This window comes from Nannobrachium achirus (genome assembly GCF_963921795.1).
Source record: "Nannobrachium achirus genome assembly, chromosome: 17".
Lineage (NCBI taxonomy): Eukaryota > Metazoa > Chordata > Actinopteri > Myctophiformes > Myctophidae > Nannobrachium > Nannobrachium achirus.
This window is the reverse complement of record NC_137824.1, coordinates 52,607,329-52,679,417: the sequence shown is the minus strand read 5'-3', so window position 1 is coordinate 52,679,417 and position 72,089 is coordinate 52,607,329. Positions and strand designations below refer to the sequence as shown.

At 41.1% G+C, this 72,089-nt stretch overlaps 3 protein-coding genes across 4 annotated transcripts; 1 reads left to right on the top strand and 2 right to left on the bottom strand.

Annotated features, from left to right (window-relative positions):
• Positions 1–19,792: 19,792 nt before the first annotated feature.
• On the bottom strand, positions 19,793–25,459 carry LOC308302547 (snRNA-activating protein complex subunit 1-like; the record flags this gene model as incomplete). Its single annotated transcript, XM_080746803.1, has 2 exons — positions 19,793–20,774; positions 25,359–25,459. 2 exons carry the CDS (start codon positions 25,457–25,459, stop codon positions 19,793–19,795), a joined length of 1,083 nt encoding a protein of 360 aa, XP_080602929.1.
• A 1,655-nt stretch (positions 25,460–27,114) lies between these two features.
• On the bottom strand, positions 27,115–40,536 carry srp72 (signal recognition particle 72). Its single transcript, XM_080745572.1, has 19 exons — positions 40,414–40,536; positions 38,494–38,614; positions 38,141–38,264; positions 37,325–37,468; positions 35,428–35,539; positions 35,293–35,324; positions 34,400–34,524; positions 34,237–34,294; positions 33,756–33,887; positions 33,490–33,618; positions 32,954–33,026; positions 32,512–32,576; positions 31,765–31,860; positions 31,350–31,453; positions 30,189–30,266; positions 29,726–29,863; positions 29,276–29,313; positions 28,473–28,632; positions 27,115–27,956 (listed from the first exon to the last, which is right to left on the bottom strand). Exons 1-19 carry the CDS (start codon positions 40,511–40,513, stop codon positions 27,776–27,778), a joined length of 2,010 nt encoding a protein of 669 aa, XP_080601698.1. The 5' UTR covers positions 40,514–40,536; the 3' UTR covers positions 27,115–27,775.
• A 1,478-nt stretch (positions 40,537–42,014) lies between these two features.
• On the top strand, positions 42,015–48,225 carry LOC308301638 (leptin receptor overlapping transcript-like 1). 2 transcript variants are annotated; one of them, XM_080745698.1, is made up of 5 exons: positions 42,015–42,102; positions 43,218–43,293; positions 43,730–43,916; positions 44,342–44,454; positions 47,187–48,225. In XM_080745698.1, coding segments are annotated over exons 1-5 (393 nt in total). In that variant the 5' UTR covers positions 42,015–42,086; the 3' UTR covers positions 47,188–48,225. The 2 variants fall into 2 exon arrangements, with proteins under 2 accessions (XP_080601824.1, XP_080601823.1); XM_080745697.1 differs by having other exon boundaries at positions 44,342–48,225.
• The last annotated feature ends 23,864 nt before the right edge of the window (positions 48,226–72,089 follow it).

Below are 72,089 nucleotides of genomic sequence, written 5' to 3'. Positions count from 1 at the left end.
TGCACTTCCACTGCAAGGTGGAACCAGAGCTTTGAGGAACCTGAACCTATTTTTTTGGTTCTGGTTTTGTTTCCATTGCGCACGGCCTGTTTCCAGACAAGGTTCTTGGAACATTTTTTAGGTCCTGCTCCTGAGGTAGAACTAAACTAGAGTTCTGGGAACCTATGGGTGGGGCCAGCAGCGCTGCTGCTCTTTTATGGGACCATCCCGGTTAGTTCTGGCTGTATGGAAACCTAAGCAGAACTTGGTACCGGAACTTCACAGGTTCTTGAAAGTTCTTGGTTCTGGAAAGTTCTGTTTCTAGTTCTGGGTCGGCCCTACAGTGGAAATGGGGCTCTTAAGGAAATCTGACAATGAATGAATGTGAAAATAATCAAGCAAATGGTTCAAGGTTGCTTTATTGTTACTTATTGATTCTTCGTAAACCTATTTCCTCAGACATTGTAGCAGCAAAAATAACAAAAAAATAGAAGGTTGCAGTGACTTCCTCACCACTTGGGTCAGTGGCTCTATCTCAGCCAGGTGGGTTTCTCAGTGTCTCCACTCCACCTCACCTCACCTAGCACTCAGTTATTAACACATCTGGTGCCAACCCCGAGTTTCCCGAGTTTGTATTGATACCAACGCTGTGCCAACCCCGAGTTTCCCGAGTTTGGGCCGTTTTTGAAAAAAAAAAAAAAAAAAAAATTAAAACATTTTTTTTGGACCTCCAGAAATGTATTAGGCATGATCGCGATCGCGAAATTGCATGTTTAACCCCCATACCAACCCATTCTTTCAAACATGGCAGCCATGTTTGTTTACATCTGAAGAAAACATAATGGCCCATAAATCATGAATGCCTGAACGGATTTCCAAGCGGATTTTTTTGTTTGAAAGCTGTGAACAGCATCTACACACGTGGTGCATCATCTAGGCATGGGCGTGCACTTTTTACACAATTGCACAATTACATGGAAGGCTATGGTAACCATGGCAACGCGAGACATTGAAGAGAAAAAATCATTGCAACATAAGTGATAGATGCTGGTATAGTTTTGTTATTTAGTTGAAGGGATGTTTATTTGTTTATAGATGCTGTGTAGCCTACTTTATTTTAAACATATGCTGATTGCTTGTTCGAAGATGCTAAATATTATAGCCATCCGAGCCTAATGGTTGGCTTTAAGAGGGACTTTCCAGCATGCCTCTGTTATACATTATAATGTTATTGTGATATTTGGAATTTTTGGGGGGATTGATGTGTAATGCCGATGACATGTCTTTTATTTTTTCATAATTTATGTAACATGGCTAAACTACGGTCGAAACCATGGGTGAATGCATGGGCTAGGGGCTTTGAGCAACCTCTGTATGTTTCTGGCCTGGAGGCAGTTGGTTTGACATGTTTGTGTGCTGAGAGCCACAAATAAAATGTTCCTATACAGAAAAGTGACTTCACTGAACCTACAGTTTGTTGCAATACTGTACATTAGTTTGATACCGTTTTTAAAAACAGATGCATAGCGAATTCTAATATACAGTGATTTATATACACATACATAACAGCTTTTCTAATTATTTGGTCCACATTGAGCAGCCAATCACCGAAGGTCAGAGCCAGTGTCCTGAATATGCAACATAACATCTGTTTTGTACGACATACGTAAGAAGTATCAGACAGACAAAACCCTATCCTCCCTGACTATGTTACTCCCCGTCTCCTCTTCACTCCAACAATGAAAGGCTACTTGGAGTGCTTGATGGTGCACCATCAGAGACTAGGGGAGTGTGTATAGAATTTGAATGGGTGCTGGTATTGTCTGTTGCTAAGAGTATTTGCTGTAGCTGGCAGGAATCTGTCATTCTGGGCAAGTTAGATTCAGAAGGAGGCAAGCCGATTTCACATCCCCAACGCAAATCTAAATATCATGGATACTGTATTCTGTATTCAAGTAACTGTATCATACACTGGGGAAATCAATATGATCTGCAATAACCACACACACACGCACACACACACACAGATGAGTGGCTACATTAACTAGGGAGGGCATGTGATATCTTGCTTGTGGTTGGCACAAATCACATGAACAAGTATGACCTGAAACCAACTAGCAATGAGACTTTTGGTAGCTTGAAGGGTCGACCTAAAACAAAGTCGACCCAAACTCATTTTCCCAACGGTTCTGTGGCCTTAAGCTAGAAGCAGAATAGACCAAAATCAAATCTTTGCTACTGGGGGTCCCTGGAACAAAATATTTTGCGATGGGGGTCAGGGGTCAAATACATATCATTCTGGCAAGTTTTTTTGCACACTTGAATGTAAGGTGGTTGACAGGTATCCGACTTCACATATAAAGCTTTTGTGCATGATAGATTTTAAGCCCGCTTTCTAAAGTAGCAATAGGCCTATAGCTAATCTATAAACTCACAACGCGTTGTGATGTAAAGTGGTAAATATAGACGATCTACAAGCTCACAATGGGCTATGTTTTACTATTTTGTCGGGCCGAAAACTCCAAAATGTTAATTTTCTGGAAAAGGAGCTCAAGTGGAGTTGACCACAGAAAGTGTGGAGTTAGGAGGTTTTGTCCCAAGCACTTTTTACTACTTTCCATTGGTTCAATATTATTTTAACCAAAACTCAGATATGTTCAATAGCCCTGATTTATGCCAAAAAATTAAAACACTCAAAATGGAGTTAAGAGGTTTTGGCCAGACAGTGATGATATATAATTTATAATTTTAATTTATTTCAAATTGATGTTTTTAGAAAATGTTCGCCCATGACATGGCCAAAATAAAGACACCAGGTTGTGGTTTCTAAATGGCAAAACAAAAATAGACTGTCTAGGAGCTTTTTGCATTTAGTGGGCAAATCATTTGGAAAAGTTTAGATAGTTACCCACAAAATGACCAACCTTTCTTTGGCCACTTTGAACATTAAAATCTACTACCATAGTCCCCATCCATACACATGGAAAAATGTAGCCGAGAAACCTGGAAACTGGAGTTGACTGGACTGAAGTCGTGCCCTACAAAAAAAGAACTGAAACATATAAAAGCTGTATGCCAAAAAACAGTAATTTAATGTAGCGTTGCCTATAATAAATGAGACAATACAGCATTTGTACTCAATATTTAAAGACCAAATAGACTAGAGCAGTGGTTCTCAAAGTGGATTCCAGGGACTCTGTGGGTTCCTTTAGGAGGGTCTAAATTGACCCATACAAGTCTGTAACTCTGACAGTATACAAATGAACCCTAAAGGCTCATTTGGTTCCATTTGTACACTGTCAGAGTTAAGGGGAGACCTTGAAATTTGAACGTTTCAGAAACACTGGTCTAGAGCAAAGCAGTGGGTAGCAGCCAAAAATTATTAGTCACACTACATCACAGCCAACACACGGTGGACTACACTTCCTGTGGCATCAGTGTCCGCTGCCAGAAGACTGAATGACTGCTGAGAGGGGAAAGAAGGATACAGAACAGATATTGGGAGTATGTCTGTGCTGTGCTAAATCCGGTTGATTCCTTCGTATCAATGTTATTTACCTTAAAGTGGACGGAATAAAATGCCATATAGCAGGGGTTTTCAAAGTGGGTGATGATGGGGCACCCTGGGGTGCTGTGATGCCAGTCCAGGGGTGCCGCGAGATAATTTGATAATATTTGGAATTCATCAATATCACTACAGCAATATCACTTCACTCTGCTTTACTAAAACAGACCTGATTTGCACTGTACTTGAGTTATTTTTCTATCTACGACAACTCTCTTCACCAAAAAATAGCAGATCTACAAGCTCACAACGCGTCACGTTGTGACGTGTTGTGAGCTTGTAGATCTGCTATTTTTGGCGAACCTTCTCCCCAGAATAGGCAAGCTGGGGTTCAAGTGGTTAAACGTCAAGTATAACGTTATTTTCAGTCAGTTCTGATGGAAACGGATATTTCTCCAATATGATGTAAGATTGTAAAAATGAACAGTGTAACACAGGGGTGCCCTGGATGAAAAAGTTATTTACAGGGCTGCCCCGAGTCAAAAAGTTTGAAAACCCCTCCCATATAGGAATAGGAAGCACTTATTCCTCTACCCCAAGATGAGGCTGGAGGGGGCTTCATCAGTCCTGTGCCTTTTGCCATGAGAATGTAGAACGACTAACGAGGCACATCAAGGCCAATGATAGCCTACTCTCTGTGACTTAGCAGTGTTGATTTTGACAGCAAATTTTGATTTAGTTTTAGTCATATTCCTGTTGAATACATTTTTATTTAGTTTTAGTCATAATTAAGTCATCTGAAAAGTTTTAGTTTAGTTTTTTTTAGTCGACAAAATATACTATATATAAAATCAACTGTAGATTTTGTCGGCAATAGCCGATCTACAAGCTCACAACGCGTCGCAGGTTGTACTTCTATTTTCAGAGCAATAACCGAGCGCAACCAAACATAAAATCATTTGTCTTTAAGTTCTACTGGATCTCTTCTCCACTAGTCCCTCCCTAACATTTTAGTTTAGTTTTTATTTGTTGACGAAATTGTCAATATTTAGTCTTAGTTTTAGTCATCATAGCTTAGTTTATTTATTTTGTTTTCGCCAGTGAAAAAGAGTAGTCGAATAACATTTTTTGCCAGTTTTCGTCAACGAAATCAACACTGCTTAGTAGCATTAGACGCCTGTTTGTGACTGTTCAATCTGTTGTCACCTGTAACATTACCTGTGGTCTGTGATGATGTCATAGCTATAGTATAGGCTTACCTTAGTTGCTACTATTTGTTTTTCTCATGTTCTACAACAGGCAGGAGGATTGTACAGAGCACTGGTTCCCAAACACTGGGTCGGGCCTACTTGCAGGTCGCAGACACACAAAAAAAAAGAAAAAAAAGAATTGAATTGAATTTAAGAACAAATCCAATGATTTGTTTTCCTTCTAAATAATGTAATACATACATTTCTAAGATATTCTAAGAAATTCCATTAATTGGAAAACAAATGTTTAAGTTGTAGTAGTAGTAGTTTGAATAGTAATGAAGTCATCAGGGTTTCGGGTCTCGCAACACCATACCCCTTGATCAGGTGACCCAACCGGGGATGATCAAGTCCTGACTTACGTCCCAGTAGCTAACCACGATCAGTCCTTTTAGGGAAAGGTCAACCCACAGCCGGGGTTGATCAAGTCCCGACTTGCGTCCTAGTAGCTACCCACAATCAGTCCTATTAGGGAAAGACAGGGCCAATCTAACAGGAGCACTCATCGATCCCCTCTTTGACTATGGAGTCCACATATGGTTCCGCGACGCCTCAAAGGCCCTAAAAACAAGGCTCCAAACAGCCCAAAACAAACTAATTAGGCTTCTGCTTAACCTTCCATCTCGGGCTCACCTCACCGCTAATCACTTTCTAAGCGTCGGGGTGACTCACGGTACTGTATCATGGGAACTTAGGCTTGTTATATTGCATTATTTTACCTTTTTGTATTACACCAGATTAAAAGGCCCAATCAGGATTTTTTTTAAGGATATAAATTAGACTTCTATTCGTGTACATTCTTTTTACCTTAGACCAGATTAAAAGGTCAACATCTGCATTTTCTTTTTTTCAACATATAAATCAGACTTCTGCTCATGGACATTCTAAAAGCGTTTGATTGGTAGCTGGAAAATATGCTGTTTGGAACTTTACTTCCTCAGCTATAAATCAAAATACAGGTCTGTTTTACTTCAGTGTTCATAGACATTACCAATGTAAGTGAAGCCCCAGAATACATCAAGAATAGCCTGACACTTAGCCTGAATTGACATTTCGTTTCACTCCATTATTCAGTCTGAAACTGCTTTCAGCCAAGGCAGTTTCTGGGATGGGCGTTGCCAAAGAGGCAGTCTTCTGTGATCGGTTCACCGTCTGACCAACACAACAGTAGCAAAGCAGATGAAGTAGTGTTGTTATGTGGCTGGCTGACAGCCTGTTGCTTGCTACTTGCTAACCAAAGAAACAGATCGATACGATCGCATATTACCGCGACGGGAGATGCGATGTTTGTTTGGGAATGTGCTGTACAGTCCGGCGGCGGCGCAAGGTTACTTGGAATCGCACTGAGTTCTTGGAAAACCCCACCCACGCTGATCACAAGCCCTGAGAAGCAACGCTGATTCGCCGGACCGATTTCCAAACAGTGAGAGCAACACCAGAGTCCCTGAATCACCAAAACAAAAATGTAAAGGGGTGTGGCTGGCTATTCACATCAAGAACAGTTTAAAACTAATGCATCTGTTGTCAAGCCCTTCTATGAAAAACTAAATGAACTATTATGAATATTTTTATGTAATTATTTTGGTGGTGGGGGTACTGTTAGGTTTGTTTTTGTCAGCGCCGCCGCTACTATGACGCGCATGACGCGCTGTGAGTCAGGCATCACGTTGCCAAAAGGCACCAAAAAATGAGAGAGAAAAGAAAAAAGAAGAGCCAAGCCGATCCATTTGATCTGGATGGCACCCAACAGCCAGTCGCGAGTCAGGCCCCAAAAGGTCTTGTGGCGGCCCTGGTTTTTGTCACTGATTGGGTCTTTAAGAATCATCCGAATTCCGCAGGGGTTCTCAGACATGAAATATTACTAAAGCTCAGATCACATGACTGACACAAGCCTTATCTATTTTCAGCCATACTTCTTTATTTCCCTCTCTTCTTTGTTCCCACTCCCCTCCCACGTCTTCATTTTTAACTCCCTGTAGTCCCAGGTGACGATCACAGCAGGCTAATCCCAGATCAGAGATCTTGACATGAGTTCAAACCCCCTTTGATGTGTGGTCCGACTCCTGTGCGGAGTGTCAAAATACTCGACAATCAGCCATATAGCTCTGAATGTATTCTCTATGACCAATTTATATCGCTGTCAGTCTGGAACCTTGCATCTCCACATTTGATCATTAAAGCAGGGGTCTTCAATGTTTTCAGTCCAAGGACCCCTTAGTTGAGAGAGAGATGAAGCAGGGTTTCATGGTTTGACAGCACAATCATCAGTGTATTTTGGATTCATGTCAATTTGTGTTTTCAGATATTTAACCACTTGAGCAGTCATTACCTAATAAATTTGACCTTTGACTCTGTACTTAGTCTGCTTTCCCCCCCCCCCCTCTACACCAAATCTCTTTGCCGAAAATAGCCGATCTACAAGCTCACTTGTAGATCTGCTATTTTTGGCAACAGTTCTCAGAATATGGACACTAGGGTTCAAGTTGTTAAAATAAAAAGGATAGGAAGATTTGGAGGACCCCCTGTAGTAACTCTGAGGACCCCCTAGGGGTCCCGGACCCTCTGTTGAAGACCCCTGCAGTAGTAGCGAAAGCTATGAGCTCACAATGTGTCAAATCACAACGCAGCCATTTTCACTATTTTGTGGTATGCGTCTGTAGGATTTATAAATATTTAATCAATGTAATGTATTAACAAGAACGTGTGACTAAATAGCGACACTGGATCCATTGGGACATACGTAGGTTCTTTTTCTATTTCCTGAAAAAGTAATAGTGTTGGACATCCAAAGTTTCCACTGACCGCGTCGATATGTACCACACAGTCACAAGCATACAAGCGTTTGAGAGGGATTACAGTGGACTGTGCTCACGGCGGCCCCTTTGTAAATTACACTGCGGCCGGATTGTGGGTTGCCAAACAAACCGTGACCCTTGCAAGGCCAGTGAGAAGCTGTCTTTTTTTTGTCTTTTTCTTCGGTCTTGGCTTTTCTCACACTCACTCACACACATGCACTAAATTAAAGTCTGAGTTTTTGTTTTTGAATAAATCAATACAGTATCTATCTCAGATGATAAATGGTGGAATTCGCATGCACATGGTTACAATATCAACAGAAAAGCACAAAGAACTGAGATGGAGAAAAAAACACATGTGGAATTCTTTTACCACACCACAAGATATGTTAACATCCTTAATAGATGGGCCGACTCTGGATATTCGAGGTAGTAGCGGACAGACAAAACAATCCAAATGTCTAAAAAGGATGCAGTTTGGTTTGGCAATCTGCTAAAGTCAATGCACTTTAAATACATTCTTGTCGAGAGGGAACTCAGGCAAAAGCTTTCCCAAACCTTTCTCTAACATGAAATAGAAATACGGTTCACCCAAGAAATACTTTGACACCATTCTGTCAATAATCGATTACTTTGTCAGTAGTCGTTTTCGAGCATTGCTCCTTGGGCCTGAATCCGGTGCTGAGAAACAGTATCGTCTGTTCCATTCTGGGTCTTGTGGATATATATAGTCCTTGGAAAGCTCCTTTGGTGTGGCCAGCCTTTCAATGCGAGGAGATGCTGTGGCTCTCTTTGCGGCCTTTGAAACCTGTTTTGATTACATGGAATGTTTTCGTAGCTTTAGAAATGTGATGCCTTTACAGTTGCAGTAATTGTATTTTTGCCAAATTTGAGTCCTAAAAGGCGTAGCCTTTTACCTCAGCTGTATTGTAAATCTTGCTTGGAAATAAAATAGGTCTTATAATACTGTCACAGGATGTTTGGATAATGGTTATGAGGTACATGCCACCATGCTGGAGTGATAACATTGTATAGAAGGGGTGATAATATCATTATCATAAAAATATTATTATAAAATAATACTGAAAATGTCTAACGTCTACTATATACAGCAGGGGTTTTCAAAGTGGGTGACGGGGCACCCTGGGGTGACGGCAGTCCAGGGGTGCCGCGAGATAATTTGATAATATTTGGAATTTATTTGGACACTTGAAAGAATATTTAGTATCATTTTAAACTTGAAGTACAAAGTTATTTTCAGTCAGTTCTAACCAAAATGGCTATTATCTCAACATTTTCCTCGCAACATAATCACTAAAATATCATAACTGTCGGGCAGAAACCTTGTATCTCCAAGTTTCAAATGTGTATGTCTTTTGGTAAAGCAAAGCCCTGCTTCATCAAGGCTGTCGCACAAAACTAGTGAAAACAGCCGATCTACAAGCAAACAAGGCTCGCGATGCGAGGCGTTGTGTGCTTGTAGATCTGCTGTTTCCACCCGACAACGACGATATGCTATAAATATAAGGTGCTGGGAGTGAAAATTATAATGTAGGGGTGCCTCGGATTAAAAAAATATTCATGGGGTGCCCTGAGACAAAAAAGTTTGGGAACCCTTGATATACAGTACAGTGCAAAGCGTTATTGAGGCGGTATCAACTAGAAGTCCGACTACACTACACGCTCATGAGGTGTCACAACATGACATGCTGTGAGCTTGGATATCGTCTATTAGAGACACTAGCTAGGGTTCATGTTAAATCCACAATCTAGAAATCGAATTATCCTCAGCATTGAGCAATGGCAGAAGAAAGATTGTCTTTAGTGAAAAATAAACCATCCCATTATATTCTGTGTTCTTACAGTTAATATGGATTCCTCGGGGCGTCCCAGCTTGTAGCAGACGTTGCTGTCCTTCAGTTTGGGCAGAGATAGTTGCTTCAGTCTAGGAGAGGCACGGACCTCTCTGGAAGCACTGTCAACAAACATCTCCACATTCTGTGAGACACAAAGAACATGAAGGTATTTATAGGTTAGCTTTCACGTGACCTTTGGATAAGGTTTAATAGTCCCAAATGTGGGTCAGTCCCCTAAACCCCACGGTCCCTCAACACCTATGAATGTTCTATCTATCCAAATTAGGCCTCAGCCCTATTCCCTCATTATTTTTCCACGTTCCATATTAGGCCTCAATTTTAAAGCACACGTCTTAGTGGTCTTATTGGTGACACAATGCTAACTTTATTACCAGTTTTCAGTTTGTTTCTTAATTTTTCAAAACAGCCAGATAGCGAGTGAACAAGAGACAAAATAACATGCGAAACTGCCCAGACAGAGTATTGCCTGAGAGTAGCCTGAACCAATCAAATTAACAGCCAGGGTTTTCAAAGTCCAAAACAGTGGGCCTCCCTTGAGCCAAGGGTCTCATCCACTTTCTATGACATTAAGATGAGCTGTTTGTGTATTTAAATCAATGGCACATGAAAATAGTGCTCCTTGTTTCGCTGTTTGCATGCTGGATTTAGGCAAACAAATATAGAAACCAAAAGTAATAAGTGCACTAAATTTAGGCAAATTAATATAGATACCAAACCTTACAACCTTTGATGTCAGTCAGTCTGTGGGCATCAGTGTTGCCAGATGTACGATAATTATCGTATTTGTACGATAATTTGAACCTCTGTACGATCAATTATTCCAAAAATGCCCAAATGTACAATAATTTCGGCATATCGACAAAAAGAGCGTGAATTCAATAGATTCTCTGGCTGCTGATCCGGGATCCGTTTTGGCTTCTCAAAAGGAGTCTGGAAATCAGTCAATTTCCAGACTCCTAGATCTGTACTACGGTCACATCTTTCCAATCCAGTTTCAGGCTTTTATTTGTGTAACGTCCAGGACATTTCCTGCTTCCACACGCAGAATATGTGAAGCGTTTTTGTCACGTAGGAGTCTCAAACAAGGTTGTTTCTTACACTAAATACACATTTGTTGTTACTTCTTTACATGGGTGATTTCTCTTTTTTTGGCTGTATATGATAGTTTTCAGTCAAATACGATAATTTCAAGCCTCCGGTATGATAATTCAACATTTCCCATCTGGCAACACTGGTGGGCATAACAAACCACAGTGGGGTTAGCTTAGGCCCCCATGGTCCCTCAGCATAGCCAGACCTTTGATGTCATGATTGTGGACCATGACCATTCACTACCTTTTGATGCCTATTTTCAGTATTGCAGATTCTTTGGCGGAAATAAGTTCAAATGTGTGTGTCCCAAAAATAGATAATTTTACTTTTGAGCATTTTCTTTTTGCACCATGTGTTTTTCCAGGGGTTTTTGGATGACGTAAGTTTGATGTAAGCCTTCCAAGGGTTTTCCCATGGGGAAATAACTAGCTACACATGACATGACGTCACAGGATATCAATATATAGTGTGCAGTCTATGCACAGGTGTGATCTCTCATAATAATTGATTAAATTAATTAGTTATTTTAACTGTCACACATCCTAAACTGAAATGTTACCCAGGCGTCGTGCCAGTCACTAACCTCCCTGCCGCTGCTCCAGTCTGGGTGGTTGGATTTGGGGTTGGAGAGCTGGATGAGACGTTTTGTGATGATGACCTTTGCACTCTTTACCCCGGGGTCAACGTGCCAGATAGGACAGTTATACTCACACTCAGGGGTATGAGGGGGCCTGTGGGAACATCACCACACACACTGGACCAATGCAGACACTGAATAAACACATGAAACGCATTAAATCAAAAACATTTTCTTTTTTAAACCAGTATTTGACCATAGCGCAGTCTTTGGCTTAGTAACATGGACAGTTTCTTAGTGATTATTCTATCGATTACTTTTTCAATTAACCCTTTTTTATTTATTTATATATTTTTTAAATATATCGTTGTCGGTGAAAACCTTGTATGTCCAAAACTGTTCGTTTTGCATTATCATTTTAAAAATGACTTAAACTAGTGAAAACAGCCGATCTACAAGCACACAACGCCTCGCACCGCGAGGCGTTGTGTGCTTGTAGATCTGCTGTTTTCACTACTTTTGTGCGACGGCCTTGTATGATGAAGCAGGGCTTTACTTTGGGGAAGAACGTAAAAATTTGAAACTTGGAGATACGAGGTTTCTGCCCAACAGTGACGATATATCAACCAATCAATGTGAATCAACGTGTCACCCAAAAATAGATGTTTTCAGGTGCATCATCATGACACATTGTGATCTTGTAAATCTACTATTTAAAAAACCAAAACAAATTGGTGTTTGCTGTTCACTGAATTACAAAAAAACATATCTATTCTTTGGTATTCAACATGCAGCTCTGAATGCTTCTGTGAGGCTAAAAACATGTGCTGTTTTGTCGATTTATAAAAAGACTTCCGTGGCTGTCTGCGTTGGGACAATAAGCTCTATTGTCTCCAGTCCTCTCTCCCCCACAGAGCTCTACTGAAATAACAGATGTCAAAATCTCGGATCCCTGCTGCTAGTGATGCTAATTTTAGCCCATAGTCTCCAGTGAGCTTGTTGCTTTCTCATCATTTTTTAAAGTAGATTTTTCTTTGAAAGGATAGGGTAGAGAGAAGAGAACACAGGACATACTATAGGTCCAAAGTCTAAACATGATGTATGTAGTAGATCTCCATTCTGACACGCAGCATTTTCAAGTTTGGTTTCATTTTTGATCAAAAGAAACAACTACAACAAAACAAAATCACGATTGTCTTGTGATATCGACACTGAGATGAATCTGCCTCCTTGGTTGGAGCCGTTTTCATTCATGAAATGTCTCCTCAAGGATCTTTAACGTTTGATCTCATCTTGCTGAGGTCTAATTCTTCCAGGGACATGCTGGGCCCCTGATTCAGCCCGGGAAAAAGAGTTGGAGAGGCCTTCATTGCGCGCTATAGAGAGAGATCTCTCTATAGTACTGCTGCTGCTACTCAAAGATTTGCCATTTCAGATCATGATAAGTGACAAGCCAGTGGGCCAATTACATGAGTTATATTTCGTTGTTGTCGGGTGGAAACCTTGTAAGTCCAAAACCGTTTGTTTTGTATTTATCATTTTAAAAATGATTTAAACTAGTGAAAACAGCCGATCTACAAGCACAAAACGCCTCGCGGTGCGAGGCGTTGTGTGCTTGTAGATCTTCTGTTTTCACTACTTTTGTGCGACGGCCTTGTATGATGAAGCAGGGCTTTGCTTTGCGATGACATTTGGAGATACGAGGTTTCTTCCCGACAGTGACGATTTACTTTGTTGGCTGCCCAGCCCCCAAAATGGAACGAAGGCCGACATTTTATTTTTAATTTTTTCCAAATTTTTTTCCTGGACCGGCCGGGAATGAACCGGCCGTTCGGGAGTTGTCCCGCTTTTCCCAATGGCCAGCAAGTCCCTGAATTCTTCTCAACTTCTGTTTACTGGGTCATTTGAGTTAGGCTCTTACGTTGTGTCCTGGGAGCCAGGAGGTCCTCTCCTCTGTCGTCCTCTGGGTGTTGACAGGCGGACAATGTGCTCAGAGCAGGACGAATTAGAGGAAGGACGCAGCGCCTTCCTGGAGAAGCTGATCAACTCCTTCCTATAGGAAAACAGGAACCATTACCAAATCCATTATGTATGCAAGCATGCATCTGCAAGGATGTGAGTGCATGCAAGAGTTTGTGTGCGAGTTCGAGAAAATTAGGGTGAGTGAGTGAGTGAGTGAGTGAGTGCTTGCTTTGGGACAAAAGGATATCTCTTGCCTAAACCCTGAACAATGGTTACATTTTAGTTGACGGCTTGGTGACGGAGTTAGACTGGTAAACATCTGGACCCACAATTTCATTGAACAGTCAGATAATGAACTTATTGGATGATACAGTTTCTAGGTTTCTAATAAGTGTACCTTCAGTTTATTTGCCCGCAGGGCCCAGTAGTCTGAGGCCTTAGGGTTTTTTTCCTTGGGCTAGAAATGGCCCCAGAAAACACCCACAAATCACTAAACCATCGTTTTCTGGGGCCCCTCACATTATGTCACATCCTACTTAAATACACAAGGAAAAAATGTTTTTCTGGGTATTTTCGTTCTGTATAGAAAGTCGATGGGAGCCCAACTTGATTTGGCCGCTGTGGCGACCCCGAAGGTCGCAAACTCGGGCGCCCTAGCTAAATCATTAGATCATGCCCTGGGCTACATCTGTGTAAAATTTGGTGTTTTTAGACTGATTAGCACGAAATTACAATTCCAGGGTTTCCTGCAGCACTTTACAGGCGCCCCGCCCGGCCAGAAAACCCCTCCGCCCCCCCAAGGGTATTAAAAAAAAAAAAAAACTTTTTTTTTTTTTTTTTTTAATTTTTTTTAAAAAAAAAACTTTTTGGACCTCCAACAATGTACTAGGCATGATCGCGATCGCGAAATTGCATGTTTAACCCCCATACCAACCCTATCTTTCAAACATGGCAGCCATGTGAAGTTACTTGTGCCTCACTGGCAGGAGAGCAGAGCAGCGCATGCAGCTGCTTAATTGACGGTCGTTAACTTCTTTTGAAGTTCTCTGAGAGGCGAGCCTAGCCTAGGTCAACTTGACAGTGACACAGCTGCACAGCGAGTCGTAGATTGCGTCTCGAGAGAGAGAGAGAGAGAGAGAGAGAGAGAGAGAGAGAGAGAGAGAGAGAGAGAGAGAGAGAGAGAGAGAGAGCTCTTCTCATTTACTCACAACGACACAAGTAAAGTACAAATACCTGAAAATCTCCTTTGTACAGTATAAGTACAGTAGGCTACTTAAGTAAATCTACTTAGTTACTTTACACCAATGTTGTTGTTTTTTTACTGTGCTGTAGACTTCTATTTATATGGCACAAGTGCTGGTTGATTAACCTGGGGGAAAAAAACAAGTTACACTGTCCTGTGAAAAACGTAGTTATTCAATGTTGAATAAATGTGGATGATAGCATGTAGTTGTGTTTTCCGTCATCATGGGCACATTCATGTGTTTTTTATAGGGCAAAAATAAGAATTAATATTAAAAATTAAATGAATTAATTACTCGAATTCATTAATTAATTATCAAAAAATTTCGGCGCACGCGCTTCACGCGTGCGCCATGATATCCCCCCCTGGTCAAGACTTTTTCCTGCAGGAAACCCTGAATTCTATCTCCCTAAGGCCCCCGACTACAGGTGGATAGAATGAATTTCCTTCCTTGTTCATTGTGAGCTTTTTTGCTTGACTTGTGATGAACTCGAGACTCTGACAATGTGCTTCAGGGCACTGAATGAGGCAGGCAGCTTGTGCATGCTGACAGGTGACCACTGTCATTTGCAATTGAATCCAAGTATCATTCCATCAGCACCATGCTTCCTGTGAGGGTCTGAGATTGAATTACGCTGTGTGTTACTGTGCATCCGTTGAGCTTTCAACATGATAGCTGAAGAAAAACAAGGCCGCGGGTCTAATAACGACATGGCTCCCGCGTGGATCTCGAACTTTATGTGTACAGTCTATGACATCAGTCATATGGCAGTGGTTCTCAACCTTTTCAGGCCGTCTTTTCAGGCTGTGACCCCCCCAGAATAATCATATTTGAGCTGGGGACCCCCCCACCCACCCTGACAAACACTTGAACTTGTAGGAGTTGAGGCATTCAATTTAGTTCGACTCGGTACCACAGATAAATATTGTGAAAATAGTAGATCTACAAGCTCACAAAGCCTCGCAAAGCAAGGCTTTTTGTTAACCTTTGCGCTAGCGCAAAACAAAGTTTTGCCAAAATGGCTTGTAATACTGTTCTGCTGGCATTTACTCTTGTTTTGGGCTTCCTGACACTGAGCTTAAAATTAACAAAGTGTAAAAATGGCCAATATGTGTTGTTTTTTCTTTTCCTTATTATTGTGGCAGAGTGCAATCATTCAATGCTCCAAGCAACAAAGGTGAACACCAAAAGAACAGTATTGCAGGCCTTCCAGGCCATTTTGACCATTTTTGGAGAGGCTTTGGCTGTGTTGCTCATTCCATGAATGTCAGATCCTTACAAGCTGTACCTCGTAAAGGTGACAAATCAACAATAAAAATGATATGAAACACAATGCAAATTGGTATTATTAAAGGGGAAATACATCCTTTCTTCTTTTTTTTTTGCTTAGTTTATAATATAAATGGTAAGACCTAATTCAGTTTCCAGTGGATTTCTCGCAACTCGTGTCACTGCAACCACACTTTCAATTTCCCAGAATTGCACCTTTCTAGTTTGTTAATTACCCAACCCACATGTTGAGAACCAATGAATGATCTATTGTGTTTCTATGATGTCCATATTTGGGCAAGAATATTTCCTTGGTGTACTGGCTCCCTGCACAAAAAATATGCCGGTCTTTCGAGATCAGAGCCATTGGACACACACACAGACCCATTTCTAGACGGCTCGCCTCCTACAGAGCCACATCATAAAAAAGATCCAAAACCAAAATAAGTGTCAGGAACTGTAAACACCATCACAACATGTTGAAGTTACACAGACAACTCTAATGGGGCATTCACCTCCGATTATAGGAACATCCATTGGCAGCTGGCCTGAACATCACTCCCCAGTTCTTATTTCCTGTGCTAAGCGGCTCTCATGTCGGCTCAGTGCCAAAATGCAATCAAAAGGGGCGAGGCTTCAAAAGCTCAGAATTTGCAAACATTTCCACTAATGTCGATATGGTGGAGCACACAAACAGAACACACACACAACCTGCTGTAAGGCATTAACACCGATATACAGTAGCACTCTACTCCAAAGAGCCAGCTCATGGTTTTTTGAAAGTCATAAATAATGGCTGCAGTTAGTGAGGTTTGGGGTACAATTACCTCAAGTGGTCGTCCCATGCTGAGAAGTCTCTTTTGGGCCTGGCCAGGTATTGGATTCTGCTGGTTGGAACAGTTCCCAGCGCCGAGGCAGAGAGAGGCCATATTGGCTCCTGGTTGCCCCAGTTTATCTTCTCACTATAACAATGAGAAAGATATCAGGAGAATTAAACTAGAAAGTGCAGGTTGGGCTGCCTACCCAGGGCTGTGTCAGTTGCCAGGTGCAGCCATCAGGACACAGGGAAGCTACAGGGAGAAGAGTTATATTGGAGGTCCGCTGTATAGAAGCCCCTCAACATGCAAAGCAAATTAGTGCAAGCCAAAGGCAGTGAACTTTACTAGACATTAATACTGTACTTCCAGCTGTTCTCTAAACAAAATCAACATTCTAGCTTCTTTCGCAGTTGTTAATTGTGGCAACAGTCTATTTGGACGGAGATGAAATACAATATAAGACTTCTCCAGCAGTTAAAATACTCACCAGGGTGTTGTAGCCCATACTGTTTTTGAGATTTTGTGTTGAGCGAGCTCCAGGATTCTACAAAATGCATAAAACGAGGGGGGAAAAGTATTAAATACATACATGTTTACATTTTTAGTCCAGCACTGAGTGATGAGCAGCCTCTTGACAATAAACCCCTTCACTGCTGGTGGTTGTACAACCAACCGACCTGTTCTAATATCCATTTATATTATTAGCTGGTGGTCACAGTGTATCAATAGACTGTTCTACTGCAGCTTGGGTATTTCATACTATAGTGAAGCAGAGAAAACAAGGAATTCATAAAGAAAGTGTGTAGCTACCTTTTGGATGGGGAAAATCTGGACGGACATCCTACAAGAAAAATAAAAATCACACTCAGTGTGAAGTGAGCGGTGCTTTTATGAGTTAATTTCATTAAGCATGCGCAACGCTTGACCAATGAGCCAAGTGTGAGACATACATACATACTGTAAATACTGTACATACGTACAGACAAAGCCAGATGTAGGAGCGGTTAGCACTGCTGAAAAATAAACATACACAAACATGTTTAAAGCTTTATCAGACAGAACTCTGACATATTAATTTATTTTAAGAGAGGGTCTATTAACGCTGCATTTTCCATGTGGATCGCGGACGTCATCCGACCAGTCTATGACGTCAGTCAATACTATGATGTCAGTCATCTCCATAATTGGACAAGGTTTCAGCCGTATCAGACAGACACACAGATCCTCTTCTAGACAAAAAGCCAAAAAAGAAAACCCATACAAAATAAACAAAAAACGTACCTGTGTTTCCAGAGTCCATCTTTCCACCAATTTTAGAGCTTAGCTTGGAGGCGTCTGCTAGTCAACTGGTGCGTGTTGCAGTGTTGCTATAGTGCCAGGAGGAGTCCCTAGCAACCAGTCCACTTCCCAAAGGGACTTGAGAGTGGCAGTAAGTGGGCTGAAACTGGAGTCTGTCCATTACATGTCTTGAGACTTTCGATACAGGATGTTGGATGCAAGGTGATATCTTGAGGTCAATGCGCGGACAGGCAAAACTGTTGCCTGTGTATTAAATAAACTGCTGTATTTGGCGAAGGATTCCAAAAATAAAATGTTCTTTGATGTTAGGGATTGTTAAGATACATGTTTGGAAAGGAAATAAAGAATTACATTTGACAAATATTTTAAAGTTAGTCTGGCAGTCCTAGGATGGGTAAATTCATGGTTAAAATAAGGCGACAAAACGGTCAAGAGTAAAATTTGTAGAATTGTAAATCATCAAAAGTCAACAACAGAAATAATGACACTATGTTGCAAAAGAAGTGTCATTATACCATTTCATAAAAAATAACTGCCAACAATGGCAAAAGCTTTAAGTGAAATCCTACTATAAAATACAATTAATACAATGAGGAAACCTGTCTGTCTCTCCTCACATGGGCATTATATGCAGGGAGTGAGGAAGTCTATTCTTAATTTTTCCCAAATTTAGCTCTTTATTAGCATTTCTGTGAACTGCTAGCTGTGCCATGGGGAGTGAATCAGAGGAGCAGTGCTGTACACGCATCACCAACCATCACCAGAGTTAACCAACGGTTATGAAGGAAAGGACTTTTATTTAAGATCATAGCAAGAAGTATAAGCAGCAAGGCTGGGCAACACAAACTATTAGAAAACGGTCTTTGGCCACAAGTTCCACAACCCACAGCAGCACTCAAAACAACGTGGCCTGAGGGTGGCACTAGAGAAAAGGCCACGGAGCCGTCAGCAATAAACCTATTGGATTATGAGATCTCTTGTTTACACAGTTGACATTTTGGCCTGAAGGTGTCACTTTCAGGACCTCTCACCTTGACTTTGTAATTCAATTCTCATACTCTTCTTCATACCGAAGAGGCTGTGTCTGCACAATACTAATGCTTGATTTAAGTGCAAACATACAGTACAGTAGCCTACAGTACATCCACCTCCATGTGATGTCCTACTGGCCCAGGCCTCCGTTCCAGTGCTCCAGGGGCACCTCAGCCAGGATCTGCTGTAGCAGTATTAGGGGAGCGTGTCGCTGTTACTACATGTCATCTTTTCGACACCCGACTGCAACCCTCACCCTAACCTCCGTGGAGTGAGTCGCTAAACCTCCGGTCGAAATGATGGTGATTTTCCCAGTATTAGGCCCCATTGACACTGGCAGCCAAATCCAGCCTGAATCAGATCTGAGCCAAATCCAGATTGGAATCTGATTCGTTAAAATGAGCCCAACAGGTCAAATGACTCATTTAAACAAATCAGATTCCAATCTGGATGTGGCACAGATCTGATTCAGACTGACAGTGTAAATGGGGCCTTAAGAGTCCTTAATTTTATTGTTCAATGATGAAGCAGGGATGGGAAACATGGATGGAGAGCGGATTGGGTTGTAAGGCAGGGGGTGGGTCGGTTTCAACATAGCTGATTGCAAAGTTCTGACATCGCCAAGCATGCAAGACAGAATCATTTAATAATGTTTATTAACAAATAAGGTACTTTTCAGAGGTGCTAATTGGACACTTGATATGAATGAAAGAGTCTGGTCCGCAAAAAAAAAATATTTTGAAAAACAGCAAAACAAATTTAACACAATTGTACAAATTACTTGTCTCTTCAACTTGCGGATCATAGCTGGGCCCTTCATCTTTCTGTTATGAGGAACATTTTGCTATCAAGGGTTGGCAAAACAAACAAAACTAAAAAAAGAATAAAGCATATTTAAACATAGTTTACGGAAATTAACATAGTTGGAACATAAATGGCCAATAGAATTAGGCCTACTTGTTTGAAACAACACTTTATGGAGGCTAGTCAGGCTACAACGACATAGGGACTAACAAAACAAGATTTGGGGCCAAAACAGACACTTTGATTTCTACAAATGGTCAGTTATTTCTTTCCCCCAATCGTCCCCACGTCAGTGGTAGCCCTGATGCATGCGGGTCTGCTTTAAATCAGCCTTGGCCATCTCCGGGGCACTCAGCGCCCAGTAATACAGGTCACGGTCCTTCTCTTGCGTGCCCAGTTTCTCAAAGGTTCGTGCTCTGAGTGAAGGGGGACGGACCCTCTTTGGCTTCCTCGGCTCAGCCGGTGTGGTGTTGTTCACTGGATCAGCACCACGATCCTCCTCCGCAGCCTTTCTCTGGTAATATAGCCTGTGAACGTCACGGGAGGTGGTTACATCTTTGTAGGTCTGGTAGCCATTCCTCTTGATGCGGGCCACGAGCTGGGCCCTCTCGCTACACTCGTCCGCCTCAGTCTTGTCACGAGTGTCGGGCGACTCCTTAGTGGCGAACGTCTGCGTTTGCCAGGTGCTGAACTCCTCCAAGCAGCCGTGTAGTCGAGAGTGCAGGTCGCGGTGGGCCATGGCCATGTGGCCGTTCTCCTTCACCAGGCCTTCCTTCAACTTCTCATACATGCCCTGGACGTTGGTGACCTCCTCGAGCAGCTCTTTGGACACGAGCTCCTGGACCCTTGTGGTCCTGCACATGAACTCTGCACACACCGGTTCCTTTTTCTCGAACAGAAACCTTCGGAAGGTGAGAAAGTGCGGCATGGCCGTGTAGTGGATGGCGTTCATGGCATGCAGCTTCTTCAGGATGTAAACGACGTCGTGGTGCCCGGCGTCGACGGAGTCCTGGAGAAACTTCTGGACCTCGGGCCAGTCTTTCAGCGCGAGCCGGATCTTCACGGGCGGCGCGGCCAATTGCGTGTGGTAAAACGCATACATCAGATACAGGCCGCCCACTCGGATCTGGTAACTGTACGGAGGCAGGAAGTACCTGACGGCGGTGGCCAGCGCCACGCGGCAGAAGCGCTTGAGTTCGTTGAGGGCGGGAATCCCGACAAACACTTCAGAAAAGCCCATGTCCCTCCAAATGGCCGAGAACAACTCATACCTTCAGGGGCGTCACAAGGGGGGGAAAAGTGGGACTGAGTTACTAGGGCCCAAGGTGGAGGGGCTTTTTTTTTTTTATACTTTGCAGCGCTGTGAGCTTGTATATCTGCTATTTGTTTAAAGTCGTGAAAATGTGTGCACAGTGTGCAAATCTTTGAATATATGTATTTTTTAAACGAACATTTGTAACTCAAATTCTGCTTCTGGGAGGAGGGGGGGGGGGGGGGGGGGGGGGTCCCTGGAACTAAATATTTTGAGATGGGGGTCCGTGGCCAAATACATATCATTTTGGGGGTCCTACACATGAAAAGGTTTGAGCACCAGACCAACAGTGCACCACTGACATAGAAACATAGTTTCTAGAAGGATTTGAAATATTCAAAGATCTACAAGCTCGCAGCGTGACGCGCTGTGAGCTTGTATATCTGGGTGGGTGACGTGACGTAGCGTTTTCGCTGTCCTCGGTGTCAAACATGTATAAATAAAAAATATATTTGTCAAAAACCTTCTGAATATTGTGCAGGACATTAAGCTTTATGTGAACTTACTCAAGATTAAAACATTTCATTCCTCATTTCTTCAGAATCTTCAACCAAACATGGTAAATGTCATCTGGTGTGACTGTCCCGACCTTGTTTCTCAAAGTGGGAACTTGAATAAAACTAAGAAAAAGAATTGCTAAAATTCATTTAAAAATGAATTTAGGCAAAAAAAATGTCTATTTGTGAACCTATATCTTTTCAAAGTCCAAGCATAATGTTTTCAGTCATTTCTGATCAAAAAGATTTTGTCCCCCAAACCGAAATCATCTGGTGTGACACTAGTTTGGAAAAATTAAACAGGCAATAATTTGGACACCTACTGGGCTAGAGAGGTCCTTCTTCTGTAAGGCTATTCAGCACTCCCAGCACAACTGCAAGACAGGTGTCTGAGGTGAGTTATGATTTTAACATTTTCATGAAATGCCATCTTGTTGAAACTTTGACAAGTGTGGCACTTCTGGATGTCATCTGGTGTGACACCTTTTTCATTAATAAAGCAAAAGTTATTTGAAACTTTGGTCATAATTACATGTAAATCTAGGTTGTTTTGTTATAGCTAGCATGTTGTTAGCATGCTAATGTGTACCTGGTAGCCTCAAGGTAGTCCTAAATGCAGAAAACGTCATCTGGTGTGACACTTCGTCATCTGGTGTGACATATCTGCTTGTCACGCCAGATGACTTGATTGTCACACCAGATGATATATACTGTATTTTCCTACAGACATAACAATAAATAACAAGTCCCATGTTTCTTTTGTCCATTTAAAACATTTTAACATGTTTAAAACAACGTTTTAAACATTTTTACATAATTTAATTTAGCTTCATTCGGTGATACAGCAAATTCATCAGACAGAGCAGAAACCCCTTCACAGAAACCTAAACCTTATATTGTGGTAACACTTTATAATAACTATCCGTTATAAGCAGTTAATATAAGACACTTGACAACAGAAAATGGGTGGTACAGAAAATGTGATTTTATTATTTCCAAAATACAAAAACATACTGTATAGTGATGAATGAATGGATATGGAGGAAGGGCATTTAAACAAAACCATAGCTGTTCTTATCCTTACTTGGATACAGCAAAACAAAAAAAAAGAAGGAAAAAAAGTAGGACTACTAGTTATAGATTTAGCACAATTCAAATAAATTGATTAATTTGGACTCACTGATGTGTTCAACCAGAGGCTCAGTGCGATTGCAAGTCATCAGCTCAACTGGCTTCATCAGGTGAAGCAGTTCAGACACATCAAGGAGAGCATCCAACCCAATGAAATGGTCTTGCATATAGACTTTTCTGAGAACTATGCATGTAAACTAAACACAGAGATTCAGGCGTTTCATTTTGGTGGCAATAGGCAGCAGGCAACAGTGCATACCGGAGTTGCCTACTCAGTCAGTGGCTCCCAGTGCTATGCCACCATTTCACAGTCCTTACGCCATGATGAGCGTGCTGTGTGGGCACACATCAAGCCAGTTATTGATGATTTCCGAGGAAAACAAGACAATGCAATTGACACCCTGCATGTCCTCAGTGATGGGCCAGCAACCCAGTACCGGAATCGCACAAACTGCTTCCTCATGAGCAGCATTCCTTATACATGGGGATTCAAGAGGGTCACCTGGAACTTTTCAGAGCGTTCCCATGGAAAGGGCGCACCTGATGGTGTGGGAGGGGTGCTGAAGCGTAAGGCAGACATGTATGTCCTCGGAGGCAGTGACCTACAAACACCGAGGGATCTGTGTGAGTATTTACAGAAGTCCTCTGAAAAAGTCACTGTCATGTGGATCGAAGAAGAGAAGATATCCAACATGGATGAAATGGTCCCTCCATCAGTGCGTCCAGTGACTGGCATCAGCACTACGCACCAGGTTCTTTCTATCTTCCCGGGAAAGATAGTTTACAGAGACCTGAGTTGTTTCTGCCAGTTTCCTCAGATCTGCACCTGTCACAACCCACGGAAATTACAGTTCGACCAAGTCTCCAGGGCTGAGGTGCCAGGTGACAAGACAAGTGATGAGTAAGTATAACTAAATCATTCTCTTTGCCAATTTTATGATACCTGTAATTGTACCTGTTTAATGACAATAAAGTAACTTATGTCATCCATTCATTCCTTTTCTTCCTTAACTAAGTGGTGGCCCATCTGCGGAACTGCCCCCTTCCCAGGTCAGCTGCAGGCCCAAAACAGCTTCCGGAGCTCAGTGAGTATAACATACTTGGCAAACTTGAGGACTTGCTAGTAATTACATTTTACTACTAAAAACAATCTACCTGACAAATAAATTACATTTAAATGTCTCCTCCTGAAGGTCTTCTACTCAGGTGCTGGACACAAGTGCATCTATTGGAGAGGCCCAAGCTGAGGATTCAGACACCTCCTCAGATGAATACACACAAGGACAGTTTGTCATAATCAAATATGAGGGAAAGCCATATGTGGGGCAGATTGTTACCATTAATAAGGAGGGGCTAGAGATAAACTGCATGAATCAACTTGGAAAAATGAAAAATGGTTTTGTCTGGCCAAAGGGGCGAGACTGCATTTTCTACAAAGAGCAGGAAGTTGTCTGTGGCATAGCAGAACCGCAACAGGGCAAACGGTTTGCTACCCTCACCAAATGTGACTGGCTGATGTACAATACAGTCTAAATGTCTAGATACCCTCACCAAATGTGACTGGCTGATGTACAATGCAGTCTAAATGTCTATTCTAATCTAATCTAATACTTTTGTACTTTCACTCACTGGACTGGACAATGAGGTAAGGTAGGACCCGAGACAAACATAGCGAAAATAGCTGATCTACAAGCTCTCAACGCATTGTGCTGCGAGAGCTTGTAGATCAGCTATTTTCGGAGTTGCACAACCCAGCACTCTTTAGCTAGTGGAGATGTGGTGTAACGACATGATTCGTAAATAAATTTGTTCAACTCAAAATGCTGTGTTCAAGTTCAGGAGACTTCGGAAAAAAGTAATACACCTGAATGCTGAGTTGTTTCCAATAATTGGTGTTAATAAAATGTTGCCTTGGCTCCCAGTGTGGCTATGCACCTTATTGTCTCTTTAAGATCCTTCTGCCGTGGGCCGGCAGAAGACTTAGGTGTGCGTAGCATTCCTGTGCACATCCTCATCATCCATCTACTACTACAATTCTTTGTTATCCTATGTTAAGGCCCAACAATACTATCCTGTTCAGAAATATTAAGGCCATGTTATTTAATGTTAAAGCAATTTTACTGTTGCTGTTTTTCCTGGGTAATTGTTTAATCAATCAGTAAAGTTCAGTACTCACTAATAGGTAGGTTAAAACACAGTTTGCTTTGACACATGAAGATATGGTCATCTGGTGTGACACTAAGTCATCTGGTGTGACATTCCAAATAGTGAGAAATCATACCTTTAATGATGAAACCGAAAAAATGTGTATGGTTTACATAGAAAATAGTATCAGGAAGAGTCACAAATATGTGTAATTTTAAAGAAAGTTTTTGTCAGAATAAAATTAAAATATGTTGAAAGATCGACAACATGGGCCTCACACAGAGTGTTGATTATGAAAAAAATATACAGATTCAATTAATTTTCACAAAACTATAGTGGATCACAGGTTAGTTATGATAAAGGACTTTGATAAAGTGAGTAACTTAAGAAAGGTGTACTCCATTTTCATTTTATGAACAATTATTGTCATGTCACACCAGATGACGGTTTTAGGCACAAGTACAACAAACTGCTCAATAAAGTCTGATTCCAATAAAATATCTAAAAACAAAATGTGTTTCCATAAAGTTGAGAGTGAGTAGAACAAAAGTAAATAATTTTTATGCCTGCTATTTAAAGTTTTTTAAAAAACATGTTTTTTGGGGCGTCACGTCACTGACCCATCTGCTATTTTTCAATAGCTAAAGCACAAAATAATGTTCCCAGTCTAAATGGGTTAAACCCCCTCCCCATATGAAGAACATTCATGGGGGGCCCGCAGTGAATCTTTGTACCCAGGACCCAGAATTTGGTGTGACACCCCTGCGTACCTTAAAGACTCGGTTTGCTGAAAACAACCCAACAACTTCTCCACGTCCTCCGTCAGAGGCTGCCAGAAGAAGTCCGTGTAGATGAGCGGTGGAGGCACCATGACTTCAAACTTTGAGACGAGCGATATTTTTTTATTTTAATCCATTTGAAACCAAACAAACAGTAGCCTACTATCCACAAGTTTCCCAAGGAGCTTTACTGGGTAAAAGTTGGCTTGTTAATGTGGGCTTCACTTCCTCCTCCAGACCTCCACACAGCTGATTCAAATCACTTAACAAGCACCAAGTAATCACCATGCTGAGATTCAGGTGTCACAGACAGTGTTGCCATGTCTGCTTACTATTATGCAACGTTTGGCTTGTTTTTCTGTAAAGTCGCTTGTAAATATTGGTAGCCCTTTTTTGGGGCTCGTTTCTAAAGTGCAGTTGCTTATTTGGGCTTGATTCCTAATGTAGTTTAAACCAGTGGTTCCCACTTTTCTTCATGACAAAGACACAGAGTAATATGTATTTGTCCATGGACCTAATATTTCGTTTCAGGGACCCCCCCCCCCCCCCCCCCCCCCCTATGAGTTTTTTGTTAAATATTTCACTTTATTTTCAATATTTAAAAAATGATCTTGCTAAATCTGGCAACACTGGTCACAGCAGCAGTCGTTCTCAACCTGTGGGTCGGGACCCCAATGGGGGTCACCAAATTATTTTGGGGGGTCCCCTGATGATTAACTTAATGTGCAACATTGTTTTCTCACTCAACAGTAAACAAACCAACATAAAGTTTACCCTCTATACACTTACAGTCTAAGTGTATAGAGGGTATCTGCACATTTCTAAAGACAATTTAAGGACTTTAATACCTCTAAAATGACAAATTAAACATTGGCCAAATTGGCAAATATTAGAGGCAGAAATTGTGAAAATAGCAGCTCTACACTTGTAGAGCTGCTATATTTTCACAATAGAACCGTGTTGTACAAAATGTAATTCCTCAACTCATAGTGCTCGTCAGGGTGGGGGGGTCCCCTGTTAAAATATGATTATTTTGGGGGTCACGGCCTGAAAAGGTTGAGAACCACTGCCTTAAGCCAAGAGGCATGCTAGAGGCGGCCATAGGGAATGAATTGGACACTGCCCTCATCCCCCAAGGGCATGCTAGAGGCGTTTACTTTTTCTGCTTCTATATCTATTTACACATTCATATAGGATGTTCATTGTTGGTTTGATTACTGCAGTGGTCTAAAGAATCTTTTCAAGACGATTGGAATGTCTGAAAACTTTGAACTTGCAAAATAGCTATAAGCTTACTTGGCCACCATCACCAAAGAGGCATGTTCGATTCCGAGGCACTGATGGTGCATCTGGCTTGCCCTGCGCTCCCAAGTCAGGAGCAGAGGGATCATGTTCTAGTGGTGACCCCTGGTGGTTGGTCGGGGTGCCTGTTCAGCAGGGAGCAGGAACAACACTGTCTGCATGAGCTTTCTGTGAAATTGTCAGGTGAAAAGACGCTGGCAACGCCATTTATACGTCACGGGACAGTTATTGTCTACACACCATGGTGGACAAAGTAGCAAAGTACCAGTGTGAGTTCAAATATGACTCTTCAAGTCAAAGTTCATGATACTTTTAAGAATGAACTAAAAATGTAGTGGATTCAAAAGTACAATATTTGTCTTTAAATGTAGTGGTGTAAAAGTCACACAAGTATAGAAAAGTATAGATACTCCATTTAAAAAGATGGAAAGGCCGACCATGACTGTTAAGGAACTTTTTATTAGGATGTAACAAATGGGGGCACATGTTCAGTCAAAATATCTTCTGGCCATAGGCTGTTCCAAAAACAACATGCCGTGGATATTCCAATTACATTTCTTAAAAATCAGAATAATTAAACATCAAAATAATTATTCTCTGAACACTGCATCCATCACTTGTTACCCTTCTGAGGACAGAAACAAAATGGGCATGTTGAATAAAGTATCAGCCACGACGACCGTCATTCTAGTCTCTCGAGGTTCAAATGAACAATAATTTATTCGTATTTAAGAGGATGTATGGGTATGGAAGTTTTGGTGAAATAATCTTTCACACATGTATGAAATACGCACCTAAACAAAAAACAGGGCAGTTCTTAACAATAACAAACACAAATGAGGTCTCTGGCAATTACCATCAACTCTTTCTGATACGAGTAGAACTTTTGGACAGCCCCTGATATTCATACAATAACTAAGACTTTGTGTTTGTACATAACTGTCTGGAAAAAGTATGCATAAATCACAATGCTTGTGATTGCTTGTGATTTATCATGAACATAAAAAACAAAAACATCGTTGACTTCCTGGGCACACGTTGGTCGGACGCATTCTACAAGCCACCTCTTCTCGACTGCCTTGTGTGTGCTGCTCAATCCCCACAGACTACCAGCCTCCTTTCCCCCCTCCTTTCTTCTTCTTCTGGGGGACCTTCTTGCGAGTGGCCCCCGAGGCGGCACCAGGTTTCTGCTGGCGAGGAGGGACCCCAGCACTGCTGGGAGCAGAGCCAGATGCAGAGCCTGGTCTCGGGGAAGTTGGGGGGCTGCTGGCCGTCTTACTGGCATCCCTTGAATAAAACAAAGTGGTGTTTTATTGAAGGCTATCCCGATGCTGGAAAGTACATAACAACCTGACTGATTTATACTTAGTTGCCTGACAGTTTTATGCACCAAAAACAGCCGATCTACACTTCGCGTTGTGAGGTGTTGAGCTTGTAGATGGTTTATTTCCGGTGCCCAACACATACACACAACTAAGTATGTTTGCTAAGTATGTTTGTTTCAAGAACATTATTTTATAAATCCATTTTGAGGGGAAATAAATAATCGACTAATTACTAACTAATTATGAATTACAGATTACTATATGTGATTGTGAACAATAGCCGATTTAAGTGATTTGTTGGTATTGTTGAAAATGTGTACAATATGACTGGGAAAATGGAAAAGGCAAACAAAAGGTCCTCTTTTATTTTACCTTTGAGATTTAGCTTTTAGTCTTTCATGTTGTATATTACTTCTACTTTGTATGCTTTTCATTTGTAAGGGTTTGCTTTATTGTGCTGAATACCAAGTTCACTTACAGTTCGGCGCACGCTGCTGCAGACGCTCCCTGCGTGCCTTTTCCCACCTGCTGGTTCTTCTTCCCCTTCTTCTTGCCTCTGTAGTAGGTGCGCTCCCTCATGGGCAGCCATCTCTCTGGGTCAGGGGTCGATGTAGGGTCAAAGTTCTTGGGTAACTTGCCTGAAAGCAACAAAAGAAACATTAAGAATCATCATCATGTATATATATATAAATAATTGCTGTCAAAAAATGCAAGCAATATCACTGAAAACTGGTAGTATAGGCAGGGGCCTTAGGGAGATATAATGGTAATTTAAAACAAAAAACATTCCTTGGGCTACAAATGGCCCCAGAAAAGGATGGTTTAGTGATGAAAAGTGATGAGTCATCACTTTTCATAGTTTTGTGGGCATTTTCTGGGGCCATTTGTAGCCCAAGGAATGTTTTTTGTGCAAAACAAATGTTTGCAATGGATTCAGCATCATGACAAACCAGCCTCTATCACACACTTCGTTTGGGACTACCGCCAGGGGGTGGTGTTGAGTGTAGTCTGGTTTATTAACCAGGCAACTACTTAAATACCCAGAATAGAATGTATAGAAAGTCAATGGGAGCCCAACTTGATTTGGCTGCTGTGGAGACCCCAAAGGTCGCCGACTCGGGCGCCCTAGCTAAATCATTAGAGCATGCCCTGGGCTACATATGTGCAACATTTGACGCATTTAGACTGATTAGCACGAAAAAAAAGTGTTTGAGACTGCAAAGCATGAGATCAGCAGGACAGACCACATCAAATAAAATATTTTCAAGCCAGAGCAAATACCTTTCTTTTTCTTCTTCTTCTTCTTGAGATCACCTTGGCTGTGAAGAGAGCAAGGTCTGATTAGGATATGTCAAATTCATCATGAAAATGGTCTATTAACAAGTCAGTGAATTTGTGCAAAGAAAAAGCACCAGAGAATATCGTTTTTGCCATATCACAGGCAGGCCACAATATATAATTAATTAATTGACACATTGTTACAATCACATATAACTTTCTCTTATACTGTATATTTCCAAATAATCGCAGGGGGGCAAACAGCCGCCGGGCACCAAATACCCACCAGGGGTTTAAATTGATTTTGCCAATTAAGCCCCCGGGCGATTCATTGAAAATATACGGTACATACACTTCAATTTGCCTTTATGTGAATTTATTTCAATGCCTTCTGATGCATGTACAGGTATATATATACAATAATGCATGTGTTTATTTGGAATAGTGTCTCACCCTGGCTCTTTGGGCAGGTTTTCTCCTGTAACTTTAGCAGCTTTCTTCCTGATATAGGTTGCACCGTGTGAGTTCTCTAGCTCGTCTACATCCACGTTGAAGGCCATGGTGTCTGGCGATGGGAGGTGCTTACTCAGGCTGGAGAACATTGTTAAGGTGGTAACAATAATGTGTATGACCTCAAGTAACAAAATCCTAACACATGATAGTGACAGTAACCTGTAGTAATAAAAAAGGAGACGTGTCACTTTTCCAAAAGTTCCAAAATTGCAAGAATATAGCATTGGGGAGATGCTCCAACAGCACCATAATTGATAACATAGTAATTAACCGTGCAAATAACATATTCTAATAATGTACGCATTGTAAAGCATCTGTGTACAATTCAGTGTCTTGATAAACAGGGCTCCATTAGAATCAGAAGTAACATCGTTTGTTTCATGTCAATCAGACGAAAGGATACGATTTGGCTTTGTCCGTGTCCACCAAGGAATAGGCAGAGATGAGCTGAGCCAATGTGTGGATGTCGTTGGTGTTCTGTCTTTAGTTGGGAGAAAACAAACAATCTTTAAAATTAATCTGACAACAGCCAAACAATCACTTAGAACATATTTTCGTGAGACGTATAAAATTAAGTGGTTAAGATCAGAGTAACATTTGTTTGACAAATGCAGTCTTTCGTACTCAATTTGAAAATGTCTTATTTCCTGACTTGGTGTATTTGTCCTGTCATAAACATTGTCAATACTTTAGATAGACAGTTAATGTATTATTGGTAATGTATTTATTTTTATATTATTATTGACATTTTTACAGACTTTACTTGTCCTCGTTGTACAGCACTTTAGTCAACATGTTGTTCTTAAAGGGACTACACCATGAATTTTCATTTTTCCAATTTTTATGTATTTTCTTGGTGTCCCACAAGCAACTTCTATCCTCACAAAGTCCTATTTCTGACCATTGTGTCTTTCTCAGTTTATGGGCAGATCTATGTTAGCATGTCTCAGAACGGTCCTGATTGTGAAATGTCAGATTTGTGATGTCACAAGGCCTGAGAAGGAGGCAGGAGGAGCTGGGAGAGGGTTGGGGAGGGGTGGGCAGGCCTGAGAAGGAGGCAGGAGGAGCTGGGAGAGGGTTGGGGAGGGGTGGGCAGGCCTGAGAAGGAGGCAGGAGGAGCTGGGAGAGGGTTGGGGAGGGGTGGGCAGGCCTGCTGAGCAGGAGGTGGGGAGGAGTGTGGGGCCAAAACTGGCTCAATAGCGCAGTCCTCCCACTCAGGACAAGGTGGTACTGCAGCTGAAAATGCTCTGAAAGCCAGGCAGAAATAACAGGGGCTCTGTATTCAGGAGTGGTAATTTAGCCTCAAACCTTTTCAAAAACGTTTTTGGGACACAAACAGTGTTATATAAATTATTTTTAAATGCATGGTGTAGGACCTTTAAATATGTTTTATGAATACATATCCATGTCTTAATTTGGGTTTCTGTCCCATGAAGGTGTTTTAACACCTTCATGGTATGATTGGACTTTGCCATGTCCAAATTGAAAACAAAAACAGAATAAGCAGAGCTGGACACTTGGAACTGCCGTGACATTTGGCTCAAGTGTTTGGAGCTCTACTCACTTCCAAAGCTGCTCCAGATCACTGATAGCCTCTTTTTTCCGTCCGTGCTTTAACTTGAAATTGGCAGCTTCCCGTACGAGGGCGAGGTGTGGGGTGGATCCAGGCTGGTGTTGAGTAAGGATTCAAATAAAACAAAATGTGGATATTAGACTTTTACTTGGTGTAGGGCAATTCCAAATAGACCACATCCTATATTACATTTGGCTGAATGTGTCATAAGCATTCGTAATGTCATCTCTATTTGCAATTTTAACGTGTGCGAAAGGTCCTAAAGAGGTTTCTCTTATGTCACAGAGGTAAAAGGCGACAAAGGACACGAACATCCCATAGCCTGCTGGGCTGGATCAAAAAAGGTACCATTATTACATAATGTTACACACAAATACTGTATATAAATGAAAAAATTAAAACAAACCTGCGTGTCTTGGTAATGCTGAATAGCTTGGCTGAAGACATCAATAGCGCTGTCAATGTCTTCTTCATGGGAGTACATCGTTACCAGAGCCGAAACCTAAGAAATTGTTTACACTCATTAGCTGGATTGATATTCCAGTGTGAGTACTTATTGAAAGTTAACAATATCAATGGGTAGATTCCCTAATACTTATATAAGGGTTCAGAGGAGGTGGTTTACAGTAGAACAGTGAAGCGTCTGTCGCCTGGTGGTCAAATCTGGGATAGCAACACTTCCGCATTTAAAATGCTACTGCGCATGCCTCTACTGTATAATCTGAAACACTAGCTATTGGCCTCGATATTGAGACCAATCCTTTATTTTGGGTACTTCTAGCAGACTTCCGGGTGCTTCAAACGCCACTGAGCAACTTTCATTTAAATGAATAGCTGGGGGCGGGGCACTCTGCCCTCTAAATATATGGTGTACCCTGTGTTTGGAGTTGTCTGCTAGGTATCTGCTTATGTTTGGTGGTATTCGACTCTTGCTCTTGGATTGTTCATTATTTGGTGTAGAGGACTTGCATTACAAATAATCTCTTTTCACTTCATGTCACTCCATCTCATCACTGACACGCAAATAGACACACATTGATTAGGTGTTCTGTTACTTCACTAATAAATATTCCGCTGACCAAAGAATATATCTTTTCTGTTTGAAAATTTTACACATTGTATTGAGCCACAGTGGTGTTTAATTTGGACATACCATTCCTGGTTTGTGCTTGAAATCTTCAATTGACCGCAAGATGTCACATGCTTTTGTAACATGACCTGTAGAAAGAAAATTACAGTTTCAAATCTTCATCTTTTTCTACACTAGTCCTCAGTTAATTGATTGATACAGTGTTAATGACGTCACAAGGAACAATATGGAATTCTATGACTAAACACTCCCAGCTGACAGCCTGGTGCCGCCCCAGCCCGTAGGATTACGTGCAGTGCAAATTATCACCCTCCCTACACAGCTTCCCTTCCATGAACACAGGCCAATTGTTCGAACCCAGAACCTCTGTGGTGGTGGACGGCTACTTTAGCACTGCGCCACCCTAGCGCCTATTTTCAATTTGGCTTCACAGGGTATACTTCTATTCTTGGTAAATAAGTTGCATCAAGCCAGAAAAAAATAAGTTGAGAAAATGTACTGATACCTTGAATCAAGTAGAGTTGTGCCATTGTTAGTTTAATGTCAGCTGCAATCTCTGGATATTGATCTGAGAATTGCTTAAAAGAGAAAGGATAGCATTATTTGAATAAGTAAAAAACTAATTTCCTTGTCTTTCCATGAATCAGATTACAAATACCAAACAGACTACAGCAATTCATGTAAAAAATGCCGTGGCTCAGCGGAGCCCTGAAGATAGGAATGATACAATCCAGAATCTAATTGATAGATGCCTTTTCCCAGAGCATAAGAATCTATGAGAAACTTCCACTGAAATATAGCATTTGACTGATGCAATTATCCCTTTGCTGAGGAAAATAATTTAAGATCTGATGGCAAAAGAGACAACAGATTTAGGAGGGACTAATGAGAAAGGGAATTATGAAAACAATTAATATAGAAGCTAAATCTATCTCAAAGTGCTTTGTACATTACATCAAAATATAAACAGTACAGAAACAGGAATGGTAATAGAACCCATTCCTATATGTGACAGTCACAGAGTGATGAAGTAAGTTGTACCTGCAGTAGCTCGATGGCCTTGCTGTGCTGTTTCTCCCTGCAAAGTTGGGCAACCTGGATCAGTACTGGCCGGGGATGACCTGGGTTCTGGTTCTGGAGACTGGATGACAGCTTCCTGCATTGTTCAGCCTATTGAGGAGCAGCCAACAGAGGATTAACCCTTTGTCTTGGAAAATGTTAAACATTTTCTAATTTACTTTACAGTACCATAGAAAGAGAACAGAAAAACTATATTCTAGAATCTTTTGAACAAGCATAATTTGTACCTGGTTGGTGTACATGGCCAGGAGAGCTTTGTTGAAGTCTATGGCCTGCAGCTGCTTCTTGGCTAGTTTGTACTCCACACCCTCAGCGCTGGTCAACTTCACCTTCTTCTTTGAGTCAAACACGTTTTGGTCCTGGAAGACAATTAGGCAAGTAGACAATCAGTACTTCTGTCAGGCATACAATGAAAACCCTTCCTTTATTTATAAACCAGTGTTTGAATTAGGGCTTGGTGATATGGACAAAATCAAATATCACAATATTTTTCACCAAATACCTATCATTTGGTATTGAGACGATAATATCAATTTATAAATATATATTGCCCCACTCCAGTTTGAATGTAATGATGGGGGAAATGACACTGTCGGAAGAGTGATAACAAAAGTAATGATTTAAAAGTCATCACTGCATTATGTTTGCACCTCAAAACATTATATGCCTAGTATTCTATCGAACTAAACATGTTAAAAATGTACCAACCTTGTTTATTGTTATGATGTTGTTGGCAGTCACAGCAAGCAGCCCCACATCAGATGGCCTGCAATTAAACCAAACATATTAGATGAAATTATGGAATTTCCACTAACACCAAAAGCTCTAAATCCTCAAGGAATACATATTGGGAATGAGCGTTTTGACTCACTTGAGCTTGATAACCTGGTTGTAGAGCTGCAGTGCATCATCTGGCCGGCCTTGTAACTGCATGATGTAGGCCATCTGTGAGTGGATGACAGCCAGCTCAGACTCAATGTCCTCCTCGGTCACATCCTGCAACAGAGACACCATGATGACTTCCAATACAGATTTGTCCGTTGAGACATACAAGGAAAGGATGAGTATTTAATGCTAGGGTCTTCAACGTTTTCAGGCCAAGGACCCCTAAGTTTAGAAAGAGATGAACCAGGGACCCCCACAACCTTTTCATAGATTCCATATAGTTTCAGTGTTTGACAACATAATCGGTGTATTTTGGATTCATGTGAATTTGTGTTTTCACATAACCACTTGAACCGACAATACTTCATAAACTTGACTTTTCACTCTGTACTTGGTCTGCTCTTTTCCCCCTCTACGCCAAACCTCTTTGCCAAAAATAGCCGAATCTACAAGCTGCTATTTTTGGCTTAAGTTCTCGGAATGTGGACACTAGGGTTCAAGTGGTTAATATAAAAAAGGAGAAAAAGGTTTTTATCACACAAAGATTTGGAGGACCCCCTGTAGTAACTCTGAGGACCCCCTAGGGGTTCTGGGCCCCCTGTTGAAGACCCTTGATTTAATGTAATGGACTCAAAAGATAATCATGGGATATCAGTGGCGCATTCCTCGCTAAGACCATCTTATTCTTGCCCCATCTAGAAATCTAACTATAAGTTGCATTATTGTGTGTAATGATCTCTTGTAATTAGTGGATGGTAAATCACCACAGTTGTGGCATCCAATGACAAACACTAAAGTCTTAGGGTGGAAAAAAAATAAATCAGACTGCTTTGGAGAATGTGCTGTTACATCACATAAATATGAATGAACACCACTTACTGAATCTTCACTCAAGGAAACTCTGCAAAGCTCTGAAAAACAAAAACAAAGCACAGTTGTTCAATAAAAGAGACAGGTCTGAAGGTCTGGATGAAAAGCAAATCAGCAGTGAGGTTACAATAAAAGGAGACAGACCTTCTGCTTGTCGAAGTTTATTGAAGGCCTCTGTAAGCTTTCCTTGACCAATAAGAGTGCAGGACGAATTGTAGCAAAGCTCATATGTCGTCTCAGGAAGGCCGAGATCATCCTGCAGCCCACAGGCATGGAGGTAAAAGAAGAGAGTGAGCAACAGTGTACTGCTACAGCACAACGTCAACGCATGAAATGAATTGAGAAATGAATTGAATTACAACCACTGGATGACGTGTCACATTATTGAATGCTTTAACCAGTGAAAAATAGCAGGTATACAAGCTCACTGCGAGCTTGTAGATCTGCTATTTTTGAAAAAGTCGTGAAAATATGTGCAAATCTTTGAGTATTTTCAAAGCGAATGTTTCTAACTCATATTTTGCTTCTGGGTGGTCCCTGGAACTAGATATTTTGAGATGGGGGTCCGTGGCCAAATAAATATAATTTTGGGGGTCCTTCACACGAAAAGGTTTGAGAACCACTGACATAGTAGTCTCTCAAGAACAGACTAACTGAGCTCCAGTTAAGTGAAAAGGACCTTTTCTTTGACGATGGCTGGTCAGATTGCTGACATAGAAACATAGGTTTTTCCAAAAAGTCTTAGAAGGATTTAAAAGACACTTATAGAATCGGGTCAAAATTCTAATTTTCACGATTTTTCAAAAATAGCAGATCTACAAGCTCGCAGCGCGGCACTCGGTGCCGCGCTGTGAGCTTGTATATCTGCTATTTTTCAATAGTTAAAGCATAAAATAATGATACACAATAATGTGTACCCGTTCTAAATGGGTTAAAGGTTTTAACCACATTAACCCTGGCATCCTTATTCTGGGCATGGTCATGTCAATATCGTTTTTAAAGGGTTTAATAGCTGATATTCAAGCTCACATGTCACTATACATTGTGAGGTAGATTTCAGAATAGCCAAAGTATAGAAAGGGCATAAAGGGATATTTCACTTTCGAAAAGACTTTTGGTCATTTTATCGTCTAAACAGGCTTTTGGGAGCACCCAGGACAGTTTTTAAGTTGCTTGATTCAGTATTTAGATATTTGGTATTGATTTTATCAGACACACCCCCTTCCTAAACAAACCCATTGTAACTTCAAACTCCATTTTAACCATGATAGAATTAATCGAAAATGATAAACACCACACACATACAAAGGTAAACTCTTCTACAGCGCGCCACAGCCTACACGGCTAGTCTGGTGCATCACAGGATCAGGGACAGATGTGTGCAGAAGAGAGAGACACAGGAGCAGCTCAGACAGTTCTAGACTTTTATTCAGGTGCCAGTATAGAAAAGATTGACTAACGTTTCGATGCTAGTGCATCTTCATACAAAGGTAAACTCATCTGTCATCTCTATTGATATATTGATCAATGTGGATGTACAACAAAATGCCCTGAAAGTCCTCTGAAACACCCTGAAAGCTCAGAGCAAAGCAATAGCTTCCTTGCCAGTCCCACAGAGAAGAGAGTGTGAGTAGGGCTGTCACGATTATGACATTTTACATGACGATACATTTTCTCTCAAATAATTGCGATTAACGATTTAATTGTGTTTTTGTCGTTGACAGTTACATTTCTGTTTGGCTTTTAGGCTTTGAAGTTGCACACCTAACCTAAATATACAAAGAAATTACTGACATATTTGACAACTTTATACTTAAAGAACATTGATAGTGGAAATAGCAGATCTACAAGCTCACAACGCGTTGCGATGCGACGCGTTGTGAGCATGTAGATCGACTATTTCCACTATTTTTGACATGGAAACGATTATGAAAAATAATCACGATTATGTCAATTAATCACGATTAGACGATTATGTAATAATTGTGACAGTCCTAAGTGTGAGCTCCATGTTTGACTTAATAAACACATATGCACTCACCAGGGAGGCGTCCTCCCACTGACTCATAGCCGCGACCACAGCAGCCAGGTTGGTCTTTCTCTCCTCCTCATATTCGTCCTGGGAGTTCCTGATCAGGTCTGTGTACACAGCCTTGCATTCATCATAGCGCTCCAGTCTGTAAAGCTAGGAGAAGAATGAGAGACGGGTCCAGTCAGTCAGGAGGGAGGGTTCATTCTCAGCCAAAATAATTGAAATTAAACACTAGTGAGGTTCATTATCAATAAAAAAAAATCAAACCTCGGTTCGAAGTGAAGCGGTGAATCTTTATTCTATGTGTTCAAGAGCTATGAAATCTGTGTTCTAGATCTATACATTCTGTGTTCTAGATCTATACTTTCTATGTGCTTTAGTTCTATATTTTCTATGAATTCTGAATGAATGATTTTGTCTGGAGGGCCAAATTGTCATGTGAAGCTTGACCAATCCTTGATTCTGCATGCACGGGACATGTACGGGACAGACATTCTCACTTCTTGAGAATCTATGGGAATCCTCAAAAAAACAGGTACGGGACATGTACGGGACAGACATTTTCACTGCTTCAAAAAAATTAAATAAAAAAATACAAGCCTCATTTAGTTGAGTTTCCGTTACTTTCGCTACAAGATATTAAAAGATATGCACTGTTCTTAGCTAGACTTTTTTTCGTATTCTTTTCATAATTTCATTGACTCAATTCACTAAAGCAGTGCATACAAACCTAATAATGTGTATTCATTCTCCTCTTGTGAGGCATATAGGTGTTTGTAAAGCATAAGCATATGTTTGTCATAACAGGTCTCAAACCAGCCTCACCACTTGGCCATAGAGCTCCTTCAATTTGTCTGTCTGGTCAGAAGCACTTTCAATGGTCTTCAGGGCACTTTCCACTCTGTTCAGCCGGTACTCACAGTAAGCCTTCTCGAAAACAACATCATCGCTGAAAGAGATAATTAAAAAGAATTAACTCACCACCAATAAGCTGGCTGGCTGTACCATCATGGGTTAATGATTGTGTGCCTAGAAGATGTTATGCTCTTTAGTTTAATGTTACCATAAAGCTACACATATCATGATTTAGCGCACAAGTAAATTAGTATTATCTATGATTTAATAATGAGCCTTTTCAGCAATCTAAACAAAATATAAACAGATGAAACAGAGTGTACCTGGCTAGGACCTTTGAATGGGAGTTCATAACATTCAGTGCCTCTTTGAAGCTGCCATTTTGGACAAGACAAACGATTTTACAGTGCAGGGCTGTCACGTCATCCTTGACCTCATGCAAAACTGCAAGAAAACAACAAAAGATATTTAATATAACAGGTCATTGGCATACAACTGACTTATATTAGCCGCAAATTGCAACACATCTTTTTTTGCTATCGGATTGTATTAAACGAAGTCAAACTCACGAACATTGCGGCTGTATGGAAAGCTTGAATATCCTCTATCTGCCAAAGTGTTTGTTTCATAAAAACTCACCGTATTACTTTCTGTCAATAAATCCAAGTGGACATGATTTTGAAGTGTTGAACTTTGGAGGTGCCCGTCTACAATAACACAATGTCCTGCTGCCTCCTGCATTATGTGACATTTAGAACCAGGTCGTATGCAAGACCGTTGAGTGATTTCCCACGAGCACTTCCGAACTCAAACACTTAGAAAAAATAATCACCTGTACGGAATTTGACAGAAAGTAGCTCGAACATGTCTATGGTGGGTTTTTATGAAACAAACACTTTGCCGATAGAGGATAATTGAAGCTGAGATGGGACACGCAGTGGTGTAAAGTTAAAGTAACTATGTATATTTACTCAAGTACTGTAATTTTAATTTTGAGGTATTTTTTTCTACTGTACTGGAGTATTTCCCACTGAGTACTTTTATTTCTACTCCACTACATCTCAGAGGCAACTATTGTACTTTTACTCCACAACAATTATTAGAAAACTTTAGTTACTAGTTACTTTTATGTTTTTGATTACAACAAAACATTTGAAAACTTTAAATGGGACATTCTGCATAATAAGTACTTTCTTGTTATGTTAGGAGGACCTATATGAGATACATATAGGTATCCGAAAAGCTTACTAGGATCTCCTTTTAGTTTACCTTGTACCAGTGATTTGTACTGTCATGAAACTGTACCTTTTCCTATGCAACCTTCTAATAAAGTCTTCAATCAATCAATTCTACTTTTGGTACTTTAAGTATATCTTGATGGCAATACTTTAGTACTTTTACTCAGGTACATTTAGAATTACAGACTTTTACTTGTACAGAGTACATTGCAGTACTGATACTTGTACTTAAAACATTTGAGTACTTTTTCCATCACTGCAATGTAGCCAAAGGTTTTCATTGATTGATTGATTGATTGAAGACTTGTTTGCATAGGAAAAGGTACAGTTCACTGGTACACGGTCAACCAAAGGGAGATCCTAGAAAAGCACTTGGCTTATTTACACAGGAAACCATTGAATCATATCATATAACATTGAATGACAGACGGATAGAACACAGTAGCCTACTATGCAGTAGATTCTAAACGTTTTAGCTGACATGTAGTCTCGCGTGGCCAGACTGTTGACTCCGACAATTTGCAAATGCTCCTGTCATACATTCGTAGCCTGACACTCAGCCTGAATTGAAATTTCGTTCCTGAATCGCCAAAATATTTTTTTAAAGGGGTGTGGCTAGCGATTCAGGGTCTGGAACTAGGCTAATACATTCGGAGATTGAGTGTGGAATTAATAGTTGTCTGGCTACGCGAGACTAGCTGACATGGGACACGTCACTGGTCAGTGGTCACATTTCAGTGGCATCTTCATTTAAACCAAAACACAAAACATTTTGGTTAAGACATCACGTTACAGCAAATAACTGCGATGACTTGTACAACATTAACACAATGATTTCTAATGTCGCCATAATAAGCCAAAGAGGTGCTAGAGTAGTTGAAGTTAGCACGGCCCCAGCTACATGCTAACAGCTGGATGCAACCAACCCTTGGGGCGATGTGGTGCCAACTGTGCAGGAGACAAAAGGGACAATAACACAATATAATAGTAGAGACCAAACCCTACTTCTGTTGATGGCCTTTAAGGCCCGTGTGTAGTCTCCATTCTGCCCACAGCGGTTCACTTCGGTCCACAGGGAAGACACAGAGCCTCCTGCGTTCGCCATGTTCACTGCGTGATCTGACTGGAGTCACTGGACTCTCCTGCGGCCGACCGGAAGCACATTATTTCACTTTCCGGGTTGGTAAAAATCGATAAAGAATCCACATAAATATTGTATTATTATTTTTTTAAGGATGAACACAAGCTAAAAACGCATCTCAAAAAATAAAGTTAAATAAAAACGATTAAATTGTTACAACTTAATTGTATTTATGAAAACATATAAATAAAAATAAAATAATAATCGAACTGACATTCATCAGGTGACACTAGTCTAGTTCGTTTTACCTGCTTGTGGTTGAAAGAAATTGAGATAAACCAAAATATAGATTGTCTTCTTTTTGTCTTTTGCTTGCGTCCATGCGCATCGCAAATCGCAATCAAAACATTACATTGGGCCAAGGAGGTTAATGAAAGGAAAGGACACTAACGTCATTTTCTCTACCCTACAATTCCAGCCGGCAGATTCGTTGCACTGTCTGGGTGGTGAACTCACACTAGAAGTTCGGTGAAATAACTTTGGAGTATGAGAGCCGACTGGACAGCTAGAGAGTCTAGAGACCTTTATAAAATACTCGGCTCAGGAAAATAAAAGAAGACATATATCAGACATTGTTTCATGCTGTGTTGCTTTCCAATGTGTTTGCTGTATAATTTTATAGAGCTATCCAAAGAGCACAAAAGTAAATTTCTGCCTGGATTAGCCCTATTCACGACCCGCCCACTCAGCATCCCCCTGGTAACCTCGCATCACCAGAAATCACCGAAATTGGAAGCCAGCCCAGGCTATCCCCCTGGTGCTGAAGTCACGTTTTGAAGGGTAAAACCCTGCTAAAAGCCCATAGAGTTAACAGAAATCGCAAATTTAATGCAATTTCCGAATAGTAAAGTATAAAATACGGCTAGCCGCTAGCAGGATCAAGAACACAAGATAGTAAAAGGCACAAAGCATAGCCCTATTCACGGCCCGCCCACTCAGCATCCCCCTGGTGCTGAAGTAACGTTTTGAAGGGGAAACCCTACTAAAAGCCCATAGAGTTAACACAGAAATCGCACATTTAATGCAATTTCCGAATAGTAAAGTATAAAATACGGCTAGCATGATCAAGAACACAAGATAGTAAAAGGCACAAAGCATTATAATTTACTTTACCGTTCGAAATAATGATCTATTTCTGTATTAATTTCCCCTTCTAAACTGACGTCAGCACCAGGAAGTTGCTGAGAAATTTGCTGAGTGGGCGGGCCGTGAATAGAGACAATTTACTTTACCGCTCGAAATAATGCTTTGTTGGCTTTAAGTCCAGCTATTTCTGTATTAATTTCCCTTCTAAACTGACGTCAGCACCAGGAAGTTGCTGAGAAATTTGCTGAGTGGGCGGGCCGTGAATAGGGCTAGAGAAATTGACGTCGGTGTCCTTTCCTTTCATCAACTTCCTTGCTCGCAGAGACCGGTAGGCTCTGCAGCAGCAGCACCGTGCTGAAGCAAGTGGAGGAGGGGGGCATTGTTGTCGTTTCTCCGTGGCTGTGTGTGTGTTTCGTTTGAAGCTTTCGTTTCTGCCCAGGAAGGAGGAGAAATGGCCGGGATTAAAGGTAACCGAACTACACTTTACAACATGTCCTGTAGCTAGAACATGTCTAATTTTCAACACAGTCGATTCGAATGACGTTCCATTTGCTTGCTGCTAGCCACCACCATGGACTTTAATGTAAAACACCATGTAGGGAACCCGTTAGCCCACAAGGCCAGCAGTTATACAACCCGACTGACTGGCCCGGATCATGGCTTCTACTTTGGTTGACTTCTTGAATAACCAGCTACTAAAGCAACTCATATCGGTTAGCTTGGTTCAGGCCAACCAGGTGACTTGTTTTACTGCAACCAGCCAACCTTGAACCTTCCAGACGAGACGTCTGTCTGCCTCTGTGTGACTGCATTAGCTCAAAAGCTAACTGCCAAGTAACCAAGTAAATGTAATCAAGTACTGTATTATTTTGAGGTATTGGTAGGCTGGTTGGTATTACTTGAGTATTTCCTGTGTTCAATACTTTTCAATACTCTACATCTCAGAGGAAAACATTTTACTTTTACTCCACAACATTTTATGAAAGCTTTAGTTGCTAGTGGTTCCGAAAAGAGCTAAGTGACAGTCACTAGTTACTTTTATTACAAAACACACTAACCACTTGAGCCCATTTCAAAAGAACTTGTGAAATAGGATATTTCTGCACAATGAGTACTTTTACTTTTGTAATTTAAGTATATTTTGATACCAATATATTTGTACTTTTACTCAAGTAAATGTGTAATCCCAGACTTTTACTTGTAATAGAGTATTTCTACAGTGCAGTAACATTTGAGTACTTTTTCCACCAATGTGTGTATGGCAGAGTGACACTGATGTGGCCTCCTCAAGATGTGTCCCGTCAAGATGCATTCGTTTAGTTGTTAAGGGCTATCAGGCATCCACCCCTGCACTCCTACAGGGCTTCACATAATCCCAACGTGATCTGGTTTGCTGTGCTTTAGCCGACTTGACTGACTTACTTGAGAAACCAGCTGATTCATCACATGATGTTAACATCCTTTCTCATACTTTAATAGCCTGGGTCCCTTTGCATCAGATGATTTTCAAGACACACACATACCAAAGGGTAAAATAATACAATTCATTAATGAGAAATCTCTCTCTTTCTCTCTCTCTCAGCTCTGATCAGCCTGTCATTTGGAGGTGCTATTGGTCTCATGTTCCTCATGTTGGGATGTGCTCTCCCGGTGTACAAGTAAGTGTTGGGATCATATGCCGCCGCTGCTGCCCCATGTGGCCCATTTCAGAGATCTGGACATATTATCGGTCTCTTTATAATTTCCATGAACACACAGCGATATAAGTCTCATGAAAACCTATAAGGTCGAAACGTTACGCCATTGGAGAAAATTTGTTTTGGGAGCTTTAAACCAGTGTGCGGATGTTTCACCTTCTTCTGATAGTAATATGTACACTCTTCTTTCTGTATCTCCTGCATTGACCCCGCATTGAACGCAGGCCACTTAATAACAGCAATGCAGAGCTGGTATAAAAATATGAATTTTAGTTAGGGCAATTGGGTACAGGTCTTCTAATGGCTATGAAGTTACTTAGGGATTGAGCCCATGATCATTTGATAATGTTTGTCCGTTGCTTGTTATTGTAATGAATGGTGGTCTCTGTCTCTGCAGCACATACTGGCCGCTGTTCCTTCTCTTCTTCTACATCCTCTCTCCAATCCCTTGGTGCATTTCCCGGAGAGTGGTTGAGGACACAGACTCGGCCAGTAATGCCTGCAAAGAGCTGGCCATATTCCTCACGACGGGGATCGTGATCTCAGCCTTTGGTCTGCCCATCATCTTCGCTAGAGCTAATGTAGTAAGTGAGCTTCTTATCACGTTTGCAATTAATTCTGAGTTAACATTTTGCTTTCGGTTTGCAAAAATGTATTAGAAAATACATTTAGATGAGATTAACTTCATCAATCTGCACTGCAGGCAAATGGGCAAAGAGAAAAATGGAATATGTGCTATTTTACCAAGAAAGTTTCAAAATTAATTTGTAAACAAAAAGAAAGAAAGTTAAGCTGCTAGGAAAAGTGTCTTGTAGAGCAAATAGCTGTACCCACACGCGGTTACCAGTGCCACTCTCCTGTGCAATGTACTGTTGTGGGGCATGATTAAAATGTTGATGGTGTGAAATCTCTTTGCTTTTAGAGCACTTGATAAGATCTTAGCCTATGCCCTGCCAGGCCGGCATAATGTGGGAGCAATGTTGACATGAATTATTAATGTGTTTTTCAGATTGCCTGGGGGGCGTGTGCGCTTGTGCTAACGGGTAACATGGTCATCTTTGCGACCATCCTGGGCTTCTTCCTCGTCTTCGGGTCCAATGACGACTTCAGTTGGCAGCAGTGGTAAACGAAGCGGGGAGTGGGCGGGGGAGTTTAGTCTGAACTGTTTTTATTATTAGCGTTAATATTATTATTGTTACTACTGCAGCTCTTGTTGTTATTTATATGACCACCCATCCATAGATATACAAATCCAGTGCAATACTTTTTTTCTTTTTTTAAACTGTAATGCATTTTGTTAAACTGACACACATTGGATGGGAAATTTCTAAAAAAAAAAATATGTTATTTATTTTCCTGCTTTGCTGTTGCTGTCATTTGGAGTGTAGTGAGCTGACAAATGCAGATTGCAGTTGCTCTTGTTTTCTGTGCAAGCATTTAAAGAAAAAACGAGAAAATAAAATCTAGGGCTGTCAAAATTAACGCGTTAACACTTGCAATTACTTGTTTGTTTAACGCGTTAATAAAACAAATAATGCAATTCACGCTAATGACATGTTTTAATTTCAAGCGTACGACCAGAAGTGTTGTTTGTTTTAGCGGTGTGATTTGACATTGGCCGCTGCTCAGGAAGTGAGACAAGACGATCCCCGGGACAGTATTTGTCAAAATGCAGATTATTGTTCACCGTTAACATAACTTAGTGAAGACGGCTTGAAACGCATATATCACCTTCTGTGTTGTCTCACAGTTTATTTAAGATCTACTGTGTTTATTTTAGTCCGAAACACACATTTGACTGTCGATGGAGAGATGTCAAACAGACTTACAGTACATTTCCATGCATGGATCAGATTAGAGTTGAATCCAAAGACAAAGAACTGTTTGGTTCTTCTACAAACTTGTCTTTAACTCAAATCTGCTTCATTTTAACAGCCATTTATGAATTATATATACAGTATGCCATTAAACAATAGTATTCCATTTTATACACCCTTTGTGTGGATTCCTCATTCATTTGGTGGTAGTTTGATTTGAAATGGAAACATCCTCACTTTAAATGCGATAGAAAAATGCAATTAATCAGTGCAGTTTGTGCAATTCATTCGTTTTTTTGTTTTGTTATTATCGTTTGACAGCCCTAATAACTATCCAGTTGAATGTCAGCAAGGATCCGTATTGACCAAAAGGACAGGGCAACAGCTGCCTGATGTCTGTTTTTCTTTTTAGTGGATGTTCTGTTAATAAGCTATGTTATGAGTAGAGACAGGTGTGCTTATCTTGTCCGGGTGCCGGGGTCAGGTGTGTATCGGCAGAATTCTTTTCTTTTTGACATTTCTGCTTTAGTTTGATAGCGACCGTAAACAGAGAGACAGGAAAGGTGGGAGAGTGAGTGGGATGACATGCAGCAAAGAGCCTCAGGTTGGATTCGAACCCTGGGCAGGTGCGGGAAAGAGGAGAGCCTTATTTATGTGGTATGCACATGCTCTTAAAAGACGAGCCACTGGATCACGCAAATCAGCAGATATTTGACAACATTCACTGTTCTCTGCCTTTCCACCACTAGCTGAGACAAACTCAAGATGTTTCTATTCAGCATGGGCCTTTGTAACGGCAAAACTTGAATAGAAATGACAGCGTAATTTATTGAGCAACTTTCATCCCAACTGAGAAGTGGTGTGGCTCGGCACCATGTGTTGTTGTTCAGTATGTAAAGGAATCATGTTATTATTGTAAGACCCCAGGACTGATCGATGGATGGTGTTTTAGTGCAGGAATGTGATCCCTTATTTTCCAGGATTTCTGTGGTTTGAACTTAGTCTCCCATCATTTATAATGTGACATTGCAGTTTCCCTTCCTGTTTGCGTTCCTCATCACTTGCTGCTTCTTATGAGGTGATAATTGTTCTTAAATGGAGAGATGATGTTTAGGACCACAAGGACAGAGTATTTACCCATGAAAACTAACTGCATATGGCACATTGGATATCCTTACTTTTATTTATTGAGAGACGGTTTTGACTGTGTCCCTAGTACAGTAGTTTTTGAGTCTGTTAAAGGTAAGGGGTTGGTCATGGTCATTTACTTGCCCTCAGGGCTGTTGTTTGCATTGTAACCCACTGAATGAAAAAAGTAGTCATTTTAACGGATGGTTCAGATGAGATCAAATGACAATGACACTGCATTTCTGAGATGCTGATTTGATACATCCTGCTTTCTCCTCCAACTCCCTTGTTCTACCTAGCTTGGCATTTTGACTGTGATAGCTCTTACCTCACTGTAGCGGTAGCCATAAGCTAACCAGGTTGACTCGACTAGGCAATGTTTGACAGTGTAAAAACGCATTGGATTAAGTTAAGAAGAGTACTAGTCAAGTTATGACCTGGAATACTGTTATGACCTGAAATACTTTTTGCCAAGGATTCGCACAACACGGAATAGCCCATATACGTATTAAAAAAAACTTTTTTGTTCCTGTAATCAAATCCTTATGTTCATACACAGCCTTGGCCTAGAAGTTGAAAATCTGAATCCAGTTCTATGAAAGCACATACTGTTGGTCCACATTTGTCACATCACCTTCTCCCATAAGGGCGAACAAAACCTCATGGTTTCTTGTTTATATATGACATTTAAAACGACTATTGTTTTCTTAAGATTAGAGAAATCTGTGCACTCAACACGTGTTATGTTGTAGCTATAGGCCTGTCAGGGCCAGTTAACTTGTTCGTCAGGTGTGGCTTTCCAGTTAGTGATATTTAACATCTGTTGCTTGCTGACGCTTTGTATCTCTGCTCTGGTCATTTGAATGGATGGTCTGGGTGTTAAAGGATTTTCTTTTTTCCCCCCCACAGATGGTACTGTTCTTTTTATGGATAAGTGGTCTCTGGAAGAAGTAAAACTAAACCCGTCTCCAAATAAAGAGTTGGGAGTCCAAAGTGTTATTTATTGTAAGTAAGTGATTTGGAAGAAAAAACTATAGAAAAAAAAAAGACTTGGAGAATTCAGTCAGTTTCTTTCTTTTTTTTTTTCTTTTTTTTTTGCTATGAAACTTTTTGTAAGATAAGACATGTTTCCAGTGAAGGTTTATTTCATTTGGAATTAAACTCAGTCACCCAAAGTTCAAAGCTCTGGGGAATTTATTCTTTCATTTCCATGCTGGGTAAATTCGTGAACGAGCTGAAACTTTCCTTCTCATTTTCCAGAGATCACAGACTCAATGTAAATTGTAATCGACAACACCACACTGACAACATATTTTTGTGTTAGCTGAAAATAATAAATATGACCTTATTTAACATATTTAACCAGCTTAAATACAAACAGTTGACCTGTGTATGTCTTGTATAATGTAACAACAGTTTGAACAACGAGCTAACTGACCCATTTGGAGTGGGCTATAGGCATATCTAATACAGTATGATCATTGAGGGGTGTATTACAAAAACAGACTGAAGTCCTATCTTTTCTGTTTTGTACCCAAAGTAATTTGAGTTAGCATCTGATTTAGGAACAGCCTTTACATAACGGTTCCAAATGTCCTATTCTAACTCTAATTGAGATTTGTTTCTGTAATAGTGAAAAATTCTATCTTAGACATGTCCTATCTGATTTAAGATATGACGTTTCTGTAATATGCCCCCTGAAATGTAAATCACATTTTATTCAAGTCGGTGATGTTTTGCTCTTGAAGTTAACCTGAAAATGTCTGGGCAATGTATATGTGGAATGGGTTTGTATATGTTTATTTCGAGAAACCTATTATGTTATTTCACAGATATTTTATTTATTGATTTTTGTTCGGCTGCTTTGATGTAGATGTCCAAGGCCATTTTCTATCTTCAACATTTGTGTTTTAAAGAGGCAGAAGTCAGCATGGGTTTCTTTTTTTTAATAAATGCCATTTTTGAACATCCTCTCCTTTTTTTGTATTGTTTAACAAGCAACCCATTAACAACATCCAGACTCGACTCAACAAAAGTCTACAGCAGGTTGTGAGTTGCAAATATCCTAATGAACTCCCTAATACACTTTTGTGTCCACCTGTTCAAGCTTCCTCTCTGCCCCCCCTCAACCATTTACTACTTAAGCCATATTATATATATATATATATATTATATAGATCGATTTCTCAGAGCTGCAACTGCGATGTCAAGCACGGCGACACCGCAGTTACATGGCAGCGCTCTGGAAAAAGGACTATAATCAATTGTAGGACAACATGACACATGACCTATTTTTGTTAAAGGTTTTTCTGTTATTAGACAGCCTTAGTGATATTATCTGCATATCCTAGTTGCCCTATTTTGATTTGATCTTGGGTACCATTATGCCGTGGCGTGAAGAGAACTGGTGCCACTTGAGTTGGGTGGTATCATTCTATACTGTTAGAATAATCATCAAGCTATCATCAAACTTTTCTCTTTTTTTTTTTCTTAAATAAATGAAGCTATGCATGTGTACTATTCGCTCCTATACAGCTGAAAGGGACAGGTAATGGCAATAAAGGTCACAATTGACCAGCTGTATTCAAACCTGACATTTCAAGGTCATACAACTGATAAACCGGGAAACTTACAAGGACATAATATAAATTCTTCTCTTTTCTAACTACCCACCTGATATGATTCGTATGATTCTGTAGTTTAAAAAATGCACCACTAAAAGTCAACCACCTGTTGTACCTATAATGTGCATAAACATTCACTGAAAATAGGTAGGTGCACAATATGAATGCTTAACATTTTACACTCAAAATTGATGTATTTGCCTAACATTAACCTGAGGTCTTGTCTCCCCCTGCTGGTAAGAAATTGCGAAAGCAATTCACAAAGGTTTGACCTCATCTCTCCACTTAAATTATAGACTGAACAATCTATTATGGGTCTGTACCTTTATACAAATTAATGTGTAACTGTTGATAAAATCAATATAAGGTGACACTTGCTGAATTTAAAATCTTTAAAAGATGTAACTGTTGACCAATAAACACGAAGTCTATGATGAGCTATGAAGGGCAATTTCCTAAAGTTGAACACGAACACAGTTTGGTTGGTACAGAAGTGGATTGTATAGTGTTTCATGTGTTCTTTTATTCATATTGAACTGCATCTTCAAAATGGTTTGCTTTTGTCAGAGCTGTACCTTTTGAACTCTTAAACTTGATAGAAGTATCACATTAAAGTGGCACTTTGTAAAATCAATAAAATGTAGGGGGAAATGGCCAATCTGTATAGAGTATCTTAATACAATATAACTTTTACAATTGGAGTGGTTGACATTTAGATTGAGCAAGCAGGCAGGCTAGTGCAGCATTAATTCTCTCGGGGTAAGTCCTCTAACAGGTACTTACTGGCTGAAGGGATTATAGAGTTATGATTTATGCCATAGACTAAGGAAAGTTAAATGTCACACGGGTCAGAGAATATCCAAGTTATTGTAAAAACTAAATCCACACCCACACAGATGTATGTCCTCAAAAGAGGATGTTTTAGATTTAGATTAAAACAATCTTAAGGTGCCATGGATTGACATCAGTGGGATTTTCCTAAATGGAATTGGTCATGCAATCTTGAATGAATGTTTTGACCTGAGGGCACACTTGTTAAGATGCCACCCTGATGTGTCTCCTCTCTTGCCAGATCCAACATGCCTGCCTAGTTCTCCCCTGCCTGGGAGGGATGATTTTCAGATAAAACTAACACAGTTCATATGTCCCCAGCTGCTGCAGCTCAGTGCAAATGCCAACAAAATGTTAAATATGCAATTTGCTAAATGCAAATATGCAACTCGCATGCATACAAGGTCAGGTCACATTGTCAAAGCCTATTCTCTCTGTGTGCACTGCTTCCACACACTCAGACTACCATGCCTTAATGTTGTAAAAACAACACAGGATTAATGCTTAAACTTGCCCTTTGTAGGTGTGTTCCAACTTAAGTGCACGTGTTCTCCAGGATCAGACAAAAAACGAGTAGATACATGGAAAGAGTTAACCATTGAAACAGTGTGACCTACTTGTACATGTGAATACGATGAAGGCAGTAAATCCAGGGCCGGCCGCCTGTCCTGCCGGAGGATCATGTGAATGGGCGGAGACATTTGAGCAGGACACAGGTGAGCTGCAGTGAGGGAGAGATAAAGGGACAGTTTAAAAGCAAGACGGGGATGAAGAAGTTTTTCCGAGCACACAGGGATGAAGACTACAGCCAGATCCAATACCTCACGGCCAAGTGTACCCGCCTGGCACACGAGAAAGGTACGTTTTAAAGCCAACAGGGACCTTTTGGGAGGTCAATGAAACATTTTACCTGCTGTATTAGAATGGAGGTACTATTTAATGAACCCTAGCGTTCCTATTCTGGACATCTACAAAATCACAATGTGACATGTTGTGACCTTAGATCTGCTAGTTTTGCTGAAGAGATTTGGTGTAGAGGCAAAGCTTTAGCTTTTCTTTTGCAAAGTCATTTAGCATCAACATTACCTCTGTTATGGTAGTGTATATGGACACCAACATAACATTGTATGACATTCTGAAAAAACAGAACATGCACGATTATAGTTATAGACAGTTATAGAGTTCATCTACCAAACTGAGGCCTTGTGACCATCAAATATAACCTTTTTGCTGTTTTAATCAAACATAACCACGGCGTCTGTCCTATTGGCTCAGCCTGTTACTATACAACAAACAAAAAACACAATGATCCTAATCCTAAGGAACCTTTGGTCTCCTTAAAGAGATATTTCATTTTCAAATAAATTAAACATAAAAAAGATATAATATTCATTTATATATAAAAGTAATGGAAAAATCACAGCCCCCTCACCCTTTAGAAGTACATTCTAATGCGCGAGGGGGACGTGATATTTCCATTACTTTTTTCGTTTATTTTCCATATATATCTTTTTATGTTTATTTTATTTGAATGTGAAATATCCCTTTAACCACTTTCAGAATTGTCAAAAATAGCTGGGCTCACAATGAATTGTGAACTTGTAGATTGGTGAGTTAGTTCAATTGTGTGATTTTGTGGGATTCACTGCTCATTATACGATGAAGTATAGGGCTTAAGTGGTTTTGTTCTCTGCCAGGGGTCATCGCCTTGTTGGCTTGTGGTGGACATTTTTCTGAAAATATTTTTTTTTACATAACAGGTCTGTAACTCCGAGAGTGTACATATGGAACCAAATGGGGTCCCTTTGATACCATATGTACACTCTCTATGGGGGCCCTTCCAAATAAAATGTTTGAGAACCACTAGGACTCATAATGTCATCGTAAATCCAGTGTCATACATATTCTGAAGTTTACCTGAAGACTTGACTTTCAGTAATTGGGTGATCAAAATAGGAACATTATAATGTGTAAAACAAAATACCCAAAATGTCTTTGTCACAGACACATTTGTCTGTGTAGGAACGAACATATGATGACCAGTGTTCTCTGTGCGTAACAGGGCTACTGGAGAGGGAGTGTTTGGTGTCCAGGGAGAGGCAAAGGGCCCTGCAGAAGGATGTGGAAGTCATGGCCTCTCGTCTCGTCCAGCAGGAGCAGAACAACATGGAGCACAGGGTCACACATGGCCAGCTCATCAGCAGGCTGCAGCAGCAACAGGTACGGTGGAACAGTGATTCTCAACCTGCTGCTCGGGGCCAAATAATTGGCAAAACACTAAGATTTGAATGTTAATAGAACATATATATATAAAAAGAATGTAGACAAACTATTTCATGGTATTTTTGTTTTGTCTAAAACAATGACAAATATTTGTTTTCGGTCTGATAATGATAAATGGGATGTACAAGCACAACTTTCTCTCTCTTAAAACTTCAAATGTATCTCCAATAAGGGCATTCACCAAATATTCGAATATCAAAGTCACTATTCGACATTGTTCACCGAAGTCGAATATTCGCTTTTTTTATTTTTTATTGTTTTCTCTTTAAAAAATATATAGTTTATAAAGCTTGGCTAGATAGGAAGTCATAAGAATGAGTTGTCAATGCCCCTGGTGGATGAATTTGTTAATGCTCTATACCAGGGCTTCTCAAACCTTTTTAGGCTGTGACCCCCAAAACAAACATAATTTGAACTGGGGACCCCCCACCCTGACAAGCACTTGGAATTGTAGGTATTAATGTGACTCGGTTCCACAGATAAATGTTGTGAAAATAGCAGATCTACATGCTCACAACGCCTCGCAATGCGAGGCGTTGTGAGCATGTAGATCGGCTATTTCCACAATGTTTGCCTCTTGCTTACTTAATATGTGACAGTTTGGCCAGTCCTTTTGAATGTTCAACTATTCAAATACTTTGAAAAAATATTTTGAAAAAATACTTTGAAAAAAAAAATATTCGTGAATGCCCTATCTCCAATATTTAAATGTTACAGAATATTCACCTTCTGAAAACACTGGCCCCATTACCTTTGTGTGTCACTGCTTCCATTAAAGTAGAACATTGGTTCATATTATAGTCAAAGAATCTTCAAGTCTCTGCATACAAGCAGGTCTTTAGCTATGTTCTAGTTATTTTAGCGAATTACAGGCAGTGACTTTTCTTCTAAAGTGAATACGTAGTCGAACCAAATGGAATGAAACCCCTAAATTTGACTCTCTAGTAATTGACCACACTGGGATCCGCAGAGGAACAATTTTGGTTCCATGTTAACCTTCTAAATGTGCTGTTATAATTGCAGTCTTGTCATCATGAAGCACTCATTGGGTTGGCAGCCAACTTCTTTCCAGCGCTAAAACATCTTTCATTTGTGTCAGTGATGTTTAACCTCACTCCAACCTCACCATTTCTCAGTGGTGGGGGAAAAAAATATATTTTTTTTACTTCAGTAAAAGTATCAATACCACAAAGTAGAAATGCAAGTAAAAGTCTGGTTTTCAGAATTGAGGGTGCCCTCACACCAAAATACCTATGAGAGTGGAATCTGCGTTCCGCCAATGCATTTCAATGATAAGGGAGCGTTTTTTGCAGAAATCCTCTGCTGGCATGAAACCGCTTCACTCTCATTGAAATGCATTGGCGGAACGCGGATTCCACTCTCATAGTAGCGAGGCAGATAAAGTGCATATTACAGGTGAATCGTTCACTTGCGGATACAAGCACCAAAATTGGCACACATACTCCTTAGGCATTGCTCTTTTCAGAAAACCATCTGGCCAAAAAAAAAATCAAGATGGCGGCCAATTTTCATGATGGCCGCCATTGAATATACAGTAATCTTGCATTCCGCAATAAAATCCCATAGACTTGTCCTATTTGAATAATTTTGGTGTCAAATCATACATTTATCACTATGTAGAATCCAAATTTGGACCCATGGACTTACTCAATGGCTTCCTTGTACCATATATCAGTCCCGGAATCTTAATATTCTGCTAATAGTGTGGTGCGATGCGTCCAAAAAACAGCTCCCGTAGGATTTTTGTGCTAAAATTGATCTTTTTGCAGATCCTGGTTCTATAGAGTCCAAACTATGAGAAAATGATGGGTGTCAACTTTTCCGGACCCCCACCCCCTTTCTGGGGGTCATCTAGTTTGGGACCTGCATGCCAGAACAGTACGCCAGCCAGTTAATGTCCAATTTTCTTAATATTAGGGTTGTTTTGTAGGTTTTAAAACATTCTGAGTTCATTTATTACACTTTTGAAGCAGCCAGAATAAGCTTTCTGACTTTTGGTTGGGGTCTTTCCTCACCTGGGACCCCCCCAGATGGACCCCTGAGCCTATCTCAGTACTCGCTCTGCTCCTGCTCCAGAACAATGTCATATTAGATCATAATTGAAGCATAAACTTTTTTTCTGAAAACAAAAAAAAAGTAGTAACAAATACCAGGGGTCTTCCACAGGGGCTTCGGGACCCCTGGGGGTCCTCGGAGTTACTACCTAGTGTGATAAGAAGTGTACTTCTAAGGATTTCTTTGCTAAAATGTATTTTTTTTACTGCTTTGGCATTTATAGGGACCAAACTGTCAGAAAATGATGGGTGTCAGATTTTCCTGACCCCAGCCCCCTTTCTGGGGGGTCATCTATGTTAGGACCTCGCAGAACAGTATGTCAGCCAGTTAATGTCCAATTCTCATAATATTAGAGTTGTTTTGAAGGTTTTAAAACATTCTAAATTCATATATTGCACTTTTGAAGCAGCCAGAATAACCTTTATGACTTTTGGTGGGGGTCTCTCCTCACCTGGGACCCCCGGAATGACCCCTGAGCCTATCTCAGTACAGTCCTTGCTCTGCTCCTGATCCAGAACAATTAGATCATACTTGAAGCATAAAAGCTTTTGTACCTGTACCTGGGCTCTGTAGCTAATACCAGGGGTCTTCCACAGGGTCCGGGACCCCCAGGTGTCCTCAGCGTTACTACAGGGGGCCATCCAAACGGCTGTTTACCCATATATGGAGACCCCCTGGTACCCATATATGGAGGTCCATGTACTGTATATGGAGATATGCTGTGAGAGCCCAAACATGCTTACTCAGTTATTTGTTATGTGAAAGTACTATGATGTCCATGACAACTGACAACATACCCTTTTATGCCCATACATGGAGATCCCTGTCTGTAGAACCAGTCACACAGATATGGGCTGTCTTGGCCATCTGTCTTGGCCATATATGGATTCTGTTAGTGTGGAATCTGGCCAATGTGTCCTCCATATATGGGCATTCCCATATGAAGTCCTGTTAGATATGGGCTTAATATTGAAGACATCAGGGAACTCCATATATGGACCTTGTCATACATCTTGAATCTATGACCTCAGCATCAAAGGCTGGATTGGGGTATGTCCCTGTGACAAACTATTATCATGTCCACTAGGGGTACTTAATGTACATCAAGCAGCCTCACAGAAACAGGACATAGACTCCTGCCCTATGAGCCTCAGGGCTGGGCAGTGGGTTGCCTTTGGCCAAAGACAGAACTTAAAGTGGATTCTGTTCATGACCTGTGTTGCACTCTTGCAGAAAAGAGCAAAGGGATGCTCTTCTTCCATGCCTTCACTGGCTGCGATGTTGTTTCAGCATTCCGCGTAAAGGGGAAGAAGTCTGCGTGGCAAACCTGGAATGTTTGTGATGAGGCTTCTGGTGTCTTCAGCAAACTCAGCCATTACCCACCTGTAGTGGATGATGAAGACCTGAAAACCTTGGAGAAGTTTGTGGTCATGATGTACGACCGATCCAGCACAGCTGAAGGTGTCAATGATGCGAGGTTGGACTTGTTTGCTCGGAAGCGGAGGCCATACGAAGCCATTCCTCCAACGCAAGCAGCACTGAAGCAACATGTGAAGCGCGCTTCCTATCAAGCGGCCTGCATCTGGAGTCAGTCAACAGTATGTCAACCAGAAATGCAGACTCCTGACAACTGGGGCTGGACCAAGAAAGGAGATCTGTGGCAGATTGATTGGACTGAGCTCCCACCCATTGCAGAGAGTTGCCAGCAGCTGACCAAGTGTGGATGCAAGTTGGAATGTTGCAGTCGATGCAAATGCTACCACTTTGGTCTGACCTGCACGGCACTGTGCAGCTGCAGGTGCGAGGTTTAGAAGCGTTGTAGTATAGGCCTACTATACTATTGTACTATACTGCCTAGGCCCTAGAAAAAGAAAAAAAAAAGAAAAGACAAAAAAAAAACTACCTCCTGCCTCGACGGGATCATCACCTTATCGTGGTGAGGCAGTTTGCGTGTCTCCATGACCCCCAGAGCTATGTCGGCAGGAGTCTTGTACTCCTGTACTCCTGGCAGGGTTACCCAAGTCGAAAAGGTCGAAGAATAGAGACTAGACAAAGAGTGATCCCACGGCGCTATTATATCTACCATGCATTTTAGCCGCGTCAGCCGCTGTGCATTGAAATCCGCTCTGTTGAGTTACTACATTACTACATTACCCCCCCCCCCCCCCCCCCCCCCCCCACACACACACACACACACACACACACACACACACACACACACACACACACACACACACACACACACACACACACACACACACATACACACTATAAACCTCTAACAATACTAAGATATACACTACCACCCATTTTATCCGAGTCAGACATAACACAAACCTCTAATTTAGCAGAATATTAGGATTCCGGGACTGATATATGGTACAAGGAAGCCAGTGAGTAAGTCCATGGGTCCAAATTTGGATTCTACATAGTGAAAAATGTATGATTTGACACCAAGATCATTCAAATAGGACAGGTCTATGGTATTTTATGGCGGCCATCTTGAAAAATGGCCGCCATCTTGAAATTTGATTTGGCCAGATGGTTTTATGAAAAGAGCAATCCCTAAGGAGTATGTGTGCCAATTTTGGTGCTTGTATCCGCAAGTGAACGATTATTTCTGTTATCTGCCTGGCTATAGGTATTTTGGTGTGAGGGCACCCTTACTTTAGTCAAAGTACAAAGGTAATGTCATCAAAATATACTTAAAGGACCAAAAGTAAAAGCACTCATTATGAAGAATGTCTCATTTCAAGTTTTCAAAATGTACAACAATCTTTTGAAAATATTTTCAAATAGCCGAAATGTATATGGACCTTAAGTGGTTAATGTATTTATCTAAATCTAAAAAGTAACTAGTAACTTAAGTTTTCAAATAATTGTAGAAGAGTAAAAGTACACTATTTGCCTCTGAGATGTAGTGGAGTAGAAGTTAAAGTACTGAAAATTGGAAATACTCCAGTAAAGTAAAAATTGTACAGTATTTGTACCATTTCTTGGGATCTGCACAGGCACATAACCACAGCAATGCCAGTTGGCCACCTAGACTGCAATTACTATAATTACATTGCAATTAAGTGCCCAGTGTTGACATTGTATGTAATGCATGCTTTTATTGCCATTCACGTTGTGAGCTGCTCTTGTTTGGTCATAATTTATACATTCTCTCTTATAAAATATAATGAAGTGACTTAACAAATTCCATTTTAATTTCACCATATTGCTGCCCTCTAATTATTCAATAAGGTTTTTGCTGAGCCGGCAAGTTATTTTAACGCTCTTTTTGCTTAACAGTCATTCCAGTTCCACACCTGGAAACTGCCTAGCCAGAGATACCATGCAGGCAGCTCCACAGTGGGGGTTAGGTACCATGTACTCAAGGGTTCAAAAGCTACCTTGGGAATCATGGGAGGGGGATAATTGTTGGTTCAGGGGTTCCCAAACCTTTCTATGTTTAAGACCCCGGAATAGCCATAACCTATGGAAAAAAATATACTTTTTTTAAAAGCAGCTCACACGTTACTTTTGCTATTGTTTTGCCATTTGCTAAAACGTTTGCTTGAAAGATTTGGACAATAATGACATTTCCAATAAAAAATAGGGATACCAACAATAACAAAACATTATGAATTGGTATTTTCTTTTTAATATATTATTATTATTTTTTCCAAGTACCTTGGCGAACCCTGGGCTGCCAGCCCCCACTTTGAAAACCACTGTGCCTGAGTTAGTTGATGCTTTTCGTGTTGATCACGTCTAGACTTGCCCCATCTATTGCTACTGTAGCCAGAGGTGGATTTACATGCGTTTCAAACATGCATTTATATAACCACATTACCTCCATATTAGAATGACACATACTAGCCTAATAAGCCAATGCCTGAAAGTTTAAATGTATATTGGTCCCTCTCTCTCTCTGTGTGTGTGTGTGTGTGTGTGTGTGTGTGTGTGTGTGTGTGTGTGTGTGTGTGTGTGTGTGTGTGTGTGTGTGTGTGTAGATATTTTGTTCCGGTTGTATTGTATCATATTGTATTGTACTGTACTGTGTACACCTCTGCTTTGGCAATGTAAACATATGTTTTCTCATCCCAATAAAGCCCTTTGAATTGAATTGAATTGAATTGAATTGAGTTTGTGTGTGTGTGTGTGTGTGTGTGTGTGTGTGTGTGTGTGTGTGTGTGTGTGTGTGTGTGTGTGCGCGCGTGCGTGCAAATAAAGTTTTCAAATAATTGTGGTGGAGTAAAAAAAGTACAATATTTGCCTCTGAGATGAAGTGGAGTAGAAGTATTGAAAATTGGAAATACTCACGTAAAGTAAAAGTACCTCAACATTGTACTTGAGTACATGTAATGAGTTACTTTCCACCACTGCTTCTTTTCCAGGAGCTGCTAGAGTTCCTGCAGCAGCAAGTGAGGCAGGTGCCTGTGGAGAGCTCCAGAGAGGCTGGTCTGGTGGGCCAACTGGAGCAGGTCAACGCAGAGCTGTTGTGTCTGCAGAGCACAGAGGGACAGCTGGAGAGCCTAGTCGTGGAGCTCCATGCTGAGGCCCAGCACAGAGCTGCACTTTCTGAAAGCCTGCAGGCGGAGCTGCACAGGTAGGCTGCATGGTGGTGCATAATGGTTTCTGGACCGTTCTAGAAAAAGAAAATTGATAAACATTTTTACAAGATTTTTTCAGGCATTTCTACTTAGGAGACAGAGAAGAGAGAGATACAGCAGGAGAGAAAGAGTAGAGACATTTTCAATTTGGTGTACTTCATTACATTTTTACGTCTGAAATTAGATAGACTGTCTGCCTGATTATTATTACTTTATTATTTATTTCCTAGTTATTACCTGAATATTTACCTCACCCCATTTTTAGTTTAATGTCACATGAAAAATAATGTCACATGAAAAATAAAAATGTAAAATCAAACATAATACACAATTGATTTACTCACATTTGTGGTTATGCATTAAGGAGTTGGGGGGATTCAGATAACTTTCCCCAGGGCCCTGAAATAAAAGTGATCAACCTCCCAAGGTCCTTGGCTGACAGTGGCCCTCAAAGATGCAACACTTTTTCTGATCATGTTATTTCATAAATACTGTCCTTTATGATACTTTTTCCCTGGGCCAAACATTCCAAGCAGCCCTCTTGCTAGGGCCCATGACAGCTTAGACATGTGACAGAAGCATATGGAAATAAAAAAAAGTGTACATCTCCCTTGTTGTCTTAAGACGTATTATATTGGCAGCAGTTTGATTTAAGTACATGCTCGTTCATTCCGCGCAGCTGTTCAAACCAAGCAAAAAGTAGGGGTGGGAGACCAACGCTAGCTTAGATAAGGGTGCGTACTACGCAAAGAAACATTAAAATGTATAAAACACACCCCCACCTTTTTGATTACCATCTCCCCACAGAGTCAGGCCAAGTGAAGCTGTCACCAGCTGTTCTGCAAACAGGCAGAGCAGGTCTTCGGCTTGTAATGTTGTCTCAAGGTTGACTGAGAAAACAGCAGAGTTCAGATGTGTGATTTTAAAGTCAGCAGAAATGTGCACACCCTCCAAACTTCCCCATCAATTTGCCGACCTCAAATCCCCCGCGGAGCGTTGGGGAAGTTGGCTTAGTATCAGAATACCTTATCGCACATCGTCATTCCAGGGCAGCCCCCAGCTTACTGCTGTGATGATGAAAGAGATGAACTTCAGGGTCACTTTAGATATTCTATGGCAGATGTCCAGAGAGGTGTGGTGGTAGAATTATCATAAAATCTAGACAGGTAAATAGCTAGACGTCTAAGGGTCAGAGTCACAGCACTCGGACAATAGATGTGATAAATGGTAAATTATGTATTTACTGTGTGACACACACACACACACACACACACACACACACACACACACACACACACACACACACACACACACACACACACACACACACACACACACACACACACACACACACACACACACACACACACACAGAGTAAATACTTTATTTATATAGGTATATGGCACTTCTATTCAAAGTGCATTACATTCACCCACTGACAGCAGAGCAAACCATGCAAGACACCAACCTGCTCATCAGGAGCAGTTAGGCCAGGGTTCCATATGTCTTGCTCAAGGACACTTCGACATGAATCCAGGGGAGCTGGGGATCGAACCAGGAACCTTCCATTTGCCAAGTGTCCGCTTTATCTCCTGAGTCACTTCCGCCCCTAATGACTATGGGCCTAGTATGACCATGTTCAAGCAATGGAAAAATAAATTAAAAAATAAAAGCCAAGATACAGATACAGAACGAGTTATAAAGTAAAATGAAAATACCTTGTCTAAGTGTTCTTGCTGTCAAAGATTAGATTTAATTTTTTTAAATTGTAAATGTATTTTTAAAAGTATTTTGCACTCATGGTTGTAGGCTCGTGGACAGGGCAGGTAGGGCAGGTGTTAAAATAAAACAGAGGAGGAACACGCTCACCATCGACACTTGCTCAATAGAGAATACTTTTTCATGGACCTTCCTCTGGCATCTGCCGACAAGTGGTAACACCACCTGTATACACAGACAAACAAGAGTCTACCACAAACAATCACAGACGCTCCTTGTTGATGAGGATAAAGTGCAACTGTTGGCGAGCCCATTTGAATAAATGATCACATTTCAATAAATCTGTCAAATCAATAAATACAAAATGACTCAATGACTGTAATAGAATACAACACAACATGACATAACAATTTGAACAAATTATCAACTCCTAAAAATAATGTAAAGTCAGAGAATGACAAATATCAGCTTAGGACAAGTATTAGGACTTGTGTAGTGCCTGGGAGTGGAGAAAAGGAATGAAGAGCAACAGAGAGATTACCATCTATTCATATAATCACAACATCATGTTAATTAAGTAAAAGTTCATCATTAAGTCCCCTTGGTGTTAAGGTTTGAAGTGTGTGTATCCAATACACGTCACACTGTCTTAGTATTAGGTCAAGGTCCCCTCTCTTGGGTAGGCAAACCTGCCACAATACCAGTGAACCAAAAATGAGACATTTTCAAAATCATTAAAATGGACTATGGCGGAATAGTCCAGAGGAGCTTGTAGAGCTGCTGTTTTTTGCAATGAATACATGTGTGTCTTGTGATTTCAACATGCACATTGGTTCTACACAGTATACAGTATGTGCCGTCTATATGTACAATACAAATCTAAATGTTTAGTCCACATAGCGACCAGATGGGTGGAGTTTGCTACAAAGGACGGACGCAGAATTCAAGGAGGACAATCAAACAATCTCAGGAAACCATTAGAAAACGAACTTCTCATATTATCAATACGTGATTGCAAACTTCACTGATACCATCTGAATTGTACTGATGTGGTAACCCCCCCCCCCCCCCATATCCCTCCCCCACTGCTAAAATCCTAATAGATATTCATTCAACCTTTATTTATTCTCGAAAAGACATTGAGGTTGCCCTCATTTGCAGTGCCGTCGAGATACATCACAATACAACATCAATATTTACAAAAACAGACAATACGAAGCAAATTTAAAAACAATTGCAGACATTTAAGGTTGTCAATTAAACATTTCCATTGACCATATGTTATGGGAGAACATATCTTGAAATTAACCTGTAGGTCATTCCAAGTGGTTGGGTCATTAAAGCAAAAGGCTGTCTTCCCCAGCTCAGTGTTTGCTTTGGGGACCTTTAATGTGAGCCAGTCACTGGAGTGTGTCCTATATGTCACAGGCCTCCAGTAGAGATTTAATATACATTGTTAAAGACCCATCAATTGCCTTAAAAATGAACAGGTAAGATATGCCAAGAACCTCTGCTGTCTGCCCCTTGACCTGCTTGATTTATGAAAGTGAGATGTATCCAAGCACATCCAAAGAGATTGTTATTATTATTTACCAAACTGAGTATACTCCAGTTATGTTTGCTTCAGTACAGTGCTTTCTTATTATAGGCCTATTATGTATTTATTTACGTCATTTATTTTGGGGGCTTTTCTTCTCATTTACGCGTAAAAGAGACAGGAAACAGAGTGTGGGAGTGACATGCAGTAGGTGGTCTAGCTTTCCTGGGAATTGAACCAACGACTCACCGTCAGGCATTTAGATTAGAGCCTATCTACAGAAAGTGGTACACATCCTAACCATTCGGCTATTTGCACCGAACAGTTGATACATTTTCTTGACCATAATCCATTTGTGTGAAATAAACAGTAAAACCATGGAGCTGGAGGCCCTTCAGACGATAAACAGAGAACAGACAGCAGAGCTGAAGGAGCTACACAGCAGCTACCAAACCAAGGTGAGGGGAGACAACTAATCCTGTGTGTGTGCTTTTGGATCCAAAAGCACGGTTCCCTCCTGACCTGCACCTAATCCTGGTAGAGAGAGAGATGTTTTCACATTTACACATAGCAAACTCTTTTGTATTTGTTCCTTAAATCAGTGTTTCTCAAAATTTCAAATTTCAAGGTTTCCCCTTAACTCTGGCAGTGTACAAATGGAACCAAAAGAACCTGTTAGGGTTCATTTGGTTCCATTAGGGTTCATTTGGTTCCATTTGTACACTGTCAGAGTTACAGATTGTATGGGTCAATTTAGACCCCCCACACCCCCCTAAAGGAACCCACAGTGTCCCTGGAATCCACTTTGAGAACCACTGCCTTAAATACAGACTGAAACTGTGCCCAGATAATACCACTAGGGGGCCCCAGGGTAAGCATATTGTATACTTCCCAGCCTCCCTCCCTCCTTTTATCATTTTGTCTGCCATGCAGGGCACATGATGATCCAATAGAAATCAGTGATAGTAATTCTGGGGAGGCACAGGGCATGTGACCTCCATGTCCTGTTGCTGACCCATATATGCCTGAAACTAATATTCATTACTGTTACGGTTTCCCCAAGGCTATCCTACGGTTGCTTGTTCCTGCCACACTCCATGTCCTTCAGGACTTAGAACAAGACATTTGCGCCTATAAATACCCAGCGCCAGACTATGGTCAATTTCAGCATTTTAAAATATTGAATAATTTCATTTGTAGTTTGTGTGCTGTGTCTGGCCACTACCACACTGTTTTTTGTGAATGCTCCGTGACACCAAGATTTGTTTAGACTCTGTTGCTTTCATTCCCCTACTCATCCTTTGGGATGATAGTAATGATTGTTTCATTCAGATTCACACACACACACACACACACACACACACGCACGCACGCACGCACGTACGCAGCTTGCGGGACACTCCAAATCCTTGTGTTTCTCTGTGAGGTGAGAGAACTGCAGCAGGAAAATGAGGGCAGTCTGAGGAAGCTGCAGGAGACGGCGGAGCAGTTTGAGTGGCTGTGTGTGCAGCAACGCAACTGGATCTGTGGTGTCAAGAGGTGAGCTTTTCATTGCGCGAGCGCGCGCACACACACACACACGCACACACACACACACACACACACACACACACACACACACACACACACACACACACACACACACACACACACACACACACACACACACACACACACACACACACACACACACACACACACACACACACACACACTTGCTTTTGAGGACAGAAATGTTAGAATGTAAAGTAAAAAATCACACCCGTGTGAAGTGGAGCTGTGTGTGTGTGTGTGTGTGTGTGTGTGTGTGTGTGTGTGTGTGTGTGTGTGTGTGTGTGTGTGTGTGTGTGTGTGTGTGTGTGTGGATCATGTGTACCGATTTTTGTGACATTTGAAGAAAATATGTAGGAAAAGGAGCAAAAAGTGTGTTTTGGAGAAAATTCAAGATGGCGGAAAATCTATCATGGCGCAAATGGGCGTGGCCTATATGGGGAGATGCGTCATGACCCAAGGAATCCAGGGAAAAAATATTTTTAATTTTCCGACCTACGGTTCAAGAGTTACAGGCCAAAACGTAAAGTGGGGTGCGCCACCATGCGGCCAAATGACACAATTATTTTTTATTTAATCCTTGAAATCATTATGAACCTCCTCTCCAAGTCTTGAAACTCTAGCCCCTATGGTTTGCGAGAGACAAATAATTGAATGTGAGTTTTTGCGATTCCCATTATAAGTTAATGGGGGAAATTAATTCACTAATAAATTAATATCAATTAAACTATAGAACCTTTCTCTTAGAAAAGTAATAGCCCACGATTCCCGAGTAAGCCGGTCGATTTGACATATGGCGCGAGTGTGTGGTGGCAAAACTGTGGGACTAGTGGCGTGCCGAAGTTTAGGAAGTTCAGGCTACATACAGACACACACACAGACAGACAGACAGACACACACACACACAGACAGACCCACACGGCCACGTATAGGGAGCCTGTGCTTCACACAGCTCCAAAAATCACACCCGTGTGAAGTGGAGCTGTGTGTGTGTGTGTGTGTGTGTGTGTGTGTGTGTGTGTGTGTGTGTGTGTGTGTGTGTGTGTGTGTGTGTGCGCGTGTGTGTGTGTGTGTGTGTGTGTGTGTAGATCATGTGTACCGATTTTTGTGACATTTGAAGAAAATATGTAGGAAAAGGAGCAAAAAGTGTGTTTTGGAGAAAATTCAAGATGGCGGAAAATCTATCCTGGCGCAAATGGGCGTGGCCTATATGGGGAGATGCGTCTTGACCCAAGGAATCCAGGGAAAAAAGAATTTTAATTTTCCGATCTACGGTTCAAGAGTTACGGGGCAAAACGTAAAGTGGGCCGTTATAGCGCCACCATGAGGCCGAGTGATGTAATTATTTTTCGATTCATTCTTAAAATCATTATGAATCTCCTCTCCGAGGTTTGAAACTGTAGCTCCTATGGTTTACGAGAGAAAAATACTTGAAAGTGATTTCTTGCATTGTCCCATTATAAGTCAATGGGGACAATTAAGCGTCGTTTTTTGCCGATTACGTCGGCATGGTAAGGCGGATCGGAACGAAAGGTAATAGAACACCATTCCCGGCCGAGCCGCACATTTTGATGTATATATTGCGCGAGTGGCGTAAATGGTGCGGCACTAGTTACGCGCCGAAGTCAGGCTACATACACACACACACACACACAGACACACAGACACACACACAGACCCACACAGCCACGTATAGGGAGCTGCACACAGCTCCAAAAATCACACCCAATGTGAAGTGAGCGGTGGTCATGCTTGCATAACGTCTTCAGACTAGGATTTGAGTCTAGGATGTACAGGCTATGCTACACACAGACACACGCACAGCCACTCTATGGAGCGGTTTACCACCGCTCAAAAATAGCCTATCTACAAGCTCACAATGCGATGCAGTGTAACACATTGTGAGCTTGTAGATCTGCTATTTCCAGTTTACGACACCACCAGGCAACTTATCTGGAGTTATCAGGCATAACTCCAACTCTAACCCCTAAACCTAACCTCTAAATGTCTAATCCTAACCTACCATCATCATTTCCTAATTGTAAAAATATTCTTAAATATCACATCACAACATACAATCCATTTTATGCCCATACATGGAGATCCCTGTCTGAACCAGCCACACCACTGTGATGTCACCTGTTTATGCCCATGTATGGAGATCCCTGCTCTGAGTATCTGACATCACTGTCACCTGTGATGTCACAGTGATGTGACAGGGGAACCACAGTATCAGGCGTGACTGACAGAGATACGGTCAAGATGTGCCGGTTTCCATAGTTAACTGCTACCTACGGTCGCAAATAATAAAAAGGAATGGCTTTGGATATCCAGGGTTTCCACCCGACAGCGAGGAAATCCACAAAGGGGGCAGAAAAGTCCTGTGACCATAAACATTTAGAAATAAATGAAGCTCATGTGTTACTTAAATGTTTAGCCCGGCCACATTGGGTACAGACCAAGTTTACATTACCTAAGTTGTTTCAGCTGAATTAATCTCTCCTGTGAGAAACTTAAAAATGTCTTATGCCCATATAATATCACACCAACTAACTCCCTGACCAAATATTCCTTTTGGCATGCTCAGAGCAGCAGATGCGTTGGGTAATGGGCAGGGACGTGCTGGGCCCCTGATTCAGCCCGGGAAAAAGAGTTGGAGAGGCCCTCATTGCGCGCTATAGAGAGAGATCTCTGTCTATAGCGCTGCTGCTACTCAAAGATTTGCCATTTCAGATCATGACAACAAGTGACAAGCCAGTGGGCCAATTACATAGGTTATATTTTGTCGTTGTCGGGTGGAAACCTTGTATGTCCCAAACCGTCTGTTTTGTATTTATCATTTAAAAAATGATTTAAACTAGTGAAAACAGACGATCTACAAGCACACAACGCCTCGCGGTGCGAGACGTTGTGTGCTTGTAGATCTGCTGTTTTCACTACTTTTGTGCAACGGCCTTGTATGATGAAGCAGGGCTTTGCTTTGCGAAAAAGAATTACACATTTGAAACTTGGAGATATAAGGTTTCTGCCCGACAGTGACGATTTACTTTGTTGGCCACCCAGCCCCCGAAATGGAACGAAGGCCGACATTTTATTTGTATTTTTTTCCTAATGGCCGGCCTGGACCGGCTGGGAATGAACCTGCCGCTCGGGAGTTGTCCCGCTTTTCCCAATGGCCAGCACGTCCCTGGTAATGGGTGAGAGCCATGCTGCCTCTGGCCCACTTACTGTACAACAACAATTACTTTTGCCAAAAAATAGCAGATCTACAAGCTCACAACACGTCGCGACGCTTTGTGAGCTTGTAGATCGGCTATTTTTTGGCAAAGACATTCGATAGAGAGTGAAAAAAAGACTGTATCAATTACGTATATTATAAGTACCTTTTACCAATTCCATAGAGCGTTTAAGTGGTACCAGATATGCAGCTCAGCAAATAAAAGGTGAATTGAACCCAGTGCATGACGGAGGACGATATCACGATAAATTAAATCTCCACGATACGATTATCGTGAGTGTTTTTTATCATGATATACGATAATATCGCTTATCGTCCCATCCCTACTATTTATCCAAAGTGCCTTACAATGTGCATTACATTCACTCACCCACACATGCACACACCGATGGTGGAGGAGACCATGCTAGGCTGTTCATCGGGAGCAGTTAGGGGTTCAGTGTGTCTTGCTCAAGGACACTTTAACACAGTGGCCACTCTACATCCTGAGCAAGTATCACCCCGCAAGCAGGCCCGGCGGTTTCGCTGATGCTCGGAGGAGGGGCAAGGTGGTCCGCGTGAGGGTCCCCTTTTTGCCCCCCTGTGCCGCCGGGCCTGCATGCCCGCAAGTCTGTTCTGTTCTGCCTTTATTAGGATAGTACAGGGAAGACTTGACAGGAAACAGGTAGAGAGACAGGGAGTCTCTGAAGGCAGCATTCAATAGAATTGCCTTGTCCAAACTCTCCTGAACTTGAATGCATTATCTCATGTTGAAAGAATTGCCCTCTCTGTGTAGAAACCCATGCTGTACGTCTCCAGTATTGACTTGATTATGCTTAGTTCAGTGTGGCATCGAGCATCGAAAATAGCCGACCTCCAAGCTCACACGCGTTGTGAGCTGCTGTGAGTCTGCTATTTTCGATGTTTTCACCAAAAGTGCCCTTTTAGACATTTCAGCCCCTGCCTCTCTAACATTCTCTGCACGTCCTGAGTACCAGCACCTCAACATTGTGCTTTAAATACAGCACTTAAATGAAAGTACTTAGTTTCTTTCCACCACTGGTTAATGTAACTACATTTGTGCCTCCAGGTTTATGTTAAAAGGGCCTCTAATAAACCTCTAATTTCAGAGAGCAGAGAGAAACTATTTAAAACAAATAATTTAAGTGTGGGGCACTAATGCAATTGCTGCCTCTTTAAACAATAATAAGAAATCCTGTATGCCGAGTATGGGTGTAGGTCCAATGAATACCAGCTGAGTAAGCCTTCAACTAGTGATTATTTTCATAATGAATTACCAGTCAATCTGTAGATTTATTGTTTTTAGATTATTCGATTAATCCTGTGTGATTAATTTAGACCATAAAATGACAGTGACACACGGCCATAAATTAACAAAGTACAAAATTATGGTAAATGCTCATCACACAAGTGATCTGAACCCAAACGGACATCTTGGAATTGCCATGTTGACGAGTAGTCATCATAATACATAACCTTTCATTTTGTAATAATATGAGACAAAGACAAGGATTCACATGTTGGTGAAGTCGTGAACAACGCACATTCGAAATATTCATAATTTTATAATTATCCCATTTAGGGCCTAGAATTATTGACTGCTTTAACCAGTGAAAAATAGCAGATATACAAGCTCACAGCGCGGCACCGAGTGCCGCGCTGCAAGCTTGTAGATCTGTTATTTTTGAAAAAGTCGTGAAAATGTGTTTAAAATCTTTGAATATAATGTATTTTCAAAGCGAACGTTTGTAACTCAAATTTTGCTTCTGGGTGGTCCCTGGAACTAAATATGTTGAATAGGGGTCCGTGGCCAAATTCATAATTTTGGGGGTCCTTCACATGAAAAGGTTTGAGCACCACTGACATAGTAGTCTCTCAAGAACTGAGCTCCAGTTATTGTGACATAGAAACATAGTTTTTTTTCCAAAAACCTTTGAAGGATTCAAAAGACACTTCACGATTTCTCAAAAATAGCAGATCTACAAGCTCACAGCGCGGCACTCGGTGCCGCGCTGTGAGCTTGTAGATCTGCTATTTTTTATTTTATTTTAAAGCATAAAATATTGCGTCATACTGTGTTCAGGTCTAAATGGGTTGTATCAGATTATTCAACTACATGTTTAGTCTGTTGGATGCGTGTACACTCCACAGAATTAATCTGGTTGACATGTCACAGGTTTTACACGTGTAAAGAAGTGGGTGAAATTAGTTTCTTGATCCACGTTCCTCCTCTTTGCTCCAGGTTCAAAGACACTCTGACAGAGGAGAGGGAAGCTCTGATACAGAAGGTCAACACCTTGGAGAAAAAGGTAGAGGAGCTGATGAAGACTTCACGGGGTGACAGCGCCGTACAGGACGTTGGCGCTCACTGCTGTGACAGGTAAAGTAAGCCATTTACCATGAGAGAGAGTGGGTTGTTGGCTGATTTACCACTGTTTCAGGGGCCAAACAACCCTGAAACAGTGGTAAATCAGCCAACAACCCACAACCCTCGAATGGTAAATTGCTTTTCTACCACTTCTACCATATAAATGAAAGAAAACACAGTTGTAACTTGCAAGGATCTTTAGTTATAATCACTAATTGCTTCAGTGGGCTGGGTCCATGAGCCAACTCAAGGTTGTTGTCTGATTTACCACTGTTTTGAGCCAATTAGAATCCAGTATTTGAACATGTGACCACAAAAAGTGGTAGAAAGAGTGATTTATACTTAGTTGCGTGCTGAAAATTGCAGATCTACAAGCTCACAACACGTCGCCTCGCGACGTGCTGTGAGCTTGTTCGCCGGCTATTTTCGCCAGGCAACATGGCACGCTACCAAGCATAACTCAGGCGTGAGAAGAGGCCAGACAGACGTTGGCGTGGACCGAGCTGCCTGATTGATCGATTGATGTGGATGTAACTGAGAGACCACACGGAGAATCTGAGCCAAGGAGTGATGTGGGGCTCATTGATGGATTGATGAGAAAATAAATTACTACACATGTCGATGTACAGCATGTCACAAATCTCCCTACACGTTGCAATCAGCGGCAGACATTTGCAGCAGCAGACATGGCAACAAGCAAACGCACATCAGGAAATGATAAAATACTCCAAGCGGTCCAAAAGAAAGATACGATACACAGATAATAGCACCAATCAGCCTATCGTTAGATTCCACTTGTCTAAGTAGTAATGCAATACAATAACAACACAGTACAGTATTACAGTATTACACTACAACAAAGGGCCTGTATACCTCCTGCCAGAGACAAAGACAGGAGAGTTGTGGAAATATGAGGCCTAAGCTCAGTTCAGGGACAGAAACAATGAAAAGAAACCTTATAATTTTAAAACCCATCCTTTGGTGGTTGCTTTTTGAAAAACAAACAAGCATCTAGGGATGCCCACATGGCAGCTCAACCAGAACAAATAGAAAGCAAGCAGAAAACGCTTTAAAGTGTTAGTTCACCTATTTTTGACATAAATCTGTGTGAGATACTTCCATTAAAATAGTGGTTACAAATGTATTAATTGAAATAGTGGTTACAAATGTATTAATTGATTACCAGAGTCCCGTGGTCAGAGTTCTGGTCAGTTTTAGATGAATATAAAAAAGTTGTTCCGGTTATTTGGCAGGGGCTCATGGCCCAATCATTAAAAATAGATGAATCCACAAAACTAGCATCATTTGTATTGTTGACCTATTTCTACCAAATAGACCAACTTTTGTTCAACTTTGACCCCTCTGTCACATGGTACTATATTTTGTGTCCAGTATCACTACGCCGCTGCAACGTATTTCCCCAAAACAAGGTGCTTTGCAGTCAGCTGATAAGAATGAAACCTTGCTCTATATGGTAGAAATAGGCCAATACAAATGATGCTAGTTTTGTGGATTAATCTATTTTCAATGATTGGGCCACGCCAAATGGCCCCCACCCCATTGGAACTACTTAATATTCATTAGAAACTGACCAGAACTCTGACCACGGGACTTTGGTAATCAATTAATACATTTTTAACTTCTGTCTTCAGTATTTCACACAGCTTTATGTCAAAAATAGGTGAACTAACACTTTAAAAACGGCCTTTCCATAACAGAAGGATATCTTCGTGGGATGCAGATGTTGACCCGCGGTCTGAAGGGGATGAGTGGAGGGGACACAACAATGACCTCTTTATTCAGGTAAATGCCTGCATTGGTTATTTAAGTAGCAGATTTATGTCTCTTTTTGACTACAATAAATACAGGTGAACCGTGGTGTGCCGTGTTAACGTATTTCACAGGTTCTGCATTTGTTTCCTTACGCTATGGCTCACTTTCATATAAGGTTCTCGGAACCTTCTATGAAAATAATTTGTGCCTAGAAGGTCTTACTAACCCTGAACTCAGAACTTATACTTATAAATATCCTGAAAAAAGATGATCTACTAGCTTACAACGTGCTGTGATGCGACCCGCTATGAGCTTGTAGAAGATCAGCTAAGTTCGCTTTTTAAATGGCGTTTTCTTATTGACGTACTGTACCTTCCCTTTCAATGGTGGTTCTGTTTATAATGGAAACGTCGACAAAAGAAAACCCCATCACAGAACTTTGCGGGTTCTGGAAAGTTTCAGGTTATGGAAGGTTCTGGGTTTACCCTTCGTTGTCGAAAAAAGAGCCAGTAATGAACACTACATGACAGAGTTCTTCAAGGTGCCCTCTGGGTTTCCCTTGCGGTCGCAATCCAAAATAACTAAAAATGCAGACTTTAGGATATTTTATTTTTTTTCTTTTGTTTTTTTGTAAAGATCAGCAGAATATCCAGCGCACGGGGCTAATTTTTCCTTAGGATACCTGCCAGTCCCTGGGGGAGCTGTCATTCTGCCAGGGAACAACTTCAGGACTTTCAGAGAATGCTGAGACTTCTTGGACATGGCCAGGGACGTGCTGGCCATTGGGAAAAGCGGGACAACTCCCGAACGGCCGGTTCATTCCCGGACGGTCCAGGCCGGCCATTAGGAAAAAGGTTTCAAATGTGTAAATTCTTTCGCAAAGCAAAGCCCTGCTTCATCATACAAGGCCGGCGCACAAAAGTAGTGAAAACAGCAGATCTACAAGCACACAACGCCTCGCGGTGCGAGGCGTTGTGTGCTTGTAGATCGGCTGTTTTCACTAGTTTAATTAATTTTTTAAATGATAAATACAAAACAAACGGTTTTGGACATACAAGGTTTCCACCCGACAACGACGAAATATAACTCATGCAATTGGCCCACTGGCTTGTCACTTGTCATGATCTGAAATGGCAAATCTTTGAGTAGCAGCAGCGCTATGGAGAGAGATCTCTCTCTATAGTGCGCAATGAGGGCCTCTCCGACTCTTTTT

What these genes read in the sequence shown, in the direction of transcription:
- srp72 (XM_080745572.1), bottom strand. Translation starts at nt 40,513, where the DNA reads ATGGCGAACGCAGGAGGCTCTGTGTCTTCCCTGTGGACCGAAGTGAAC. An exon ending in ACAACTCTACTTGATTCAAG is followed by an intron (nt 32,577 to 32,953) that starts GTATCAGTACAT and finishes TTCTTTCTACAG; the next exon opens with GTCATGTTACAAAAGCATGT. An exon ending in GACACGGACAAAGCCAAATC is followed by an intron (nt 29,864 to 30,188) that starts GTATCCTTTCGT and finishes AATGTTCTCCAG; the next exon opens with CCTGAGTAAGCACCTCCCAT.
- LOC308301638 (XM_080745697.1), top strand. An exon ending in TGTGCTCTCCCGGTGTACAA is followed by an intron (nt 43,294 to 43,729) that starts GTAAGTGTTGGG and finishes CTGTCTCTGCAG; the next exon opens with CACATACTGGCCGCTGTTCC. An exon ending in TCTTCGCTAGAGCTAATGTA is followed by an intron (nt 43,917 to 44,341) that starts GTAAGTGAGCTT and finishes TGTGTTTTTCAG; the next exon opens with ATTGCCTGGGGGGCGTGTGC.